This window comes from Peromyscus californicus, unplaced genomic scaffold, assembly GCF_007827085.1.
Source record: "Peromyscus californicus insignis strain IS unplaced genomic scaffold, ASM782708v3 Scaffold_18__1_contigs__length_77618521, whole genome shotgun sequence".
In the NCBI taxonomy this organism is placed as follows: domain Eukaryota; kingdom Metazoa; phylum Chordata; class Mammalia; order Rodentia; family Cricetidae; genus Peromyscus; species Peromyscus californicus.
This window is the reverse complement of record NW_026294480.1, coordinates 68960655-69032743: the sequence shown is the minus strand read 5'-3', so window position 1 is coordinate 69032743 and position 72089 is coordinate 68960655. Positions and strand designations below refer to the sequence as shown.

The following is a 72089-nucleotide window of genomic DNA, read 5'->3' as shown; positions in this document are numbered from 1 at the left end:
GATGGGAACGGCTGAAAGTCCATGGCTGTGTCCCACCAGTAAGGCTGCAGTAACTGAGCTGGCCCACAGAGAATGGGCCCACTTTGTAGCGACACAGCGGGCCCAGACACCACCTATTCTGCTCTCCAAACTGTCATGCATAACAACTTTATTGTGCTAAATTGAACTTGAAAGCAACCAAAGGCTATGAGAAGGAGAGGCTATGAGAAAAGTGTGCTGTCAGCGCTGGCAAAGGCTGACCTGGAAAGCAGGCTCAGGGAAGGCGAATAAAAGACCAGGCCCCATGAGCACACCATATTGTTTCATTTTAAAGTATGATTCCCATACCAGAGAAAGTAGCAAATGTGATGTAAATTTATTTAAATAGATTCGACCGCTTAAAAGTTTTTCAGCCGCTCTTATCCAACTTTCCCAGCTCTCTGATTCGTTACTTACAGTGGGAATATAATGACATATAGTCATCATTGTAACAGCTTCTTTGCAGGGGCACAATGATGATTAATAGCCAGCAGCAAATTTTCACATGGGCTCTGAAGCACTATGGTATTAAGCAGCCAAACAGTCCCAAATCCCCCTTTTCTGTTCCACTGAAAAGTCCCCCCTTGTACCTTGCAGATAGGAACAAAGCTTATCTTAATTCCAATCAGCTTTTCCCCATTCAAAGGGACCTTCTCTCTTTCATAATTGATTCATGTGCATTTTTTAGGGTTCCACTGAGCTGAAGCCACTTTTCTCCCTTTCTCTGTTCTGTCCCCACACCAGCACCCCTCTTTTTTTGAGGGAGTGAAGAGTTGGAAACATTCAACAAGAACAACACCATCAAAAAAAAAATCTGTGGGCTGTTTTTTTTTTTTCCTTACCAAAACTTTTTGCTAAATAGATTTCTCAATTAATACTTGTGTGTGCTTTTCATTTAAAGGATTTATGACAAAAGTGACTCCTGGATGTCTCCATCACGAGTTTTAGTTATTAAAAAGTATGAACTGAAATGTGGAAGGTAGAAACCCTGCATGGACGCCCTGTTCCTGTGGGGAACTCTGAGCAGCTTTAGATCCTGTGAAAGCCCCACAGCTGGTGCAAGAACAGAGCCCCTGGCTCCAGATGCACCCTTTATTTTCTCCCTGTGCTGGTAGCCATGAGAGAAGGTACAAATGACCAAAATAGAAGGCAGAAAATTGAAAGCTCCACACCATGGTACCCTTATTAAGTATCCTTTCACCCCATAGCAGTCTTACATCGTAATTACTAGCAAAATCCCCTGTGTTGTCTGAAGAAGTGCCCCTCATCCATAGTTTCCACCCCCTGTGGTAGCAGCACACATGACAGACATCATCCAGTGCTGTCTTGGGAAGGGATTGCCACAGTAAACTCATATGTGCCTCTGTGATGATAGAGTGGCCACTTAATACAGAGCATTGGTCGATATGTTTGAATATTTGTTTACATTTCATACAGCTCTGCCCCCACTTTTTCTCTATGAGCAGTGTGAATGTGTCCCTGTTTCCTCAGGACCCACCTCACTCTTTCCTATTATCCTTATGTAAGTACTGACAGTGATTTCTCTTCACCTATACGTGTCCAGATCTGAACAACTTGAACACCCCATGCCTTTGCCCAGGAAATGACCCCGAATGACTTACAAAAACCAGAAGGGCAGGCCATGTCATACCTGAGTGGCTGTGGATTGTCTTCTATGTTCACAGTTTAGGAGGAATGAGCCAAATTTGGAAGCTCTGCTTCCAACTTGTGTTTTTCTCTGTTCTGAGGTCGGCTGACCCTACATAGCTTCTTTGATTTGTGGCAAAAAAGACCATTTACTGAAAGACATATTATAAGCTACATTTTAAATGTGACTCTGTCCCATGGCTGGGTCACAGTTCTTGCTGTGAATCAGAGCAAATACTTGAGTGGCCAGATAAAAATACTCTGTCATGGTACAGAGCAGGGGCCTTTCCTATGGCTTAGTGTCTCCAAAAGTAAGTGAAGAATATATCAAATGGATGAAAGAAATTGTGTTCATCATTTTCACTCCAATGCTTTTTAGAAAAAAACAACACGTGAAAGTGGTTATCTTATATTGTATGTCTTTCATAGTTTTCATTCCAAATTTTAAACAAGTGATGGCAGTCCGGTATTTGGGTTATAGAATCAGAATTTCTCAGAGAGTGTGACAAATCCATATAGCAATGTCCCTGGACATTGAACTAGAGATGTGGATTATGGAATTGGAAGAGAAGTGAAACATTATGTGTCGTACAGAGCCCCCTGCAATGGGGTCACCACAGAAGCTTGGATGTGTGTCAACTCCAGAAAATTTTGGAATAAATGGACTCTTGATATGCTGCATTCAGAACAGCTACAACAAACCGACAGCTTCCTTCTATCTGTAAAAACATATTCTATATTCAAGCTCTGCCAAGACAGTTATCTAAGAACTGTGACAGCCCTTTGTACCACAGGCCGCCATCCTCCTCAGCCTAACCTGGGCCTGCCCTGTAAGTATAGACACCCATCACTCCTCCTAAGATCATTCTCTCAGAAATGAACCAAGTCAAGTACAGTCAAGATGTCATCTGATTAGTCTTAAAAAGTTCTAAAAGGAATTTTTGTTGGGAGCTTACTTGTGAAGTGTAAGACAAATTGCTAAATGGTCTTACTAATAAAAAAAACCCCAGAGCCAGATATTGGGGTGCAAATAAAAGATCAAAGGGATAGAACAAGCCACAGCCAACCTCACCTCACCAACTCCTCAGCCTATCCTCTTTCCTCAGACTGGAAGCCTCTGAGTCCTTACCCCAAAGCGTCTCCGCTGAACTGCTGCTAAAAAGCATCTAGTTCCTGGTCCTCACACCTTATATACCTTTCTGCTTCCTGACATCACTTCCTGAGAATAAAGGCATGTGTCCTTCCCAAGCAAAGACTTGAGGTCTCAAGTCCTGGGATTAAAGGCGTGTGCTACCACGCCTGGCTGTTTCCAGTGTGGCCTTCAACTCACAGAGATCCAGACAGATCTCTGCCTCCCAGAGTGATAGGACTAAGGGTATGTGCTGTGGGATGGTCTGTATGTCAAATGCTCTGATTGGTCAATAAATAAAACACTGATTGGCCAGTGGCCTGGCAGGAAGTATAGGCGGGACTAACAGAGAGGAGAACTGAGAGAACAGGAAGGTGGGAGGAGACACTGCCAGCCGTGGCCATGACAAGCAGCATGTGAAGATGCTGGTAAGCCACGAGCCATGTGGCAAGGTATAGATTTATAGAAATGGATTAATTTAAGATATAAGAACAGTTAGCAAGAAGCTTGCCACGGCCATACAGTTTGTAAGCAATATAAGTCTCTGTGTTTACTTGGTCGGGTCTGAGTGGCTGTGGGACTGGCGGGTGACAGAGATTTGTCCTGACTGTGGGACAGGCAGGAAAACTCCAGCTACAGGTGTGTGCCACCATTGTCTGGCCTCTGTGTCCAATTTGATGGCTGGCTCTGTTCTCTGATCCCCAGATAAGTTTCATTGGGGTGCACAAATACAACATCGCCACAGTGAAGTGAATGGATAGTCTTGATGCCAGTTCAACCATTCTGTCCTTTGTGGTAGCAATCTGCCTTCTTCAGTGGGATGATAGGATGGATGATCACCAGATTTCAACCTTTGGAAATTCCTTGCTGTAAGCTCCACATGTTTGTAAGTCTCTGGGAGTCTAACAAGAAAACCTGTTTCACTTAAGCTTTTCGGTCATCTTTCTTGTATCTATTCTCAAAACTTTTGACTGATTCTGTTAAGTCTTTAACAAAGATGCACACATTTACTAAAAACCAGAGCAAAGAGACTGTTTGTTCTTGAATAGCAGGGTAAGTCTGAGCTGCACTACATCTGATTTGAACACACTAAATAAGATATTTTCTGATTTATCTTTCTGTCCTCATTTTACATAATATTATGCCTATGAGAAATATAGTTGAAATGTTGTTTTAAACCACCACAGTCTCAGGATTGAGTGGATAATATTCCTTTATATTACCATGGTAGTGTGGCCATGAACACCTCATATTCATGAGAGACTGTTACTGGCTTAGAGGAGGATTTTTACATTCAACTGTTGTCTTTCAAACCGGAGGTTCTCAGAGGGACTCCTAGGTACATACAGAAGGATTCAAGAATCCTGTACTGGTCTTGTTCTCTGGCACCATACAAGGAACTGCAGATCGGAATGCCTCCTTAGGTTTGGGATTGAGATTGTAGTGCTACCTCGTGTTTTACTCTCATGCACACCCCTTCAGCTGCTCCCTCACTCAGTGACATCATTCAGATCCCGTAGTACTTCTCCCTCACAGAGGAAAAATTCCTTTATACAAAGAATGTAAACCAAGACTCATTACTCTTATAGAGACAATGTCAAACCCTTTGCTACAAAAACCTAATTCTACCTAGCTGCTCAAGTTTTTTACTTTGTGTCCTTATACTATCTTTCCCCTGTCCAAAATCATCAAAGCCAAGGCAGTAACTCACTATCACACAGTATTTATATTTAGAAATATCAACTCTCTTAATTGTGGCAACTCAATTGGATACAAGGTAGCTTCCAGTGCTCTGTGGTAGAGTGAAGAATGATAAGTACAGCTGATGGCAGTTAATAAAATATTGTAAAGTAGCCGGTAGAAAAGATTTTTTAAAAATATTTCTGAAATGTAAGCTATGATACACATCTGGGGTGACAGATGTGCTTATTTCCAAGAATATATGTATTATATATATATATATATATATTATATATATTATATATATATGTGTGTATGTGTGTGTGTGTGTGTACGCATGTATATATACACATATATGTGTGTATGTGTATATGTTACTCATATGTGTAGCTTAAGTTTTCCTGCCTGACCCACAGTCAGAACAAATCTCTCTCACCTGCCAGTCCCACAGCCTCTCAAACCCGACCAAGTAAACACAGAGACTTATATTGGTTTCAAACTGTATGGCCGTGGCAGGCTTCTTGCTAACTGTTCTTACAGCTTAAATTAATCCATTTCCATAAATCTATACCTTGCCACATGGCTCGTGGCTTACCGGCATTTTCACATGCTGTTTCTCATCGTGGCGGCTGGCAGTGTCTCTCTGACTCAGCCTTCCACTTCCCAGCTTTATTCTCCTCCTTGTCCCGCCTACACTTCCTGCCTAGCCAACGGCCAATCAGTGTTTTATTTATTGACTAATTAGCAACACATTTGCCATACAGAACATCCCACAGCACTTCCCCCCTTTTTTTTTTTCAAAAAGGAAGGTTTTAACCTTAACAAAGTAAAATTACATATAATTTGGGAATTTGGGCGTAGCTTCTCTTACTACTTCCTGCTGGAGGGGGGCGCTGTATCTTATGGGGAAACAAAGAAAATTTTAGGATTATGGAATAGTCCATGAGGCTGTATCGTCTGAGCCAGATGCCTTCAAACCGTTCTGGATGTTGGATCATCTGGGCCATGGTGTCATCGGAGACCTTTCAGGGGGTCTTGGCTGGTCAAACCTGATGTATCTTAATCTGGAACAAATCCATAGCCTCTGGCTTTCTGTGGAAACAAAAGAGACTCTTTTCCAAAGCAATATATCCTTATATCCAAATTTTGAAGTCAAGGTATCTTTAAAATATATATATTGGTTTAACTCAACAGCTTTTACAATCAAATGTTTTTCTGCAGTTAAAAATCCCAAAGAAAACACAATCCAGATTCTCTGTGTAATATCCATTTTTACGTGGCTTATTTTTTATACTACCTTTACTGTCTCTTTAAAGACTTTATTTTTTAAAACTATGTATTTGTTTCTATAACTCTATATATCACCTTTTTTGTCTCTTTCAAGCCTACGTATCTTTTACACACATTGTAAACTATTACATCTGAATCTGTCTTATTGTGAATCTCTTGCTTTAAACTGCAGCAGCTGTGGCTGCTGGCTCCGCCCACCTCAGCTTCCCAACATTGGCAGTTGTTTACCGCCAGCTCTGGGAGCTATCGTGGGTCTATGCTTTTATCCAAGCAGCGTGTAGCCCAGAAACCCTTTTTTGTTTTTCACTAGCAAAGGCTAAATCCACCATGTAGCTTAATGTGCCACTTGCAGAGGCCTCATTCCCGCCATACTGCAGGTCGAGCACGCACTCTAGGAACCCACCAGTAGCTCAAACAGGCAGCTGCCGCTCATTTGAGAGAGACAATTAGGAAGCTGTTTTTAGCTCCGTTTTAGAATCTTTTTTTCTCAGTTTTTAGGTGGAAACTCTTGCCACCACGTTGGACGCCATTTGTAGCTTAAGTTTTCCTGCCTGACCCACAGTCAGAACAAATCTCTCTCACCTGCCAGTCCCACAGCCTCTCAAACCCGACCAAGTAAACACAGAGACTTATATTGGTTACAAACTGTATGGCCGTGGCAGGCTTCTTGCTAACTGTTCTTACAGCTTAAATTAATCCATTTCCATAAATCTATACCTTGCCACATGGCTCGTGGCTTACCGGCATCTTCACATGCTGTTTCTCATCTTGGCGGCTGGCAGTGTCTCTCTGACTCAGCCTTCCACTTCCCAGCTTTATTCTCCTCCTTGTCCCGCCTACACTTCCTGCCTAGCCAACGGCCAATCAGTGTTTTATTTATTGACTAATTAGCAACACATTTGCCATACAGAACATCCCACAGCACATATGTATATAATTTTTAATAGTCAATAAGATGCAAATATACAAAAAACCAAAGTGAAGTTTTTGAATCTCTTGGTTTCTGCTGTGCCCTTGACATACTTAGGTTTTTCTAATCATTACTCTGCTTTCCCACATTTTTCTTTCTTCTTTTTTGATCACTAACAAAACTCTGATTTATTTACCCAGGTGTCATGAAGAACTCAGCTCAGAAAAGGCAAGCCCATGTCGATAAAACAAGTTTAATTGATCTGCAGTTTTCATTATAATTGTTTTTTTCCCATGCCAGGGTTGGGTTTCGGGAAACGTAAGACAAATCTCCTGTTGTAGGAGGGGCAACAGACAGGTGTAGGAAGCATCTCACCCTCCCTGCTAGTTTAGGTATCATTTGTAACTAGACAGGAGCATGGGATGGTGGTAGCAAGACAGAGATGCTACAAGAATACTAACAAAGCTGAACCACAGCTGTGACATTTGTGAGACATTAACTAGTCAACATAGAAACTGCCATTCAAGAATTCCTAATAGTAAACCTCCACTGTTCAAGTTATTTATAGCTGGGAATTTGCTACTTGCAGCCCAAAGCACATCAACTGAACCCCACATCTACTCTTTTCCCAGGTATTCTTTCCTTGGTATATGCAGCTTTCTAGTTTCTCCCATTAAACATAGTAGAATGGTAGGACTCAGAATACTGAAGCTGGAAGCCCAGTAATATTAGCCCATTTGGTCTTACTAAGTCTCTGCAGTTTATTATGGAGCGAATCACTTTAACCGAGAAAGCAGCAAATGTAAGGTTACACAGTCTAGTCTGAACCCAAGAGTACATATAGACTTCTAGCTGTCTGAATTCCAATGTCTCTCCATTCCTTCCAACTTCCTCTCTTTCTTTGCACTCTCTCAATTCAGTCACACTACATTTAAAGTTAACATCTCTATACTGTGGTATACTCACAGATCAGGGCCTCATTCAACCCACGTCAGATAAGCTTCTTTCATTAGATGGGAAATTAACACAGAGATCCACAACATGTGAAGAGAGCTAGAGCCTTTGGAATACTCCGTCCTAAACAGGATGTCTTCATCAAACCTTTGCCCTCAAGGCTCAGTGATCTATACAGATGAGGAGGCAGATTCCAAAAGCCAGAGGCAATGGATGACTCCAGGGAAACAGTGTCTTCTAGACACAACAGGACTGATGCATGTACAAAGTCACAGAGACCACAGTAGCAAGCACAGGAAGTTCAAAGATTCAAGCCAGACAGTGTCCCAGCACTGGGAGGGGAGGCTGAATATGGGCTCCCCACCCCTAATTAAGGAGATATCTGCAACTGATATCCATCAGCAAAGGAAAAATCAGTTTTCTCTAATGGAGTGTCACCGGGTATGTTAACCACAGTTGAGGGCAAGTCCGTGCTCTCAGGGGACTTGAGAGTTAACTAACACAGAATGAACTAAATGTCATTTTTGTGGACCTTTTGTTTCACTTTGGCTTGTTTGGGTATTTTTCTGTCTTATTAGTCTCTTCCCTGTTTGTTTTGATTCCAGTATCCACATGCATCTTCACACACTTGCACCTACACATGGGAACACACACACACACACTCACAGAGGCAGAGATGGGTGAGGCTAAAATATGCCCAGCATGCTGAGATAATTTAGTTAGCATAGGACATTTTTAAGGACTTCTAGGAAGATCTCTATACTACACCTTCTCAAGAGCTAAGATTTCTGTGTTGGAGTGGTGTTTGGTAATCTCCCTATCTGTTTGTTGTATTTCGCATATTGAATTTGCAAGGACCTAGTTTTAATGTATAAAGTATATATAATGAACTGGGATTATATTCAAACCTTATACAAAGAAAAGATACATATGAGGTGAGCTGTGCAAATCCATCCAAATCAACTGCTCTAAAGTCTGAAGACACCACACTGACTCCTGGATCAGTTAAGTGTTCCCACGTTCTGAGTGCTTTCACAGTATGATGGGCCAGGAAAAAGTGTGACGGACAGGAGAGCAAGAGACCTCAGGCAGTTCTGGGCCCTTGGTCTTGACATCAGGCAGGCTCTGGGTCGCTTGTCATTGATCTGTGCTCATCATCCCAGCATACTGATCTTTCTACTGATCTTTCTTAATGTGAGAAATACTAGGCAGTGATACATTTTGTAATACTTCTTCTAGCAGCCAGCCTCATTGATAAAGTGAGGCAGACAGTTTTATTAACAAACTTAAACATAATTGAAACTGCACATGTGTTTTAAAATTATCCCTTGTCAAAAAGATATTTTTATATAATATGCACTAATAAATTATTTTCTGAAATTATGATCAATAAAAATAAGATTTACATTTAAAATTTGATATTGTTTTTATTTTCATTTTTTCTATGTAACTCGCTGGCTGGCCTGATATTCATTATCTAGGCCAAGGTAGACTTAAATGTGTGGCATTCTTTGGCTTTGGGTTCTCAAGTGCTTAGATTACAGATACACACCATGACACCTAGCTTAATTATTTTTAAGTACATAGCTCAGTGTAATTAAGTCATCCACAATGTGCACCCATTACCACCACCCTTCTGCAGAATATTACTAATCTTTCAAAATAGGAACTGCACTCATTACAAACAGAGATATGGAGATATGCAGATTTCCCTTCTAGGCTCTAGAAACCTCCATTCTGCATTCTGTTTCTGGAATTTGACTCTTCTAAGTATCTAATATTAGTGGAATAACACAATATTTGTCTTCTCTGGCTGGCTTATTTAGTTCAGCAAATGAAATAATTTGAACATATGTTAGAATTTCTTTGCTTTTTAAGTCTTAATAATATTTCATCGTATATATGAACTATATTTGGTTTTCTATCTGTCAATGGATATTTGGGTCGCTGTCTGGTTTTTTTTTTTTTTAAGTTTTAAATGATAGTGTTAAGAATGTGGACATGAAAATGCCTCTTTGTGTGCCTGCCTTCAGTTAGTTTGGGAATGTGATCAGAGGCGCAATTCCTGGATCATATATTAACTCTGTGTTTAACTTATGGAAATCCCAATGGAAACTAGAGCAGACCGACAACTTTATGTCTCCATCAGAAGTATGTAGAGTTCTAATTTTCCTGTGCCATTGTCAGCATTTGCTATTTTCTATAGCTATTTGTTTAATTATTTAACAACAGGCATCCTGATGAGTGTTAAATAATATATCATTGTGGTTTTTAACTTAAATTTTCTTAATAATTATTGAAATTGAAAAACTTTTTTTCCTTCCTTCCTTCCTTCCTTCCTTCCTTCCTTCCTTCCTTCCTTCCTTTTTTCCTCCCTTTCTTTCTCCCTTCCTTTCTTCCTTCCTCCTTCCTTCTTTTTCTTTCTCTAGAGATCAAACCCAGGGCTTTGGTCAAGATAACCAGAGTTCTGCTACTAAGCAATATACAGTCGCTGTGTATCTTCTTGGATAAATGTCTGTTCAAGCATTCTCCCTGTTTTTGGGTTGAAGGCTGTTTTTTTCTGGATGATGGTAGGTCATAAGAATTCTTCATAGAGTCTAGATATGAATCCCTCACCAGCTATGTAAGTTCCAAATGTCTTCTCTCATTCTATGAGGTGTTTTATTCTTCTGTTCACAGTGTCCTTTGATACAGAGGAAGTTTTCATTTCAGTACAGTGTGATTTGGCTGTATATTTGTTGTTCTTGTTCTTCTGTACCTCTGTTGTGAGTCCCAAGAAATCACTGCCAAATCCAAAGCAAAGCTTTCTTCTATGTTTTCTCAGAGTTTTATGGTTGTGGATCTTTAATCTACTTAGATCTACTTTTCTAAATGGTGTTAGAATATTTTATTGTTGTTCAAAGTGTGGTTTAAACATTCTTTTGCATTTGGACAGCCAGTTTTCCTGGCAACCTTTGTTGAAAGGACATAGCAATTCATTTATAGTTGTTATCTTCTCTGTGCATTTTCTTGAGAACAGAGGAAACGAGGCACAATAGATAAGGGATTGCAGTCAGCTACTACTGTTTGAATTACCAGATGCAACACTTGTTAAGAAGTGGTATCGAGTGATTAACGCCTGAAATTTGTTTTCTTATTTCTAGTCTACCATATATCCTACCCTGTGAATAACACTCTGCTAGACCATAAAGGTTGAGCATAGACAGACAGATAGACAGAGACAAAGACTGAGAAGTTAATGAGACAGACAGACACTACCCTTTTGAAGTTTAAGTTATGGTGACCTGTTGCTTCAAAGTAGAATGTATAATAAAACCAGCTTCTTGAGGTTCCCATGAGGATGAAATGAGGGAAGATTGACAGCACATGAAAAATGGTCATAGCTCCCAAACTACGGATTCCTTTTTCTTTGTCTGAAAAACGCACTCATAATAACTATATGTTGTTTAAATATTGGTCCACAGAGGCTATGCTATTGTCCCACCAAGAAGTAGAATTCTTCAGCCTCAACCAAGGTACAAAAAGGGATAATCTCTCCTTATGAAACAGCAACAACAAAAGTGACGACAAGCATAAGTAGTGAAGGAAAGGCATTCCCAAGAGAGGGCAGAAACATAAAGTGAACCCCACAATTGATTCAAATTAATAACACATTCTCCAAACTGTGTCATGGGAGGGAAGCCTACACTGAGTCCACCAGACTCCTTGTGTAGTTCAGTGTCTGAGGAGACAAAGACATGAGGTCTGACGGCTGAATTGACAACACACAGAGACAAGGAAGTCCAGAGTTCTGCAGAAGGCACCTGAATTTCTTACGTTTCTTGTTGCCGTCAAATGTCTGTCAAGAAGCAACTTAAAGAAGAAAGGTCTTTTAAGCCACAGCTTGAGGTGGTACCCCTTTACCCTCCGACATGCCAAAGACGGTCCCGTGGCAGGCAGTTGGTGGAGGATCACACTGCAACCACAGTCAGGAAGCTCAGTGCAGACCGAAAATGAGGTGGAACTGGGAAATCCGAAGGCCCACACCCAGTTGAAGCCGAACTGGAACTGGCAGAGATGTGGTCTGTAGAGATAATGAAGATAAAGAAAGACCAGAGTTCCAAAGACTTTAAAACACTACAACTGGGATAGCTAGTGCACGGATGGATTGACAGCACAGGTGAGAAGACAGATGAACTTGAAGACGTGCAACAAAAGCTATTGAAAACGAAACACACCACAAAAAGTAATTAAAAAGACGAAAAGATATGGGATCTGAGTGGTAACTCCAAAACACTTCATATGTGTGCAAATTAGAGTCCCTTAAGCAAAGGAAGAGTCAAAGAAATAGTTAAAATAATGAGACATTTTCCAAATTCATCAAAAATTATCCAACAATTTCAATGAATTCCAACAAGAACATGAGCATATCATCACACATGGTAGTCAAATTGCTCAAAACCAATGATCAAGAAAATTGTTCTTTAAAATAAACATAGGAAGAAAATGATTCATTTCTACAGAAGCAAAAAGCCATGATGAGTTCTAATACCCAGCAAAAATAACTTTTAAAAAGAAAGATGTTTCAAACACAACAAATAGAGGATTTGTCACACACAGACCAGCACCTGAAGGGAATTAAAGGAGCTGTGTGCAGTGGCACACATACACTTCTCTCACTCAGGAGGCTGAGCAAGGGCCTGAGAGTACAGTCCTTCTTGAGATACAAAGTAGAACTCTGTCTCAAAACAACAGACAAATCAAAGCAATAACAAAATAAAACAGAAACAAAAACTTAAAAGACAAAAAGGATGTTAAAATTATTTAAGGAAGAAAGATCATATGAGAATGAAAAGTATGAGAGATAACTATTTCACAAATAAGTTATTATCAAATTCTACTACTTAACATCACGTAAAGACAATGATTTAGAAAATTTACTTGTATATATTTTGTGAAGAGCTCTCAAAACTCAACACTATAACTAGAAAGGGTAGGAAATTCCCACCACAGATTCATGGTTGAAGAAATGAAACTGTTTATTTCCCTGAATTGATCATTCAACAATTTATTCATTGCCATTTTTATACCCAAAGACATATAAATACTATGTCCCAGTAAAACATGAGATTTGTTGATGAAGAGGGTATAGGTAAAGCATATGTTTCATCAGTAGCCATGAAGGGATAGGCCAAGATGCCTGGAAGTAAACCAATCGCGTCACTTGGAAGGGACAGTCTCTAACACATTGAGCTAGCTACAGGCTGTGCAGTGTACATCAGGTTCCCAGATTTGTGAGATGTCACGGTGGGGGCGGGGGCGGCCTTGGTGATTCAGCGCTCTTTGAGTCATTTCTGTTCCTCTAAGTAACCCCTCACCCATACTCCTATAAATAACCCTAATAAAACTCATTGGTTCACCAGGCTGTGCTTTGGTGGAATCTGTGCTTCTGTCTGTCATGGGCTCCCTATCCGGGATGGATAGACATATGTGTAATGTCTCCCTAGAAAACATTTTGTCACACAGCTGAGATGGTGAGAGAACTGGGGTAGGTATGACTAAATGAAGGACTGTAACAGAAAAACCAATTGGGGGCAAATTATATGAAAACACTGCTATGTTTGCACCTTCTGTGAATATACAATTATATCAAATTTTATTTTAAAAAGAACCACATGATTGGTTGTGGTTTTCTGTAATGGTCTCCATCTGTTGCAACACAAGTCTTCAGAAGAAATATATTTGATAGTGAAATTATATACTCAACACAGGATTTCTTGAAACTCAACAATAATTACATTAAAAAACTAATTTTTTAAATGGACAAGATTCAAACAAACACTTCATCAGAATGTCTATATGGACACACTAGAGCACATGCAATGATGGTTGGCCATGTTAGTCCCAAAGGACATGAATCTATAACTAGACTGAGATACCATTATGTGACTATTGCTGGAAATTTGACAACAGCCAGTACCATTCAGGGTACAACGACACCGAAACTGTAGTATTTTGGTGGTAACATACAATGGTTAAGAATCCTTCTGGAAAAGAGAGAGATTGTTTTTTAAAAAGTTAAAAATGTACTTAGCATATGGCTCATCCATATTAGCATATGGCTAATCCACTTATAGGTAAAATAAAGGTATATAGCTATTCAAAGTTTTGTTTCTGTGTTCTTATAGCAACTTTATTAGTAACATCTCTAGATTACCAATAACTCAAATACTTCTAGTGTCTGAAAAAGTAAACAGGTTGTGGGATGTCTACATAAAGGTTACCCATTTCAATGTATCATAGAATGAGTGAAGGAACTGTTGAGCCCACAATATATATGAACTGAAAAGTTATCTTGTAGAAAGAAGGAAAGAAAAGAACCTATCTTTTAGGATATGATAGTTATAAAATCCAGAATATGCGAGCCAGTTAGTGGTGATAGAAAGCAGGGCCAAAGATGTCTAGCGTTGGAGAGGAAGACAAAAGGGAAACCACAGAGGGGTACGGGAACAGTTTCAGATGATTAGTAATTATTTTGTCATGGTGATTTCTTAGCACAAATCAAATATTTCATTTTATCATCTTCTAGTTATTCTTTGAGTTAAAAATATACTTAAATAATTAAGATGGAATTGATTTCCCTACTCCTTGGAGATGCTTCAGCTAGGAGAACATGCAGACTAGGAGTTCCATCATCTCTGGTCTTTGTAAGGAAAGTCTGAGGAATTTTCCTCCTTTTGTTGAAGGACACTGACTTTTCGAGCTCCGAGCTGCTGTGTGAGAAATATGACTGTCCAGGGTCTGCTGTTCTGGAGAGATCTAGTAGCAAGTCCACACAGAGAGGCCAACATAAAGATTTCCAGTCTGAGCTGGGGCTGTCTTCTGATTGTGGCTGCTTCACACCATCAGGCGCTGGCATGATTTGTTACTCAGCAACAGATGATCAGGATAACACTCAATCTCTGTTCTCCAAATTAATAGCATAACTTGTTCTTTTCAGAAAAGATACTGTGTAAATGAGTCGGCAAATGTCATTTGATTGTGGGGTGTGTGTGTGTGTGTATATGTATATGAATGTGGAGTGTGTATGTGTTCGTGACTTTAAGTGTCCTTCTCTATCAGTTTTGCTTATTATTTTGATACATAATCTCTCACTGAACGTGAAGCTAGGCTCATGCCCAGCCTGGTGGATCCTCCTGTCTCTGCCCTGCTCCCATAATCTAGGTGCGTGCAACGACATTCAACTTTTTAATGAGTGCAGGTCTTGCTGCTTGCCCGAAAGCCTCTTACCCACTGGGCTATCTCTCCAACTCTATCATTTGCTCTTGATGTAGTGCTACATCATGCCTCATAATAAGTGTGTACATTAGAAAGCTGTGTTCTATTGTTTGTGCCCTAGCTTTGAGTGTAGAAAATAAATCAACAATGTCTACAGATGAAGAGAGTCATTAGGGTCAGTCTAACCCATTCAAATTTAGTGAAACAGTTTGGACTCTCCAAAGGACTTAAGAGACATCTGACCTGCCATGTCTCTTGGTGTATGATGTGACATGTCCTTATGATAGATGGAGAATTAAGTCTACATGTTATATACCACATGTATCAGTTATTGATTGTGATAACTATTATTATTGATTTTTAATGACTTCCTTCATGTAATGTCAAAGGAGTATTTTGTGTGTGCATGATTATCCTATTAACATTAAACCACAGGAAGCACAACATAAAAGCCTATTGGTGAAATTATTAAGGCCACTCCACGCAGTTAAAAGGGAGGTTTATTTTGTGGGGTAACTTACAAGTGAAGGGATAGGCTACAGGGTCTGGAAAAGGTGTAGCGCAGTCCGGCTCTGTTCTCTGGAGAACTCTGCTCGGTCTACCTCCAGCGTCCAGGGTCCAGGAACCAAGAGAGACGGCGCATCCGGATCTCGGTCTTCAGGGTCCTCTCTTGGCCCCGCCTTGTAGGCGTGACAGTTACCGAAGCCTCAATGGGGGTTGGAACTTCCAGATCAAAGCTGGAATGGCTACCCACTACAAAAGCTCTTATTTGTTATTAGGTAACTTCTCCCCTCCCCTGACATACACAATTTGTCTGCTACCTTTCATTTGGATTATTGTTGCATGCATGTATTTCAAACATTTTGTAGTTTGAAGTAATTTTAGCAATGGGACCATGTGAGGATAAAGCCTCATGGTTTTTATGCCCTCCTGTTGGAAGCTGATGGATTTGAGTAAATATACATACTTGATAACATAATCAGATTATGTAATTAGGTAATCAGGTAATTCATAGCCTTTACAAGAAGCAAAGACCTGAAGTGAAATTCTTCCAAACTTACAGGTGAAGTAAATTACTGGTTCCGAAGCCTGTTCTATGCTGCTCAATACATTTGGAAGCTTGTATCTCGTAAGTCTAGTGTCTCGTGTGTGGTGGAATTTGCTCATACTGGTTCACATGAGCCAACTGTTATTACCTCTTTCCAATTCCTTATCCTGCCACATCATATTGGAAATTTAAAATTATCTAGAATGGTAGTGTTCATATCACAAAATGGAAAATTCTGCAAGTCAAACCTCCATCCTACACATGAAACCCAAAAAAATATCATCAAGGAGGCTTCATCTAGCAACTAATAGGAATAGATGCAGAGACCCACAGCCAAACATCAGACAAAACTCTTGGAATCATTCCGAAGAGGGGGAAGAAGGATGGTAGGAGCCAGAGGGGTCAAGGACACCACAAGAAAACCCACAGAATCAACTAACCAGGCCTCATAAGGGGCTCATAGAGACTGAACCAACAATTAGGGAGCCTAGCATGGGTCTGACCTAGGCCCTCTGCATAGATGTTATGATTGCATAGCTTGGTCTTCTTGTTGGGTTCCTAACAGTGGGAGCAGGGGCTGCCTCTGACTCTCCACAGCTTTTGGAACCCTTTCCTCCTCCTGGGTTGCCTTGTCCAGCCTTAGTATGATGGGAGGTGTCTAGTCTTATTGCAACACGATATGCCGTGTTTGGTTGATGTCCCTGGGAGGTCTGCACTTCTCTGAAGAGAAACAGAGGAGAGGAACTGGGGAAGAGGGAGGTGGGGGGGGGGGGCGAGGGATTGAAAGGAGAGGAGGGAAAATTGTGTGGTCGGGATGTAATATATGAGAAAAGAATAAAGAAATAGAATTGTGATAACTGTATTTTTTAAATATAGATTCTCTTTATCAAACTGAGAAAATTCACTCCCATCTCTGCTTGCTTAGTACTGTTTATATTCAGAAATTGATGTAGGATTTTTTTAAATGTTTTTCTATGCATACAGAGATGATTTTTGTTTGTCTGTTAATGCAATGTGTTATCTTAACTGATTTTAAAAGACTTGTTTACTTTTATTTTAAAAAATCTCAGAACACATTGTCAAAATTTACTAGCACAACCCTAGTTATACTTCTGAGTACTCAGATACAAGTCAATTTTGGTAGATTTATCTGAACTGAGACTGATTTGAGCCATGGCAGACTATATTGGTAGGTGAGGTTAATGCCAAATGGGAGGGGTCTGAGTGAATACTGGAAAGGATAATGCACAAGCAATCAGTTACTAATAAGTATTGCACACATACACACACATACACATAATACACACACACACACACACACACACACACACACACACACACACACACACATTTCTTTGTTTCCAAAATTCCGCCAATCCCCATGGAACAAAATGGGGTTCCTTGACCTCTCCAGAAGAGGAAGAAGAAAGGGTTAGGTGGTGGGAGTTTTTGTGCCACCAGCTGTCAGAGTACAAGAAAGGCAGTTGAGTTCTGGGTGGCAAGTGCCAGGCAGAGGACAGGCTTGGACCCCGCAGAGCTGAAAGGAAGGAGCAAGCCTGTCTGGGGACACTCAACGCCAGGAGGCTTCAGGAAGATTTCTGCAGAAATAGAGCTAGTAAATGTTATCTTAAAGATGAGAGTGCAAAGTCCAGAGGGAGCCTTAATTGTAAATAGCATGAATGCAGTTTCTAGTTGATATTACTTTAAACTACAGTGTGCTCATTAATAAATGTTAAAATCCATATGTTACTATTTTAGAAAAAGACAATTTTTAGTAGAGAATACTCATTCTGGAAAACAGTGTTCCATGCTGAATCCTCTGATGACTGGTGAAAGCAACGTCCTTATAAATGGTGAGATGTACTAAAAACTGCGTGCTAGGAAACTAGCAACCTCGGGAATGAAGCCAGACCCACACTGTGTGCCCTATGATGAAATAAAGAATCAAGTTTGCCTGCTTATAAAGTTTGATGTCATCAACTGAGTAAACAATATTTTGTGGGCAAATTAGGTTAAAAGAAAATAAAAGACTTGGGAGAACTGCAGCTATATAACGGTTTTTCTCTAAGTGCTGATGATGCCCGTCCAAATAATCACAATGATCAGATTGCTTTTTCAATGATCATATTTTTAAGATGTAAAACCTAATGGTATGCATTGTGTTGTTCTCAAACTCTCTCTTAACTGATTCCCTATTAATGATCATATTTTCCCCAGTCCTACTGAATAAACAGATCTATTGCACTGGTGAAATCCATTAATCTCTACAACCACTAAATAAGAACAATAAGGAAAAGTAATAACTTGACCATGAAAATACATACAAACCTGCAAAAGTGAGTGTGCAGTTAGAGGACCCTTAGATACAGCTGATGGGCCCAGGAGAGCTTAGTAAACGTGTCTGGTGCGGTTGCCCCAGCAGAGCTGCGCTTACTAACACGTGCTGCTCTACACCTCTGCATTACTTCTTCCTCTCATTGCATTTACAGCTCCCAGGTTTGTGTCACTCATGGGTTTCATTCATGTGTCATTTACCCTTTTTTCCCAAACAATTAAGTTTGAAATTACATCAAAGATTGCTCAAGCTGCTTGCCTGCCATTTGGATAAATTATACATCATGGCTTCTTCGGCCAATCAGCATCTAGCACTGACTACCTTCTGCAAGTCATTCCGCTTTAGTAGTTGGTTTCTCAGGTAACCAGCACCGAAGAGGACTAATTCATGATTTACTATTTCAGCTAGAATGTTCTTTCTCTATGTCTCCTTGTCTGTGTGATGTAAAAGAGTATTGTTATCTTCTTACTTTAAATGACTGGTCAGCGCTATCATTTTAACCATTAAGATAGAAAATGCCTTCACTAATTTAGCCAGCTCTTAATAGATCTGTCCATGCATCACTTAACAACAGGAACACATTCTGAGCATTCTAAGAAACGTGTCATTAGGCAATTGCGTCATTGTGCAAACATCTTAGTGTACTTTCACAGCTTGAATGCTGTGGGCCAATCACTTGACTTGAGGCAACCAAGTCAGCCAGAAATATGGGCTATGTGAGGCCACTGCCCGTAATATGTAATACTGTTTTGCAGTGAATATTTTTAATAAGTAGAAGTATAAAATAATAATAAAAGCACTGCGTAGAAAGTACGCAGGTCAGTAGGACCGTCATTCATGGTCGTTATCAAACTCTGTATGGGCTTTCCTGGCTATGCGTTCCTGTGACTGGCAGACGGAGGGGTTCTTTGCACCGGGGCCACCACAAGCATGTGAACAGTGCATTACACTGTGACAGTGGGGCAGTTGTTATACCACGAGGCAGTAAGAAAATCGTGGCTCCATTCTAGTTTTATGAGATTACTGTCGTATGTGGCCCCCCACTGACTGAGTGTGATTGTGTGACACACGACTGCATATAAGGAAATGCAGCCACCATTGCCTACAGGCTGCACCATTGTGAACAGTTTTAACATTCAAGTGAATATCAGTCCTATCTGCTAGCTTCAGTATCAGGAACTTGTCGAATTTGTAAGAATGGGACCATCGGCTCACTGCTGTCTCTAGTACTGAGTGTTCTGTGATGCAACTGAAACTCCATGGATGCTAATGCAAATATGAAGGGAGTTAACACATGTCTGTCACTGATAAAATTAGTGCATGTTTCATGATGTAGAAAGCCTGTTTATATTTCAGAATGCCCTACACATTTTAAAATAAAGTCTTGACAATATGGTATGTGTTTCATAAATAAGAGTCGTGTTTGAAATTCCTGTAGAGACCATCCACATAATGCTTGTCTGCCAATCTTATGTGTGCTCCGGGCAATTACATGGACAGTTATCTGAAACACCACCAATGTTTTCAAGATATTTTCTCATATAGAGAAGTCAAATAAAAACCTGAGCTGCTAAGAGTCTAGCTCTAAGTAATTCTAAGAAACAAATTTTAAAAGTCCTCTCTTATTTGGGGCATTCATGCAAATATTGCTTTACATTTCATATGTTTTGCATAATTATTACCATAAATATAAAACTGGGGGCTCTGGAGATGACTCAGAAGATAGAACGCTTGCTGTGCGATCGTGAGGAACACAGTGGCAATCCCCAGAACTCACAAAAAAGCTGGGCTCATGAGGTGGTCCCCTTATAATCACAGTGATACTCAAGTGGACACAGGGATCCCTGGGGTGAACTGTGTAGTCAGAGTAGCCAGACTATCTAAAGAGGCCAGCTCTTGGTCAAGTCAGAGATCCTGTCTCAGGAAATAAAGTGAAATCAACTGAGGCAAACATAACACACTTGCACACACATTTACACATCCTCACACCTCCTTGAAAGCATTCGTATACACACATCCACATAAAATGAATTAATTAAAAATAGAATCAACACAGTTTCTTGCTACTTTATCATTCATTTCTCCCAACCCCAAATATTCAGCATGTTCAGTATTAAGGGAAACTATCCAACATGCCCCATGACATCAATATCTATGGCATACCATCAACTTCAAAGGACCAAAGTTTGAAGAAAGTTTACTTAATAAATCCACAATAGTGACTTAATGTTTCCATGTTGAGTTATTTAGAGCACTTCTCTCCTTATTATCACATCATTTGATAGAACTCTCTGGGCAAATTCTTGTGCACTGTCATGATTATTTTTATAGTTTGAGTTCCTAGAAATAAAATTGCTTAGTATAAGGAGAAACAATATTTTAAGATTTTTTTTTAAATTAAGTATAAAAATGTTTGGAAATTCACACTCTTCTTAATGATATTTCAGAAGGTCACTTTACTTGAACCACAATTAGATTTTTGTAACTTCTGAACAGTACTGATAATTCAGAAATTTTATGTCATTTTAAATAATTTCTTTGATTGCTTATATATAAACTGTTTATATATAAATTATTTTCATATGTTTATTGCCATCATCTTTTCTTCTTTTCTTTAGTGAATTGTCTATCAATTACTTCATTAATTTAATTTTGAAAATTGATTTATATTATACACTAAAGAATTATCTTAATTTGTCATTATTCACTTTGCTAATGTTTCCCCCTTAACACACTTTCTATGTCATGTTTGTGTATGGTATTAAAATTTTTACATTGTATAAACTTAAACCATGGACAAAAACTAGAAATAACTTCTACAAATTTCTTCACCACCCAGATTTAACAATGATCTAGTCACATCTAATTTTATTTCCCTCCACAAACTTTTCCTATCTCTTTCCAACTCCTTTCTATTTTGAAGAAAATCCCATACTTCTCACACATCCCAGCACTTGATCTGTGCATACTTAATTATGCAGCTAAAAATGACAAAGGCTTTTCTTTTCTGGCCCCTCTCTTTTTTTAGCACGTGGCGGGGGGTGAGGGAGTGGGGAGCGGGGATGGGACAGGGACAGGGGGCGGGGGGCAGGTTTTAAGACAGGGTTTCACAATGTAGCCTTGGTTGTACTGGAGCTCTCTCTGTTATCCAGGCTGGACTAGGCCGGCTTTGAACTCAGAGATCTACCTGTCTCTGCCTGCCACCACACACCAGCAAGTCTCTCCTTTTCCACTGTACTCGCAGAAGATGTAGCTAATGGTGGGTGTACTGGTTAGTTTCATGTCTACTTGACACAAACTGGAATGCTTTGAGAAAAGGGGAACTTAATTGAGAAAATGGCCCCAGAAGCTTGGCCTGTGGAAGAGCATTTTCTTGATTGACAATTGATGTGGGTAATGCCACCTGTGGGTTGCTGGACCTCTGAGAAACCAGGCTGAACAAATCCTGAACAACCAGCCCCGCAGAGGCCTCAGTGCAAGCATTTCTCCATGACCTCTGCTGCAGTTCACATCTCCTGGTTTCTGCCTTGAGTTCCTGCCCTGACTACCTTTCATGATAGACTATGATAGGGACATGGAAGCTGAAATGAACCTTTTTCTTCACAGGTTGCTTTTGGTCATGGTGTTTTATCACAGGAGTAGAAACCCCAACTAAGAAAGTAGGATATACAGGGGAAGCTAACTTTTATATAACTTTAATCTTTTCCTTCATGGTTTCTGTTATTGTTATTCTCAGAGAAATTTTCAGTATCTTACAATATTGTAAAATCCGTGTATTTTGTTTTAATTATATCACCAATATATAACCTTTGTAGGATGATTTGAAAATATAATTGTATAAAAACCATTGAATTTCATCTGACTCATATAGACCACATCCAAAACAATAGAGTATAGATTATATTCTGAAAACATTTTTATAATTTTTATTTTCAAAATTAGAATCACACTATCTTCTAATTTGATATTTAATTTATTGTAAATGACATCCCATGCCAGTAAAATACAGGTAGGCATTATTATTTCACAAGGTGATAAACATTCTATTGGAAGGCTGTAGAATAGTTGATTTTATTTATGATTTATGACTTAATGATAGCTAGATAAGGTACATTTTGAGACTGTCAAGAATTAGTTAAATGTATATTGAGCCCATATAATATGCCAGACATGCCCTTGGATGTGGAAGACACAAAGATGAAGAAAATGAAGCAAGTCAGAGTACCGCTTCCCTTCCCGGCTCACTGTCGCTGGGAACACCCCCAAGCTGCTGCTTTTCTTTTACATCACTTCCAACTTCTCCCTTTGAATAAAGTTCCGAAAGTGAAAACTATTCTTGGACTAAAGGAACTTTGTGTCCCTGTCTAACTACACTTCGTGGCTGTTAACATTCTGACTGTGTATCGTTGCTCATTTCAGTCTTCAGGGATGGGAGGGGAAATGTTTTGCTAGTGTTGTTAGTGCCATTTCACTTATGGCTACTGATGATGCTACTTGTTCACATCTTGTTAAGCTTTTCTATTATTTCTTTTGTGAACTGCCTGTTCATGCTCTTTGCACATTTTTTTTTCTCATTCAGGCGTCTGCTTTTGGGTGTCATCAAAAATGGCTATATGTAGCTCGTATGTGAAGAACTGCTAAAAATCTTTGGCTAGGAAAATTATTGTAAGCTTTAAAATGTGAAGTCTAGCTGTTATCAAAGTATCAACGGATTTGGAGACTTTCTGCATTACTCAACACCATGTGGATTTTCTCACACTGTAGCACTCTGTTTGAGGCATCAGTCAGTGAACATGTCAAATGGTCTTGAGAGCTCAATATGAAACAATTCTGGTTTTATGTTGAAAAGCAGGAGAGAAGGGCCATCAGTGATTGTGGGATGGGTTGCAAAGTTTTGCTGTCCCAAAATGGTAGTGGTGTCAGTAACAAAAGTCATCATACATGCCAGTAGTTAAATTACACAAAATGATGTAGAAAACTCAAAATAACTCTTCATGTGAACCTAACAAGATTCATCAATGCAATTAGCACCTTTGTGGGCAATCTCCAAAGAAAAGCAGATGACCAAATTATTAGGGAGTACAAATGCATTCTTGATGGTGAGACAAATTGGTGTGGAAACATGGCTTCCCTAGGTAGACTGTCACTAGTTGGTGAGTAGGAAACTGATTTCAATTTCTAGGATCATTAATCTCCTACCTTTTATTGGCTGTAAATTATCTTTAAATTAAAACAAACAAACAAGATACCTGTCAGACCATGTGTCAGTATAAACACAGACTATCAGCAAATTTTAATTAGGACCACTACCTTGACCTACTTAAAAGGTCAACTATGGGAGACAACACCCATTTTCTCTTTCAAAGAGAAAAAAAATAGCTTAAAAATTTGGAAGACTATAAATTTAACTGAGTGTTAAATCATTTTCCTGGTAAATGTCAAGGTCTAAGTTCAGTTCCCAGCCCAGAAAAAATAAAAGCTGATGTCTATGTTTTTTTCTTTATGTAGTATACCACATTGATTTTTATTCAATCACAATAGTTTGGCATTTTTTGAGTTTACGGTACAGTTTTGTTTTTATTTTAATTCTCATATTTGAGGTGGAAATGATGGTTTTGACTGCCAAATGTAGCTCAGAACTATCATGTGTGATGCTCTTACTTCAGTGTCTAGAAGAACATTTAAGAGAGAGAAAGAGAGAGAGAGAGAGAGAGAGAGAGAGAGAGAGAGAGAGAGAGAGAGAGAGAAAGTGGTGGTTTGAAGGTAAAATCATTATCATTCTTATTTTCTTGGCTATGAAGTCAGTTCTACCGCATTTCAACCACATGAATTACCAACTTGAATGAATGATATCTCCAGAGTATGCTGTTTGTCCTCTACCCAGCGTGTTCTCCTGAAAGGGGCCATTAACTTGTGGGAAACCACCAACCACAAAACCAGCAGGATGAAGGAATGACAGAGATCTTTTAGGCTGGTTTATAAAATCTACTACATCTATCAGTAATTTTCTGGTGATTTCCATTTAAAAAAATTAAGAAAATAAACAAAGGAGTCAGGATCCTTTATGTAACATCTAATGGGATAAAAAAAAAATCTGTCTCTCTTTAATTGAAATTAAGCATAGTTCAAAATTCTAGAGGTACCAGGACTGACTGAATACATCACAAAACATGGTTTCATTGGGATCCCATTTCTCATTCCCCAGATTTTAACTCTTCGTTCTCCTCATTTCTCTTCAGTCACAGACAGCCTTTACCTCATTTCCTTTCAGAATCCTCAGACTCCGCCCTGACAGATCAGTCTGAATGCAGACAGCCATTCCCGAATCAGCATTGTGGCCCAATACTAGACTGAAACTCGGCCAAAAGCTCTAGTCACAGCAAGAGAAGGGCAAGTCCTCCCTGGATCCCTGGGACCAGAGTAGGGGAGGGGAGAATATCCAGATAAGTAGGTGAAGGGGAAAAAAAGAGAACTCCATGTAAAATAACTCAGAACTGGCCATTATTCCTGGGAGTAGAAATTTTTCTGCCGCAGGGCTCTCTCTCATTTGTATTTGGAAACCATTCAAGCTAACATTGCAACAAGAACAAATTTAGAAAACTTTTCTTGTCATAAACTAAGTGGTAAGACATAAAGTGGCATTAGTGAGAGAGGAGCCAGAGATATACATAGACATTTACTAGGATGTCAGAACACTGGTGATTGTGTGTTGATCATCTTGAAACCCACTAATCTTCCACATAATTTTTCATACACATTCATTTTATAAAATCATCTGTATCTTCCTAAATAGCACTAACAATCTACTAGGACATGGGTATTACTGTTCTGTGAAACTACCGCCCATGTATGGCTCAGTGTTGCACATTGTGTGTGTGTGTGTGTGTGTGTGTGTGTGTGTGTGTGTGTGTGTGTGTTGTTGTTGTTGTTGATGATGATGATGATGATGATGTTTTGGTAGAAAAAGATATATATGATTTATAAATGGGAGTGAGTATTCATCCTTAAAAACTTCCCATTATAAAGCGAAATGCTGTTTTAGGAACTGTCATTCAATATACATAAGAAAAAACTCCACTGTATCTTTAAAATGTTGGTAGGCAGCAAGAGTTGATCAGTTTCTTTAAAATTGGAGAATGAGCATAACTGCAGAAACCAAGAATGTTGTGAGTGGTGTGGGAGAGCAGGGATAGAGAGGGAATGGCAGTATCCACGTCATCTGAAGGGAGACATGGGAAAATGGGTGGGCTTTACTTAGGGATGAGGAAGGAGACAAACACAGAAGGAAGATGGAAATAACAGTAAGAAAGTCTGAAAAAGTCGTAAGGAATCATACTATTCTCTATCTGCATAAAATAAGTATAATACATATAAATCTATGCATACATAAACAAATATAGTTTAAATGAAAACTTCCTATCTGGACTGGCAGTGCATCCCCCAAGAGCCACAGACTTTCTAACCAAACCTGACATCAGGCATGTACATTCATCTTTTGAGTTGTTAGTCAAAACATTATAGGCTATTGTTACCCTTGGTTGCCCCTGCCCCAGAGGTGAAAGGTAAGCCCCTATTACTGGAAAGACCATTGGACAGTACTCAGAGGATCAAGTTGGATCTGACCTGAAAGCCTCCACCCTGAGGACTAGCTTTCATGGTACCAGAAAGTGGCATGTATGCTTCCAAAAGAGGAAAGCAACCAGTACTTCTATCCAGATATGACTCCTATGTTATATAATAACTACCAGCATGGAACAATCCCCCTAGAGGCACAATGGTGGTGTGTGTACCTTAGCAATAATAACCAATAGCTTTCTAATTGGACTTAAGGCCTTCCCAACAAGAGGAAATTATGCCTGGTAGTGGAAAACTGGGAGCAGTGAAGTCATATAACTACCATTTCATTAAACCAGCGTAATCCCTAAATATATTCTAAATATTTGACCTTATACCCAAAAATAAGTGTAGTTCTTACATCAAGGACATTTCTCTTTGCAAAAGATGGAAAGAGAATTACAGAAAACCACAACTGATCAAAAATTCAGAGAACACATCTACAATACAACTCCTACAACTAAGGCTCAGAGAGCATCATGGAAGAGGGGAGGAAAGACTGTACGAGCCAGGAGACCAGGAAGTCTGCTGTGAGGTCATGTCCCCTAGAAATGTTAGAGAAGGCACACTCATGAAGTTTCACCAATATGGCTACCTAAACAAGACCTGAATGAGGACACCACCAATATACATGCTATCTTAGTTAGGGTTTCTATTGCTGAAACACCATGACCAAAAGCCAATTAGGGAGGAGAGGGTTTATTTGGTTTATATTTCCACATCGTAGCCCATTACTAAAGAAAGTCAGGATAGGAACTCAAGCAGGGCTAGAATCTGGAGGCATGAGCTGATGCAGAGGTCATGGAGGGGTGCAGCACACTGACTTGTTCTTTGTGGCTTGCTCAGCCTTATAGAAACCAGGACCACCTGCCCAGCAGTGACCCCACCCATAATGGGCCATGTCCTCCCTCATCAATCACTAGGAAAATGCTCTACAGGTTTGCCTACAGTCCAGTCTTATGAAGGCATTTTATCAACACAGGCTTCCTCTTCCCCAGCTACTGTAGCTTGTTTAAAGTTGACATAAAACTAGCCAGTACACATGCTAATGTGGAGGAGAGTCAAGTGGAACCCACAAAGAAGGCCTCAACCCTAGACAAGGAATTTCAGGCAACTAAGCAATGCTGAGAGCCTGAGAAATAATCTTCCTTAGGGAAAAGCACACCAATTGGTTATTCAACACCAAATGGGCAGCCCTGAAATCAAATATATATGAAAGTAACATTATGTAAAATGAGCAAGTTATATATACTTTATATAATATTTGCATATATATATATATATATATATATATATATATATATATATATATGTCAAAGAATAAAAGCCCAGCACTTGAAAGAGAGCAAGTGGAGGGACACATGGGGGAAGATTGAGGAAAGAAAGTAGAGGTAGAAATGATTTTATTATAATCTCAAAAGTTTTAAAAATGTAGGTGATTTTTGGTCTATAAATACTGGATATTTCTCCTTATAAAGATTTATTTCTTTTATATGTATCAGTGTTTTTCCTACATGTATTTCTGATTACCGTCTGTATGGCTGATGCCATGGAAGCCAGAAGAGGGTATCACAAACTCTGGAGCTGGAGGTTCAGGCATCTGGAAGTTGCTGTATAGGTGCTAAAATGGAACTTGGATCTCTGGAAGAACATCCAGTGTTCTTAACTGATGAGCTGTCTCTCCAGCCCTGTGGAGTTTTTTCTCACGTGTGCTCTCTTCAGATCAAAGCTGCAAGGTTTGGAATGAGTAAAGGATGCTTGCAGTGAGTAGGAAAAGTCAGTTAAACACAGGGCAGCCCAATCAATGACCAGAGAACTTCTGGAATTAGTTCTGTCCTTACTGAGAATGGGTAGAGAAACTAGTTAAAGGAAAGCTCTCTTTTGAAAATGAATCTTTTGAAATAGAGGTTGTGGTTTTAGTATCTTTTCCTGAGCTGTTGGGGATGAATCAGTTTTTAATTGTTCCTGGTGGAAAATATAACAGAAAAGATAATGAATAGGCTCCCACATCATTATCTGATTATAGAATGATTATTGCTGATAATTAAAAACACTGCTGTTTTGGCTACTCAATTAAAGGAGATCAACGAGACATAAATTGTCAAAGTATCACTATTCACAGATGATCAGATAGTATACATAATCAACCCCAAAATTTCTACCAGGGAATGCCTACAATTGATAAACACCTTCAGCAAAGTGGCTGGATAGAATATTAACTCAAAAAAGCATGTAGCCCTCCTACATACAAAAGACAAACACCTGAGAAAGAAATAAGGGAAATAACACCTTTCACAATAGCCACAAATAATAAAAAATATCTTTGGGTAACTCTAGCCAGGCAAGTGAATGACTTGTATGACAAAAACTTCAAGTCTTTGAAGAAAGAAATTGAACAAGATATAAGAAGATGGGATGATCTCCCATGCTCATGGATCGATAGGATCAACATAGTAAAAGGGCCATCTTACCAAAAGCAATCTACAGATTCAATGCAATTCCCATCAAGTTTTCAACACAATACCATACAGACCTTGAAAGAACAATATCCAATTTCATATGGAAAAAAAGAACCAGGATAGCTAAAACAATCCTGAATAATAAAAGAACTTCCAGAGGTATCATCATCCCCAATTTCAAGCTGTTCTACAGAGCTATAATAATAAAAACTGAATGATATTGGCATAAAAAAACTGACAGGTTGGTCAATGGAATCAGATTGAAGATCCAGATGCAAATCCACATACATATGGTCACCTGACTTTAGATAAAGTAGCCAGAAATATACAGTGGAAAAAAGAAAACATCTTCAACAAATGGTACTGGTCTAATTGGATGTCAGCATGTAGAAGAATGCAAAGAGATCAATATCTATCACCATGAACCACACACACACACACACACACACACACACACACCTCATGCACAAGCAGATCAAAGACCTCAACATAAAACCAGGTACACTGAACCTAATAAAATAGAAAGTGGGGAATAACCTTGAGCATATTGGCATAGGAGATGACTTTCTGAACAGAACACTAATAGTATGTATAGGCACTAAGGTAAAAAATTAATAAATGGGACCTCATGAAACTAAGAAGCTTCTGTAAGGCAAAGAACACCGTTAATAGGACAAAATGGCAGCTTACAGAATGGGAAAAGATTTTCACCAGTTCCACATCTGACAGAGGGATAATACCAAAAATATATAAAGAACCAAAAAAACCCCACAATAGATATAAAAAAAGATAAATAATCCAATTAGAAAATGGGGACAGGCCTAAACAGGGAATTCTCAACAGAGGAATCTCAAATGGCCAAAAAACATTTAAAGAAATGTTCAACATCCTTAGCTATCAGGGAAACGCAAATCAAAATGACTCTGAGATTCCATCTTACATCTGTCAGAATGGCTAAGATCAATAACACAAGTGACAGCTCATGCTGATGAGGATGTGGAGCAAGGGGAACACTCCTCCATTGTCAATGGGAATGCAAGCTTATATAGTCATTATGGAAATCAATATGGCAGTTTCTCAGAGAATTGGGAATTGATCTACCTCAAGACTCAGATCTACCATTCCTGGGCATATACCCAAAGGATGCTCCATCCTACCAGAAGGACACTTGCTCAGCTATGGAACACAATTTAAAGACATATTTTAAACTTCTCTTACACAGCAAAACATGTTAAATCTTTTCAGGAGAAATATGCTTCTTTATAGAGCAGTGGTTCTCAACCTGTGGGTCAGGGGGCTGCATAGCAGATATCTTGCATATCAGATATTTACACTATGATTCATAACAGTAGCAAAATTACAGTAATGAAGCAGCAATGAAATAATGTTATGGTTGGGGGAAACCACAACATAAAGAACTGTACTAAAAAGTCACAGCATTAGGAAGGTTGAGAACCACTGCTGTAGAGACAAGACTAGATTTTTGTGACTTATCAGGAAGGCATAATATTAGAAGTATCAACTCAGCAGTTACTTTTGTTTGTTTTATAACAGAACTATAGAATAAAGACTTTTGGTGCTCTTAGGATAAAATAAATATATTTTATATTTGAGATGGATGTGAATTTTGAGGGACCACAGGATAGAATTTTATGGACTTAATGTGCATGGTCTATCAAATTCATAATCAAAAGACTAATGACTAATACCATGCTAGTAGTCAATGGGACCTTGAGAGGTAATTAGGTCACAAGGTTGGAGCTCTCATCAATATTTCTCATTAATCCTTTAATGTCCTCATAATAACAAAGGGGAAACCTACTTCTCCTCTCTGCTTTTTCACGTGAGAAAACTAGAGATTGCTATTTGCACCCCTGGACCTGGCATTTGGCCAGATGATGGATCTGCAAGGATCTTGAGCTCGGTCTTCCAGCTTCTACAACTGTGGGAAGTAGATGTCTATTATTTAAGGCATTCAGTCTATTGCAGGTTATTTTAGCATCACATATGTTGGATGGAGAGGTCTACTGGGAAGGTCTGACCCATTTGGTCCAGGTCCTTGTTTTCCTTCATAAAATAATTTATGGAAGTTCACAGAAGGCTGAATATGAAAGATTTATTTAGAAGAGGAAGTACTTGAGGAAAAGAAAGCATATACATTGCACTAGGCAGCAGCCCAGGTGACTTCTTCATTGATGACACAGTGGAGCTCTTTGGGTGTTTTGTTGGACTCACAGATATTTTTGAGGGGACAGTGTTTATTGGGGAGTGTCTGACTGGTTCTGTCTTTTAGGATAGTTGAGCTATATAACTAGTTATATGACCATGCCTTGGGCACGTGCATATTATTGAGTTGAAACTTCAGGACATATTCAGTGAGGACACTTTTTCCTTATACTTGTGGTAAACCAGTGGTCACACACTGATCATTTGGTGGAGATTTAAGGAACTGCATACCTTTAAAGGCTTTGTGATTAACAATGATTTTGAGGTTCTGGGAGAGCATCTAGGAGGGTCCTTTTCTTCCTGACTGGATGAGAGGGGTGGACAGTTTGTCTTATTGAATGTAAAATAGGGGGATAATGATGTTGGTATCATCTGAGATATCTTTCTCTTAATAACTATTTCTCATGTATGCTTTGCCCAATGGAAAATGAAGCATACATGTAAAAAGTACATTTAAAATATTTCAGTTATTTGCTTTTTTTTTTCCTCATGGAAGGGATATGATGCAAGTGAAATGTTTAGGTATCTCTTTTTACTTTAAGGACAAAATGGTGTGATTTGGACATTAAATTAAAGAGGGAAAGGATCTTTTGGGGGAAGATGGGAAAAGTGAATGGGGTGCAACAAGAAGAATACAGGTTGGTAGCTATTTGTGTGTGACTTTGGGCAACTTACTATAGATTTATTCTTCTTATCTTGATGGACACAGATTATTTTAGGTAAGTGGCTGGCGAGTGAATTAAACATGTTAGAGTATGTTCAGGGTCTAGCAGAATGCCAGCGACATCAGTCTATCCTCAGCAAGTGCTAACTGTAGCTATACAGTCTATACAAATCTATCACAATGAAATAATACGGAAAACGCTACCAAAGAGGTTTATCTGAACCACAGTCGGAACTCACACTTCCACACCCTTTCCACTTGCTAGGACTCCTTGAGACGTGATCTGATCACATCTAAGTTCCAGACATTAGAAATGAAATCCAGCTTCATGCTCAGAAAGGAGATGTGTTGCAGGAATACTCTGCTGGTCTCTACCAAATCAAGGAGTCAACTTTATAAATTATTAATACAAAAAATGTAATAAATAATTATCTAAACAGACATGGACATTTAGAAACAAAATTTATAATTTTCTTGGTGCGTTATATTGTCTAACTGAGCTGGCAGAAGAAGAAATGAAGGGCTCTTAACATAACCAAATCTTTGTGGGAAAAATGTATTGAAGGAAGTTTATGGCAGGTGAAGCACAGAAATGGTATTTCATCATGGAGGGGAAGAGGATGCCGCATTCTGGGTAGTAGTCTGGGGATATCATTGGAATTGATAATCAGGCCTAGGAACAGTTGTGTAAATGACCAAAGGTAGGAGAATACCAATAATATCAAGGAAGCACCTGTCAATTAACTTTCATTTCAGTTGGTCACTTGATGTCACAGCAATCATCTTGAACCTCAAGAACTTGACCTACAATTATCTGATTGGCAGTGAAATTACAAATGTTTCCTGTGTATCGATGAGCAACTACACGTACAATATACATCCATCTAAAAGTTATGGGCACACACAGTGTTTTACCAGGGAACTTTTATACACTTATAGCTCTCTGAACTATGTTTATAAAGCAATTAAAAAATTGCTTACTTCTTTTAGCACCTCTCATATCTTAAAACAGCAATTTAAAGAAAGAAAACAATAAGATATTCACCCCCCATGGATAGATTGTTCAATTTGTTTATCTATTCTTTATTTATCTGTTTCTTCATCTTTCTCTCTCTATATATATATATATGTATATATATATATATATATATATATATATATATATATAATGCTTTTAGGATGAAATAAATATATTTTGCATTTGAGATGGCTGTGAAATTTGAAGGACCACATTTGGTGTGTGTGTGTGTGTGTGTGTGTGTGTGTGTGTGTGTGTGTGTGTGTGTATCCACATCTATCAATTGAAATGGATTGAATGTTTATGTCCCTCACCCTATGGGGGATTTTGGAACGTGGTTGGATCATAAGGGCAGAGCTCCCACAAATGGGATTATTGCCTTTGTAAAAGACACCCCAGAGGGAGACAATCTCCTCTCTCTCTCTCTGTTCCCTTTGACCCAACGCCTCAGTCTAGTCCCTACTGCTGCAACAGAACACCGGCTGCAGCCTCCACCGCCCTTACCCCCCACGGCTCACATCTTATGTGGATCCCACAGTCTCCTAACTTCCCTCTCCTGACACATATCTGTTTCACAGCCCTCATCCCCAGCAGGCGTTCCCTGCTAAACTACAGGCCACACCTGCCGGAGAACGAAGCAGGTTGCCCACAGACTTTCTCTATCTCTGTTCCCCTAGACCAAATCTCCCAGTCTCATCCCCAGCTCTGCTGAACACTCGTGGCAGTCTTTCCTGTACCGCTGCTCCCATCTCCCTCTGTGGATCTCACAGATCTTCCCCTTCTACTTTTTGCTTTGTTCCAGACCCCACCTCCAATAGGCACTCCCTGCAAACCCAAGGGTCACTCCTCCCAGGGCAACAAGTAGGCTGAAGGCAGACACACACCTCCTACTGCTCCTGAGATCCAATCCCCCCAGTCTCATTCCTAGCTCTGTAGCTGGAAATCTACTGTGGTCTCCCTTCCATCTCAGACGCCATCTCAAATGGATCAAAAAAGACATTTTCCTCCAGCCTCATTTCTCCAGACTCATCCCAGTATCTCAGCCTCCAACATTAGCAGGCATTCCTTGTTTACACACCAGCTGAGCAGGCCAGGAAAACAGGCAACACACAGACATCACACTCTCTGAAAATCCAGAGAGGAAACAGAAACCAAGGAACAAAACACCCACCCAACAAAGGTGAATACAGATATTATTACCTAAACATATAATCATCCCAAGCCCAGACGCCTAGACACCAGTGTAAAAATATAATCAATAAAAGCCAGGGCAGTAAGTCTCCACTAGAGCCCAGCTGTCCTGCCACAGCAGGCCCTGACTATTCCAACATAGCTGAAGCACAAGAAAAAAACCATAAAACCAGTTCTATGAAGATTATAGAGGTCCTTAAAGAAGAAATGAATAAATCCCTTCAAGAAATCCAGGAAAATACTAACAAAAAATTGGAGGAAATGAGTAAAACCCTTGAAAAATCAAAGGAGACACAAACAAATAGTTGAAGGAAACAAATAAACTGTTCAAGACCTAAAATGGAAATAGAGTCAATAAAGAATACACAAATTGAGAGAATTCTGGAAATGAAAAATTTAGGAATTCAAATGGAAATTATAGTGGCAAGATTCACCAACACAATATAAGGGATGGATGAGAGAATCTGAGGTGTTGAAGATACAATAGAATAAATGGATGTATTAGTCAAAGAAAATGTCAAATTCAAAAAAGTCCTGACAGAAAATATCTAGAAAATCTGAGACACAATGAAAAGACCAAACAGGAGAATAACAGATATAGAGGAAGGAGAAGAAACCCAGCTCAAAGGCTGAGAAAATGTTTCCAACAAAATCAAAGACGAAAATTTTCCTAACCTAAAGGAGATACTTATAAAGATACAAGAAGCACACAGAACATCAAATAGATTGGACCAGAAAAGAAAGTCCCCTCACCACATAATAATGAAAACACTAAACACACAGAGCAAAGAAAGAAAATGAAAAGCTTCAAGGGAAAAAGAAAAGTAACATAAAGGCAGACCTATTAGAATTACACCCAGTATCTCAAGGGAGACTCTGAAAGCCAGAAGGACCTGAACAGATGTGCTAAAGACTCTAAGAGACTAGACTACTATACCCAGCAAAACTTTTAATCACCATAGATGGAGAAAGCAAGATATTCCATGGTAAAATCAAATTTAAACAATATCCATCTAAAAATACAGCCCTAGAGAAGGTGCTAGAAAGAAAAATCCAACCTAAGGAGGTTAACTACACACATGAAAACACAGGAAATAATAATCTCATACCAGAAAAAAACAAATATAAGGCAGCACACACACACACACACACACACACACACACACACACACACACACACCACACACTAGCACCACCAGCACCAGCACCAGCACCACCACCACCACCAACGACAACAAAATAGCATGAATCAACAATCATTGGTCATTGATATCTCTTAATATCAATGGCCTCAATTCCCCCCCAAAAGACAGTCTAACAATTGGATGCAAAAACAAGATCTATCCTTCTGTTGCATACAAGAAACACGTTAACCTCAAGGACAGACATTGCCTCAGGGTAAAGGGTTGGAAAAAGATATTCCAAGCAAATGGGCCTAAGAAGCATGCAGGGGACCCATTTTATTATCTAACCAAATAAACTTCAAACCAAAACTAATCAAAAGAGATGAGGAAGGACACTACCTACTCAGCAAAGGAAAACTCCACCAAGAGGACATTTCAGTTTTTAACATCTCTGCCCTAAACCCAAGGACACCCAAGTTTGTAGAAGAAGGGCTAATACAGCTTAAACCACATATTGCTTCCCCCCAACCCCCCACACACACTGAAAGTGGGAGAATTCAATATCCCACTCTTATCAATGGACAGGCCATCCATACAAAAACTATACACAGAAATACTGGAGCTAACAAATGTTATAAACCAAATGAACCGAACATATTTACAGATTCCACTCAAACACAAAGGAATATCCTTTTTTCTCAGTACCTCATGGAACATTCTCCAAAATTGACCACATTCTTGGACACAAAACAAGTCTCAATAGATACAAGCAAATTTAAATAACTGACTGCATCCTATCAGACCACCATGAATTAAACTGGATATCAACAATAACAACAGAAAGCTTACAAACTCATAAAAACTGAACAACTATGTACTGATTGATGTCCTTCAACTGAAGAATGGATAAACAAAATGTGGTACATATACACAATGGAATACTACTCAGCAGAGAAAAACAATGACATCATGAGGTTTGCAGACAAATGGATGGATCTAGAAAAAATCATTCTGAGTGAGGTAACCCAGACTCAGAAAGACAAACATGGTATGTACTCACTCATAGCAGGATACTAGATGTGGAACAAGGATGACTGGACTGCTACTCACATCACCAGGGAGGCTACCTGGAAAACAGGACCCCAAGAAAGACACGGGGATCGCCCAATGACAGAGAAATGGAATGAGACCTACATGAACAGCCTGGACATGAGTGGGGGTAGTGAAGGGCGAGGGTCGAGGGAAAGAGAGCTTGGGAGAGCGGGAGATCCCAGCTGGATCAACAACAGAGAGGGAGAACAAGGAATAGGAGACCATGATAAATGAAGACCACATGAGAATAGGAAGAAGCAAAGTGCTAGAGAGGCCCACAGAAATCCACAAAGATACCCCCACAACAGACTGCTGGCAATGGTCGAGAGACAGCCCAAACTGACCTACTCTGGTGATGGGATGGCCAAACACCCTAATTGTCGTGCTAGAAACCTCATCCAACTACTGAGGGATCTGGATGCAGAGATCCATGGCTAGGCCCCGGGTGGATCTCTGGGAGCCCAATTAGCGAGAATGAGGAGGGTTTCTATGAGCGAGAATTGTTGAGACCAAGGTTGGATAAAGCATAGGGACAAATAGCCAAACGAATGGAAACACATGAACTATGAACCAATGGCTGAGGGATCACCAACTGGATCAGGCCCTCTGAGTGGGTGAGACAATTGATTGGCCTGATCTGTTTGGGAGGCATCCAGGCAGTGGGACCGGGTCCTGTGCTCAGTGCATGAGTTGGCTGTTTGAAACCTGGGGCCTATGCAGGATCGCTTGGCTCGGCCTGGGAGGAGGGGACTGGACCTACCTGGACTGAGTCTACCAGGTTGATCTCAGTCTGTGGAGAAGGCTTTGCCCTGGAGGAGATGGGAATGGGGGGTGGGCTGGGGGGAAGGTGAGGGGGGCGGGAGGGGGGAGAACAAGGGAATCCGTGGCTGATATGTAGAACTGAATTGTATTGCAAAATAAAAATAAAAATTAAAAAAAAAAGAAAAATGGGTGAAGACAGAAATAAATGAAGACACTAAAGACTTCCTAGAATTCAATGAAAATGAATATACAGCATACCCAAGCTTATGGGACACAATGAAAGCGGTGCTAAGCAGAAAGTTCACAGCACTAAGTGCCTACATAAAAAAAATTGGAGAGACCTTATACTAACAACTTAGCAGCACACCTGAAAGCTCTAGAACAAAAAGAAGCAAACACACCCAAAAAGAGTAAACAGCAAGAAATAGTCAAACTTAGGGCTGAAATCAATAAAATAGAAACAAAGAGAACAACACAAAGAATCAATGAAACAAAGAGTTGGTTCTTTTAGAAATTCAACAAGATAGACACACCATTGTGCAAAATAACTGAAAGGCTGAGAGAGAATATCTAACAAAATCATAAATAAACGACACTAAGAAAATCCAGAGAATCATAAGGACATACTTAAAAAACTCCTATGCCACCAAATTGGGAGCAATTGATAATTTTCTTGATAAATACCACTTAGCAAAGTTAAAATAAGTAATTTAAGCATACCTATAACACATAATGAAATAGAAGCACTAATTAAAAATCTACCAACTAAAAAAAGCCCAAGGTCAGATGATTTTAGCATATAATTCAACCAAACTTTCAAAGAAGAATTAACACCAATACTCTTTAAATTATTCCACAAAATAGAAACAGAAAAAAAAAACATTGCCAAATTAATTTCTTTTTTTGCCAAATTAATTTTTTTTTTTTTGGTTTTTCGAGACAGGGTTTCTCTGTGTAGCTTTGCGCCTTTCCTGGGACTCACTTGGTAGCCCAGGCTGGCCTCGAACTCACAGAGATCTGCCTGGCTCTGCCTCCCGAGTGCTGGGATTAAAGGCGTGCACCACCACCGCCCGGCGCCAAATTAATTTTAAGCAGCCACAGTTATAGTCAGGCTTTTTTTTTTCCTGCCCGCCAGTTCCCAAATAACCAACATGGAGACCTAATATTAATTATAATTGCTCAGCTGATAGCTCAGGCTAATTACTAACTAGCTCTTACAACTTGAATTAACCCACTTCTATTAATCTATGTACTGCCTCTAGACTTGTGGCCTTTGCCCCTCCTGTGTGTCCTGCTTCCTTTCTGTCTGGCTGGTGACTCCTCTGACTATGCTCTTCTTCTTCCCTGCCTCCTCTGTGTCTGGCTGTCCCGCCACCTATACTTTCTGTCTAGCTACTGGCCAGTCAGCTTTTTATTAAACCAATCCAAGTGACACATCTTCACAGTGTACAAAAGGATTATTGCACAGTCTTTGTCTCTTTTTGTCTAATTAAAATGGAAGGTTTTGATTTTAACATAGTAAAACTGTATGTAACAAAAACAGTTATCAAGTAAGAAATACAGTTACAATAGCTAGTCTATTTGTATTTGGCAAATTTAGAGAAAATATTCTATTATCTATTTTATCTTTGTGAGTCTAAAGTTTTATACCTAACTTACCTTTTATCAAAACAAAGGAAAACTTTAAGTTTAATTATTTAGTCTTTAACTCCAACAAAGACTCCAGAAGGGTGAAGTGTTACCTAATGACAGGGATATCCAGTTGCCTGGACAGTCACTCAAAATTCTTCTGCAACATTGGGGGATCCATCTTTGGCCTACAAGCCCAGGACATCTAACAGACATTTTTGAGAAGCAGGGGATTTTGAAGGACTGTCCTACCTTGTCTTGGCAAAGATTGCCAGTTGTTTTTTTTCTGTGTCCTGCTGGTGCAGTTTGGACAGTAAACTGTCAGCAATTGAGGCAAGGGTAGTTATTTTCCCCCCAAAATGGCTAGTTTTTGTCATAAAAAAAAGAAAACTCCCTATGAAGGTTCTACGATGCCCATTATTTTCTTTTGAAGTAGATTAATGCTGTCAGGAGCAGACGTGTCTCACTGTCATGAAAAGCCTTAGGTTACTAAACATATTAAATGCCATGTTCTGTAGGTCCTTGAAGTATTTGAAGACCACCTATCTATCTAAATATATCTGTGTAGGACTTTGAAAACAGCTAACATGACTACACGTTTGAATGTAATAAGTGACTAACTACTAAGCAGCATTTCTTTATTATCCTAAAAAATTGGTAATAATAACTTTCAAGAACTAGAAATTTATATTACATTGTTAAATGAGCTGCATAGGTATAATACCTTAAACAAGAGTAGAAATGTATGTACAGAATGTTCTAACAAAATTAACCTTAAATTTGTATCAATATACAAAAATATCTTAAACAAGAGTAGAAACATATATAGTATAACAAAAATAACCTCAAATTTGAGTCAGTATACAAAAATCCATACCAACGCAAAATATTTAAGACTAATAGTTACTTTTTTGGTTTAAAAGTAGATTCAATAATTTCTTTTTTTTTCTTTTCAAAATGAGATCTCTGAATCTAAGCTCCTTTGTTCAGCTTTTTTTTTCTGACCATTACCAATAACAACTTGTAACCCGCCCCCCCTTAAATGATAACAAACATCCATAACCAATATTTTGGGAATGTGGGTGTCATTCTCTAGACTATTTCCTATTGTCTGGGGGTGCTGGTACCTTTGGGGGAACCCTGAGAAAATGGAGATAATAATGAAGTGCTGGATGGAGTAGTCCATGAGGTTGGGCCATCTCAGGCAGCAGCTTTGAAGTTGTTTTGTGTGGGGGCCCACAGAGACTCCACAGTGTGGTCTTCTTCTATCTTGACTCAGGGTCAGAGAGTCTGTTTTTGTTTTGCCCAGCAAGGCTGCATAATAGGATGTTTTGGCCAAAGGAGTGGTTACCAGGTGTCTTATACCTCAAGACCTAATTACAGGATGCTTTGCCGTAAGGCATGGCTACTAGATGTTTTGAGAATTAAGAAAATGTTTACACTTGTCTGTACTTTGTACCTTGAACCATGGTGTCCTTGAGAGGAGGAGGTCTTTTGCCTTTCCCCTTGCTGGTGTGTAAAAAACCCATGAGGAATAAATTTGAGGTGACTGTGGAATTGACTCAGAACCATCCAGAACCTATTCTGTGTCTCTGTCTTTTCTTTTTATGTCTACATCTCTATTTTTCATATCTATTATTTTTCAATCCACACTCCCCTATATCAAGGACTGTCTGAAGGTTGGGCTGTACCCAAGTTTTAGATGCAGAATTTTGAGGAGACTGTAACAGGCATTTTGAAATGCTGGATCACCTGAGCCATCCATTTACATTTGTGTTTGTAGTGGTATTTGCTTCACCCATGACCTTGGGCCACAGGGCCCAAAGGAGGCGGTGCTTCCTGCCATTGTACATGACCTCTTAAAAGGAAAGGGAGAGGAGTCACATGGGTCCTTGCTTCCTTTTTTAAAATTCTGGCATAATTGGACACCGAATGGCCTGGGAATTGAACCCAGGCTCAGTGGTTAAGAGTACTGACTGATGTTCTAGAGGACCCAGGTTCAATTCCCAGGTTGTCTGGATTCACAACAGGGGGGAAAATTAAATAAAAGGAAGAAGGAAATCTCATGACCCCAAGGTCATGGGCAGAGCGAATACCACTACAGGTGTTTGGTCCTTTTGTTCTGAAAATACATAAACTTTTAAAGGTAACATACATTACCTTTAAAAAAAGTATGGAATATGTGGTGTGCACAAGTCAGTTACAGAAGATCTTTTGTTTTATGTCTGAGCAGGTAAAATAAATGTTACGTGTCTTGTAGGTCTAGAGTATTTTTTTGTTTTGTTTTTGTTTTGTTTTCCCTTTTTGTCTGTAACCAGGATTTCAGGGGATCTTCCTTGATCAAACCTGATCATCTTTAACCCGGAATGAATCCACAGCTCTTCATTTCCTGTGGAAATAAAAGCATAGCCTCTTCCCCAAAGCAACTTATGTTTTGACTTAAATTTTGAAGTCAAGATATTTTTAAAATTTATAGGTTGGCTTTCATAATCCAATGTGTTTTATCAGCTGCTGTTCCTTCCTTAGCAATCAGAAAATTAAAGACAACACAATAACATACAGGTTCCAGACTCTCTGTTTATTTTCCATTTTTACATGGCTTATTATACTTTTTATTATTCTATTCCCTTTTTTTGTTTGTTTGTTTTTTTTGTTTTTGTTTTTCGAGACAGGGTTTCTCTGTGTAGCTTTGCGCCTTTCCTGGAACAAACTCTGTAGCCCAGGCTGGCCTTGAGCTCACAGAGATCCACCAGGCTCTGCCTCCCAAATGCTGGGATTAAAGGTGTGCGCCACCACCACCCGGCTACTCTATTCCTTTTTTAAGGACTTTGTTATTTTAATTTTTTTAAAATCTATGACTGCCTGCCTCTACTCTGTCTCTTTCCTCTCCCAAGCCTATGTATATTTTCAAACACACTATAATCTGTTTAGAGGGTTTTTTTTTCTGTCTTTCCTGTGTACCTCTATCCTTTTTTGACCACATGAGCCTTGAAACTGCTAAGTGGCATGACTAGGGCCAAAGCTGCAGCTTTGGTGGCTGGCTCCACCCCCACTCCTTGGTCCATAAGAGATGAGCTCTACCTCCTACCCCTGCAGGCCTGGCGAAAAGATGTATTTATTAACCAGGAACCTATGTTTAATCCCCAAGCTGGGACGCTGGTGCCCAAGCAAGGCGGGTATTCTTAGTTTGCTGTTTCATTTTTAGCTTTCTCAGGCCTTATGTGGAAATTTGGTTCCCATGTTGGAACATCATTTGTAGTCAGACTTTTCTTTCCTCCTAACCAGTTCCCAAATAACTGACACCGACCTGGAGACTTAATGTTCATTATAATTGCTCGGCCGATAGCTCAGGCTAATTACTAACTAGCTCTTACAACATAAATTAACCCAGTTCTATTAATCTATGTACTGCTCTGGTGCTCATGACCTTTACCTCTCCTGCACGTCCTGCTTCCTTTCTATCTGGTTGGTGACTCCTCTGACTCTGCCCTTTTTCTTCCCAGTCTCCTCTATGTCTGGCTATCCTGCCTATACTTCCTGTCTAGCTACTGGCCAGTCAGCTTTTTATTAAATCAACCCAAGTGACAAATCTTCACAGTTTACAAAGGGATTATTCCACAGCAATAGTTACCCAGATACTCAAACCACATAAAGACTCAATAAATAAAGAAAACTATAGACCTATTTCCCTTACAAACATATATGCAAAAATACTCAGTAAAATAATTGCAAACCAAATCCAAGAACACATCAAAAAGATCTTCTATGACAATCAAGTAGGTGCCATCCTAGAGATGCAGGATGGTTCAACATATGATAATCTGTCAATGTAATCCACCATATAAACAATCTAAAGAAAAAAACCACATGTTCATCTCATTAGATGCAGAGGAGGCCTTTGACAAAATCCAACACTCCATCATAAAAGTCCTGGAGAGATTAGGGATACAAGAGACATACCTAAATGTAATAAAGGCAATTTACAGCAAGCCTATAGACAACATCAACTCAAATGGAAAGAACTTCAAAGCATTCCCACTAAAATCAGAAACAAGACAAGGCTGTCCATTCTCTCCATATCTGTTCAATATAGTACTTGAAATTTTAGCTACAGCAATAAACCAACTGAAGGAGATCAAGGGGATACAAACTGAAAAGGAAGAAGTCAAAATATTATTATTAGTAGATGATATGATAGTATATACATAAGTGACCCTAAACATTCCATGAGGGAACTCCTACAGCTGATAAACACTTTCAGCAAAGTGGCTGGATACAAGGCTAACTCAAAAATTCAGTAGTCCTCCTAAACACAAAATGACAAATGAGAAAGAAATCAGGGAAACAAAACCTTTCACAATAGCCTAAAATAATATAAAATATCTTTGGGTAACTCTAACCAAGCAAGTGAAAGACTTGTGTGACAAAAACTTCAAGTCTTTGAGGAAAGAAATTAAAGAAAATATCAGAAGATGGACAGTTCTTCCATGTTTATGGATTAGTAGGGTTAAGATAGTAGAAATGACCATCTTACCAAAAGCAATCTACCGATTCAACAAAATCCCCATCAAAAATTCCAACACAATTCTTTACAGATCTTGAAAGAACAATTCTCAACTTGACAAAAAACCCCAGGATAACTAAAATAATCCTGAATAATAAAAGAACTTCTGGAGGTATCACCACCCCTGATTTCAAGCTGTACTTCAGAGCTATAGTAATAAAAACTGCATGGTATTGACATAAAAACAGACACATTGATCAATGCAATTGAATTGAAGACCTAAATATAAATCCATACACCTATGGATACCTGATTTTTTTTTTTTATAAAGAAGCCAGAAGGGGAACACTCCTCTTTTAATGGTGGGAGGACAAAATGGTACAGTCACTATGGAAATCAGTATGATAGTTCCTCAGAAAGTTGGGGCTCAATCTACGTCAAAACTTAGCTATAACTCTCTTGTGCATATAACCAAAAGATGCTCCATCCTATCATAAGGACACTACTCAGCCATGTTCATTACTGCTCTATTCATAATAGCCAGAAACTGGAAACAACCCAGATGTCCTCAACAGAAGAATGGGTAAAGAAAATGTGGTACATTTACACATGGAGTATTACTCAGTTTTTTTGTTTTTTGTTTTTTTTTTTTTTTTAAAGTAGCATCCTGGAATTTTCAGGATAATGGATGGAACTAGAAAAAAATCATCCTGAGTGAGGTAACCCAGACCCAGAAGGACAAATACAGTATGTATATTCAGTTATAAGTGGATTTTAGCTGTTAAGTAAATGATAACTATGCTGCAATCTGTAGACCTAGAGTTGTTAGGTGAAGAGTAGGGATCTAGGGCAGACACATGGATCTCCCTGGGAAGGAAGAAATAGAATACATTTTATGGGAGGAATGGGGGCAGGGTGGAATGGGAGCATGAGGAATCAGGTATGTGGTGGGGAGAAGTGATGAGGTAAATAATCCGAGGCGAGATGGCTATTATTGGGGGCAGGGCATTTAGGGGTGGTGTGGAAACCTAGTGCAGAGGAAACTTCCTGGGATCTGTGAAGGTGATTATAATAATGACTTCTAGTAATGAGGGATGCACGGTCTCAACAGACCATTTCTTGTAGTCAAGTGAGTCTTCCAGTGGCGGGACTGGATTGCATTCAATTGAGTTGTTGGCTAAGGTGAGTCCCGTGGAAATCACCGAACAACCCAGGCTTATGCTAAGACAAATGGTTGCTCTCCACAAACTGACAGCAGGACTCCATTGCTGAGGACAATATCCATACAACTCATTGAACATGGAGAAGTCGATCTGGTGCCAACATAAAGCCTTTACCCCTATGTTCTAGTTTTTTTGGTGTGGGAAGGTGCTCTGCAAGCTACCAAAAGACAAATGTGAACCCCAACCCATTTACAAAACCTTTGACCTACAATCTGTCTTGCCTTCAAAATATTCTGGGGTAATGGTGTCACAAAACTTGTGGGAGTAGCCAACCAATGTATGGCTTCCACAAGAAGGAACCCATACCTGTCACTGCTTGGGTAAGCAAGGGCCAGCGACTAGGTCACCCAGAGACCTGTGGTTTAAAAAATCTGTAAAATAACTCCTAATGGTGCACTGCTGTACTCAAAGAGCAGTGCCTTATCTAGTTATCACCAGAAACACTTCTTCTGGCAGCAGACAGGAGCAGATGCAGAGACCCACAGTCAGACATTGTTTGGAGAGAGAGTCTAAATTGGAAGTCTCCATCAAATCCCTCCACTCGCTACTAGTAAGTTTTGCTTGTCTACACTCACAAACTCTTTACAGAGTTGTTCAAATGTTTTTAGAATATTGTTTATATATTTCAGTTATGAGCCATAAAGAATGGGTGTAATAAAATGACAGTGTGAAAATAGATTAGCTCTTGTCAAAGATTCACTGCCAAACTTTTTAAACTTTCACTAAATGTCAGTATTGCACTTAAAAATCTATTGGTTGATTCCAGGCAGCAGTGGTGCACGCCTTTAATCCCAGCACTCGGGAGGCAGAGCCAGGCAGATCTCTGTGAGTTCGCGGCCAGCCTGGTTTACAGAGGGAGATCCAGGACAGGCACCAAAACTACACAGAGATACCCTGTCTCAAAAAAGCCAACCAACCAACCAAACAAACAAACAAACAAAAACAAAAACAAAAAAACTATTGATGTTCTCAGGGAGATTAAAATGAACAATGCACTTAAATGCTTTCTTGCTACTGTAGACTTTTAAAAACAAAACAAAACAAAATTTCTTTCTATAATCCCTCCAAAACAAACAAACAAAATAACCCTTCTTATCCAGCCTTTTCAGGAAAAGGCTGAGCCTCTTAGACCTTGAGCCAGGTACATCTGAGATGCATAAAGAGGAGAAGAAGCATCTCTTCTCCAGCCAGGAGCTTAAAGTATTTTCAGAAGATGTTCGTTGTTCCTAGTGATATATTCCAATTTTCCACATTGATTTAAAGGTGTGTGTTTTGGTGTAAAGGTCATAAAACAGACAGAAATTGTGATTTGGAATCCACAATTAGCTCAGGTGATATAACACATTTATGCAATCAGAACACTTTCTTAGGCTGCATACAAGTCCCAGCAACTATGTTCCTTCAGATTATATTTTATCATTTTGAGAATATTGCACTCTGCCCAAAGCATACCCAGTACCTTCCAATGTCCTAAACTTCTTTTGCTTTATTCTCATTTTTTTTTCAGTTGAAACAGATTACCACTTTACAATCCTGTCGAGCCTGAAACTTACTATGTACACCAGGCTATCTTTGAACTTACAACAATCCATCTGCCTCTGCTTCCTGTGTGCTAGAATTACAAATGCAGGCTACCACCAGGCTTTAAAGGTGATATATTTTAAAAAGAAAATTATACTCAACTGTCATCTTTATAACAAGAGACAGTACTAGCTTGATGCTTACATATTTAATAACCAGTTGCTAATATTGTTTTAAACAGATAATAAGAGTTCTATGGTGATCCCGGGTTGGACACAACCTAAGGAGAAAAAAGGAGCCAAACCCATTTCAGATAACACTATAGATATTTGTGATGACAGCTCTTGAATCTACAAATCCAAGGTGTTTCCTGTGTTAGTTTATTCAAAGTGTGGTGTATTATTAGCACTTTGTATCATGAAAACCTAAAATACAGACCTTAAGAAAGATTAATCTAAATTCACAGATGACAAGAAATGTCATGAAGTCTCCAGTACACCCCTAATCTTTTGAATTTCTTATGACATGCCCCTTTATGCTCCTAGAATAGACAGAATATTGGACGGACCATTGCTCAGACCCACTGAACTAATTCTTCTGCTTTTAACTAAAATCTCCTATTTCTTTGAAAAGACCTAGTTTAAATTGCAGATGAATCTGGTCTGGGGAAAGGTGTCCCTAAAGAGAAAGGAACGTAAGTGCCCATGTTAGTGCTATCTTACTGTGTGCACAGGATAAATCTAGCACAGATTGAACTAATCTAAAGTTCAACATCTGTTTCATTCAAAGTGGAACATTTGAAATTCAATGCAAAGAAGGACTTTCAAGCCTGGCTTTTATTCTGAACAACTAATTGCAGCAGTCAGGTTCCAATTTTTGAGTCCATAAAGCCCTATAGCTAGTCCCAATGAAAGTCCCATAAAGTACCATTACAATCTGATGGGTATATTATAAGTTCCTTGCTGTTTTGAGTAGGAGCCATATTCTACAATTTTATAAATTTTTGAATTTAGTAATATAGAATATCAGGAACATCACAGTGACAATACCATTCTTTAGATTGGAACATATTTAAGATGGAGTCTCTCATTTTTTCCTGAATGATTTTGAGCAAGTTACAGAATTTTTTTCTCTGTAAACTGGGGATATAAATAACACAGGTTTTAGAGAGAACACTAATGAACATTAAAAAAATAGTGTGACTGACCTACTAACTCAATAGTTGTCAGATGAGGGGATTGAAACATACTAACTGTAATTAATCATCATCATAGCACCTTTATTGAGAACTGTTCTTTAGATCCAGCAGCTTGCTTTGTAGAACACGTACATCAGCTAATGCTGCATAGTTATTGAAAGTAGCTCTGAGGAGCACACATGAGGTCCCCTAAGTCCACCCCCTTTGCTTCAGCGCTGTTTGTGTGGAACATACCGCAGGGCTCTCTCCTTTTAAACTTTAAACAGCTTTCCGGTCTCCTCACAGCCTCCAAGATTATCTGCTGTGTCTCAGACTTCAGGACCAGCCAACATCTTTTGCCCTTTATCTCCACGTTGTTAACCTGCTGGGACTTACCAGGCTTGTCAGATGCTCTAGCCAGGTGGAGTCTGCGTTCACCATCCTCGTCATTGTGCCCTGTGGGTCTCCTACGTATACCATCTTTCCTGGGCCACATAGCTCTGCAGTAAGCCACTTGCTCCCTGAGCTGGCTGAAAAGAAGCATGAGGGAGAGCAGTCAGTGTGTACGGAAGAGACAAAAACAGCCCCACGCACTGTCCCAGGATGTGCAGACGCTGTCTCAAGATGGCTGCAGTAAAATCTAGAATGCCATGGAAACCATGTTGGCCCTGGAGAAGAACCAGAAGCAGGCCTTTCTGGGTCTTTATGAGCTGGGCTCAGGCTCCACCCTTATGACTTCTTGGAGAGCCACTTCTCTTAAGAGGAGGTGAAATTCCCCAACCCGTGGATGACCACCTGTCCATCCTCTGCAGATTGGCAGGCCCGAGTCTTTGCTAAGCAAGTATCTTTTCAAATGGCTAGGCTTCAAGATGACTGGGACATACATGGACTTCCAGAGACTACTCTGCTTTGCATCAGCCAGCCTCAGGACTTCTGTCTGAGCCTCTCCAGGCACTAAGTAGCATTGTAATTTCTCTGGAGCCTCTCCTAAGCTGTGGAGTACATGAAAATACAACATTTTGAAACAGAATATACATATATACTTGTATATATATATATGTATATATATACATATATATATATTGACATTTTCAAACACGTAGATGTTTGGCACAATGAAATACCATTTTGTCTTGGTTTTAAAGTGTTAATATTTAACATCATTAACACTGGTAATATGGAGCATGTCCGGTGTCCATTTTTATTCATTCATATTTTCTGTGACACCCTCTTTGACCAATTCTGCATTAGGCTAGGTTCTCTTCCCCGTGCTTTGAAGGTACCAGGACACTTATTACTGGAGGGAGAGTGCTGAGAGCAGTTTAGTGCTGGCACATCCTAACTGCTGCACCTTTCCTAAAGAGGAAATATAAGTCAGGGTAGATTAGTTGCTCACAGAAGTTCAACCGAGTCAGAGTTTATGCTTAGCTTTCTTTCTGTGCTTGTTTCCTTGCATTATGTGGACCCCTAAAAATGTGAGGGCTCAGCATCTACACCTGGTACATTTCTCAGGCCTGATTTGCTGTTATGTCCCACATGATGTCTGAGGCTTCAATACGATCTTTGATTTGTACACAGAATTTTGAAGTGCTTTATAGAAGTTTAAGAGACCAAAGCTCTCACTGCGGTCCACTTATGCCATGGGAAATAACTTGACAAATGAGCTCCAGTTCACTACATATAATCTCAGATACGAAACTTAGGTAACCTGTTGCACATGTGAGCTTAGCCTGCTCTGTTGTGTGTGCACCGTTGTATCAGCATGGCCAATATCTGTGTATAACACATGTTACTTATAAGAAAGAACAAAGCTATGAAGCACAGTAGATACTTTAGTGAGTGTTCAAGTAAGTTATTTGTGAATTCTTACACACATCTACTTCAGTGTTGTCCAGATCAATACTTGTCCCACAGGTGGGATCTGCTAGCAATCTGAAGGAGAACTGTGTGTCCTACAGAGAACAGACTGTACCCAACGAAGCACTTAGAATTCTGTTTGTTCTTGAGAAAGGCTCGCACTGCGTAGCCCAGACTGACTTCCAGCCTGTGATTCACCTGTCTCAGCCTCCTGAGGGCTGGGATTACAGGTGTGCTTCACTGTAGCTGACTGCTCCCTGCAGCTATCTGAGACAGAGTTCCTCCTAGCAGGCCAGTTTCAGATCTCAGGAACACTGTCAGGAACTTCCAAAGTTCAACTCAATTTCTACAGGTCCAAAAATATTAATTAACGTATCCTGATGTTGTAAGTAAGGTTGCTTCTGAGAATATGTATTAGTGTGGATTTGTGCATAATCAGCCATTATGAGGTGATAAAGTTAAAGCTTGCTGGTTCAGAGAAATTATTCAAAATGGCTAAAGAAGTTCTGAACAGAAATGGGTGTTGACGCACACTATAATCCCAGCATCCAGAGAGCTGAGGCAAGAAGATACTGAAGTTGAGCCCAGCTAGAGCTATATATAGTAAAAGAGTTTATTTCCCTGAGCAGATCCAAATAATAGTTCTCTAGTATGGAAGCTTATGGCTTAATAGTTTGAACTTTTTGCAGGACACTGAAATCATTTTGGCCCACTCAAGAAAGGAAAATGATGTCGAAGAAGAGTGTAGTTATTAATGCAGGAACAGGAAAGTATTTGGGTTTTCCAGAATAGGTTAGCTCTAAATTCCTGTTGTTGATGTGTCTGTGGGTGTGTGTGTCTGTGTCTGTGTCTGTGGATACAGGATCATCACACACATGTGGAAGTGAGAAGACAACCTTGTAAATTGCTCTGTCCTTCTCCCTTCACAAAGATTTCTGGGATCAAACTAAGATCTACAGTTTTGTGCAGTAAATGTTTTATTAGCTGAGACATTGCACCAGCTGAAAAAGAGGTTAATGTCTTGTAAATCATGATTCCTAAAGTTATTGTATGTATACAAGTTTTCATTATAAGTTTAAAGAAAACAATGTGATGTTTCTACAAGGCATACCATTTTTTTCTGAAAAAATTAACCACTATTTAGTTTGTTTGCCTTTTAAAATGATATATTAAAAAAACCACAATGACATCTAAAATTGCCTGAAAAAGTCCTGTTCTGTAATTCTGCGTATGATGGTGGGATTAGGCAAGTGGCTGATGGCTTGATCTGCCAGGGGCCAACCTGAGAACTACGGACTACTTGGATGTGAGCCAAAGGCTGCCCTTGGGGTTAAGATAAGCCAGTTAATCTCCTGACTGAAACAAGAAGTCTAGACATCAAATTGCTCTGGCATAATACTTGTCAGGGATGTTTCGGACTGACTACATTCTAATTTTGGACTTTGTGTAGTTCTCGAATTGCAAAGGTGTTTTGGATGAGTGCAGAATAGTTGCATGGCTGCACTAAGGCAGCTGCTAAGGTAAGTTTGGGATTTGCATGATTTCTTAAAGATCAGTTACCAATGGGAAGAAATAGCTGTGTAATAGGTCTAACTTGTTTTATTCATGTGTAAAGACATAATAAGGAATCCATAAGCTGGTATTAGGCACTGTTGCTGATCCTCTGAGAGGTCCTTCTGGTTGTGAGGATCCTTAAAAGTCACTGAGAGAGTCACTTGAGACTACTGTGTGTTGATCGCTCTGAACTGGAAGGCCCATTCATAGAAAAGGAAGGCTTTCTAAAGAGCCAGGGCAAAGTATAAGAAGAAACTTTACATACAATCTTGTCATTGTCTGATAACTTTATGTAAATGTACTTGCCACCGAAACTGATGAGCTGTGTGTGAGCCTTGGAACCCACATGTTGAAAGGAGAGAACTGACTCCTAAAAATCATCCTTTGACTTCCACACACATAGTGTGCCACATGACCACCCTCTCTTTCTCTTTCTCACATATGCGCACAAACAGCAATAAATAAATGAATAAATAAATAAATAAATAAATCTAACTTAAAAATTCAAGACCCATCTTGTAGGGGCCCACAGAGGCTCCCTAGTAAGGTCTGAGCTTGTTTTACCCAGAAGGGCTGCACAATGGGATGATTTGGCCAAAGGTCTGGTTACCAGGTGTTTTGAAGGGTCTCCACTTGGTTGTATGTTGTGCTTTCATCTTGAAAGGGGGCGGTCTTTTGCTCCTCCCCTTGCTGATGGATAAAAAGCCCATCATGAATAAAGTTGAGGCAGCTCCCAAAGCTATCCTGTGTCTTTCTTTCTTGTCCCTCATCTCCATCTATATTTCTATCTAATACTTCCTCATTCCTCACTCCTCCCCTCCCTTCGACAGGTTGGAGCTTGTCTCCTACACCATCTACAATGAACTAAGTATCAGAATGAAGACTGCCTGGCCCCAAAGTCTTCAGTGCAACCCCGTCCCACTTAGAGAGAACTTAAGGCCCCGAGCTGCACTGAGATGCTAACCCCGTCCATTTGATTTCCCTCAACCCTATTCTATTTAGCCTTCCCTTCATGTGCTTAAAGGCAGAAAAATGAGATCCTTCTCTCGGTGTCCTTACCATCCAACAAGGATGCTTCCATCAAACAAAAGACTGTTACCAAGAGAGAAGCACCACCAGTACATAGTAACATAGAAATTGAGGCTGCTGTCTAGAAATCAGTTACTCTTAATTTTCTTATATTGCTTTACTTATTTTTGTGCTCTGCTGATTCATTAGCTACTATCCTTATAGTTTATGGACAGTAAAGTCTATTCTCTAGCCTAACTCTTATCTATGTTCCTCCAGACAACTACATCATGAATGTTTGTCTGACAATGTCTCACAGGACCTTTAAATGAAACCCACTGTTTCATCCTCAAAACATGACACCTATGATGTGATATATTTGGACTGGTTTCATAACACTCAACCAAAGACCAATTGGAACATGGAATCTACTGAGGTTCCTTCATCTCCCTCAACTCCATTTCTAACTGGTTTCTGTGGTTAATTGCTTCTTGTCTCTCTTGATTTCCGTGTTAAAGGCTGGGTTCTCTTGGACAATGATCCAGCTGCAAATTAACATCTGTAAAAAGGAAAGGAGGAGAGCAGGATTGCCAGAGGGACTGTTGATCAGAGACACAGGATTATTATCTGCATCTGACTTATGAGAATCCTGAGAACTGACAAGGCTTCTGAGGGGGTCTCACATAGGATAGAAATGTCAGAGATACTCTCCTGGCATTCCATGTTCCATTCTGTTTCTTTTGCAATCATCTTCTATAGATTTTTCAAATACCTTTTGTTCAAAGTCTTCAGGAATTTCCTAACTGTTCTCCATCCCCTCCTCTGCACAGACTTGTGCAAACTCAAACAAATTCATGTCACCCCATAGTTTAGAATACCCCACAAGTGCTCCATCTTCTGAAGGATAAAGTCTTAGAAAGGACATTACGAGTTAATAATTCTCTAACTTTTCAGACTTCTTGCTCACTATTGCTCCCGGACCCAGCCTACAAGCTAGCAATACAGAAATCCATGCGGGATCTCAGCACGCCGCATTGTTCTATGTCTCTGTTCTGTCCACTTGGAAAGGCTTTCTTGCCCCTACTCTGCCTGATGAATTCATTCTGACTACTTCTCAGGAGTCACCTGAAGTTCATTTCCTGCAATGCCCCTCTCTAACATTTCAGGACAGAGTGAAGCACCTTCATTTCTGTGGGCTATCATCGCTGACTGTGATCATTTGATAATTTCTTGATTCACACTCTGGGATGTGAAAACTAAAAGGACCACACACATGTGTTTGGACACATATGCTATAGATATACAAAATCATAGTTTTCTTTATTCTTAGAACAATTTCTGGTCTAATAGTGTGTGCTCCTTGTTTTATATTGCTGTGATAAAAACACCATGACAAAAGACAGCTTAAGGAGAAAGAGCTGATTTCCATATACAGTTCCAGAAGAAAGTCCATAGTGGTGGAGGAACATGGCAGCAGGCGCCTGAAGCGGGAAGCGGAGACATCACATCTCAACCACTCAAAGATAGTAGAGAGCAAACTGGAAGTGGGGTGATCTATAAATTTTCAAAGCCCATTCCCAGTGACATACTTCCTCCAGCAAGATTCCATGTCCTAAAAGTTCTTTAGCCTCTCCAAACAGTACCACCAACAGGGAACCGGGTAGTCAACTACATGAGCCTATGGGGAACATTTCTCCTTCAAACTACCACTAACTGTATGTTTAAAAATGTTCAAGAGAGCAAGGTAGAGTGGTGTGCACTTGTAATCTTAGCCATTGTGGGACTCAGGCAGGACGGTTTTGAATTTGAGGTCATCTTGGGCAAATAGCAAAGATTCCTTTCCCTCTTTCTCTCTCTCCTTTTTCTCTCTGCCTCTTTCTCTCTCTCCCTCTTTCTCTCTCTTCTTCTTTCCTCTCTTTCACAAAATAGAAACAAAGAAAGTGGGAGGCCCTTGTACACTCTAAATTGTACTCTATCCAGTACCCATGATTGCTTCCTTAAGGGCCCCAGGAACTCTGTTTGTCAGCACAGTGGCGTTAGGCTTTTGTTGAAAGTCATTCTACTTCTTTTGTGGTTTTTAAAATGAAGATATATGAAAAGATCACATGTTAAAAATTATCACATACAAATATTTAATAGTCCTACCTGAGCGGCCAGGGTGAGGCTGACTCACAAGTGCGAGTGTGGACCAGCACTGTGGCTGCTATTTTGAGCAAAAGAAGTTAAGAAGGTGTAATAATGGCAGTACTTTCAGGAGATCTAATCACAAAAGAAACTACGCTAATTACCATAGTCTCTATTCAGAGGGTGTGAATAACCCACAGAGAGACTGGCAGGAAGGAAAAGTCAACAGTCTATCTTTGTAGATACTGAGATTGAAGCAAAGCATCAGTTAGAAGATAAGCATGACAGTTTGAAGAGACAAGGCATCAGAACAAGGCCATGGTTCTGCCGTAGCAGGAAAACAAAGTCTGTGAGGGAGTAACAGCAAGACCCGCACTGTGGGCTGTGTCCCCTCATGTCACTCCCAGTTCTCTTCAGGTGCAGAACTGTGAACTGTTGGTGAAGGCTGGGAGCTGGGGCTTGGGAAATGACCTTCAATGCTAGGGAGATGGGCAACACATTAATCTACACGTCCGTCTGGATTCTTGGACTTTATACTGTTTAAAGAATTTTATTAAATGTGTTTTATTAAATTTAAAGTGTTTAAATTTAAACAAATTTATTTAAGCTTTCTTCAGCTAGTAACTGAGTTACTGAGAAATACCTGAAGTCTCTCTATTTAGGGAATTTGTCTGGGAACTACACTGAAGACAAATTCCTTACCTAGTTCCAGCCTTCCTGTCTGTAAACCTGTCTGCTGTCTAATGGAGAAGAGTGAAGAAGCAGTGAGAAGATGCCCTCAAACACAAGCCTTCCTCCTGCTCTTCAAAGCAGAAGCCTAAGGGGAGAGACACGAAGACAGCAGGATCAGCCTGGATGGCATTTGAAAGAATAAAAATAAAGGTACCTTTTGTCCAAAACAGAGGTACAGCTGTGATGATATGTCAGCCCCATCGTTCTCTGTCAGAACCTTGCCGTAGTGTGCTAAGTCATCTTTCTGGCGGTGCTCAGGGTGATCTGTCAGCAGGGGTGTGGGGAGGCAAGTCTCCCTCATGTACACCACATCCACAGGACACAGTTAACCACGTCGGCATGCTGCTGGCCAGACAGAACAGGCTCATGGGGAGAAAATAGCACAGAGAATGCCCCTGGTCTACCTTCACCATCTGTACGGGAAGCTGTTTATTTTGTTGCCAAGGATAGAAACCATTTTTATTGGTATCCAGGCTGGCTTTGTGAGTGTCGTCTTGGCTGTAGTGAACTACGCTCTCTAAAATTCCCTTTCAAGTGTGTTTCTGGCTCAGGCGGGCTTCAAAGGACAGCCCCCAAGTTGGAGTGCTGGTGGGGGCAGCTGCACTTCAGAGTCTGAACACTCCTGGTTCCAGGAACTCAAGCACTAGCTGTATGTTGCTCTGAAGGGGTTATCCAGATGTAAAGTCCCAAATGAGTTGATTTTGCGTTAACCAGAAGGGAGACGAAGCCGGATAGTTCTGATTTAATCAAGTGGGAGTCCTCTAAAAAGGAGTGTGGCCCTCCAGAGGGGGTGAGAATGCAGGGAGTATATCGGTCATTTACCTCATTAGAACGAAGCTGTAGCCGGGTCTACAAATGTTGCCCTTTTCCCTTGATCAGGGGTCAGCTTCTGGGGTCTTGCATCACTTCCTGTGCCAACTGTGTGCATTTAGCTACATGGCAAAGTTACTTCAGATCTATAGAATCCCTTTGTTACCAAGTGTGCAGGCTAATTTCATGTCAACTGGACACAATCTAGAGCCATCTGCTTGGAGGGAACTTCAACTGAGAAATTTATTCCATAAAATTGGGCTGTAGACAAGCCTGTAGGGCATTTTCTTAATTGGTGATTTTGTGGGAGGGCTCAGCCCATTGTGGGTGGTGCTCTGGATTCTGTAAGAATGGAGTTCAAGGAAGCCTTGAGGAACAAGTCAGTGAGCAGCTCTCCTCCATGGCCTCTGCATCAGCTCCTGCCTCCAGGTTGCTGCCTGGTTGGAGTTCTTGTCCTGACTTTGATGATGAGCTGTGGATGCGGAAGTGTAAAATGAATGGTTTCCTCTCCAAGCTGCTTCTGGTCATTGTGTTTTATCACAGGAAGAGAAATGCTAGGAAGACATCAAGACAGAAAGCAGTAAAGACAGAGTCCTGTTTTAGTCTGTTCTTGTGGGATTCTCATTCATCCTTCCCGGGCTTCTGCCTTGCCATGCACTCTGGATTTCAAGATTTGATAGAGATTCAGTTGTGCGAAGCCACATGGTCTCTATACTTCTGTAATTATGGTTTATATGGGTAAATATACATGTATACATACTTATTTGCTTTCACACAATTATAAATTATATATAGAGAGAAATACGTGTGAAGTTGGCACACTGGCTCTGCTTGTCTACTTGAGTCTTATATATTTTTCCATATTTTTGTATATCGTTTCACAGTTTGCTCAGTGTCATTTATGTTGTACTGTAAACACATCATAGATGATAACAATGATAGCCCCACGACTTTGAATGACCTAAAATATTCTGTGAGGGTCTTAATGAAGACTTAAAGTTAAAACTCACATGCCCCAACCTGATAATAATGCTTGTAATGGCAATGAGTTTGTAGTGCTATTCAGAAAGAAAAAAAGGTATGATGATAACTTTCAATGAGGGATACCCTCACCCTAACCCTAACCCTAACGCTGATCCTGACCCTGACCCTGACCCTAACCTTAGAGATAAAAATACTAGCAGGGTTGAACTCCTCTCCTTTTTATAGTCCCCCCAAACGGTAGAATTATACTTTGGGGAGATTAAGTTATATGCTTAATTCCAATATTTACCAAAATTAAAAGAGTTTGAGTTTGGCGACTAGCGCACTTGTTGGCATGAATGTAATGGGGTGAGAGAATAAGGGTCGGGAGACTCAGTGAGGTGCAGGCTGAAGAAAGTAGACGATTTCAAGTCGCTCAGCGAACAGCGCAGTCGCCATATGCAACCCTGCGCTGTGGTCACTCACGTGTCGCTCAGATTTGTAATTTGTAATTGTAAAGCATGGTTTGTAAACTGAAGGAGGGAGGCTGACAAGGTGGGCTTGGCATCGAGCAGCTTTGTGACTCTTCACTGCTTTGTTTGCTTCTTTCTGTCTTTGTTTTATTTTTCTCTTTTTCTCTCCTTTCAGCCTCTACACATGTAAGGATGGAAATCCTTACAGCCCGTGGAAGGATGGAAATGTACTCTTTTAGGTATTTCTTTTTCTGGATTCAAAGTCTCCTTCTTTTGCTGGAGACCTGTGATTTCACTCCAGTAAGCCTCAGTGAGGACCACTAATTATAGCACGATTTCCTGGGCCACATGTGGCAGGAAGAATCCACACAGAGAGAATACTTGCTTCTGATGGGACAAGGACAGCTGTGCATCTTATCCACACATCTGAGGCAGAAGGCTCACCTCTTCAAGTAATGAAACCACAAAGAAGAGTTGATAATGGTCCACAGCACGTCTCATCTTCCCTGTAACCAACAAAGCTAACCTGTAGAGAGCCGAGAGAAAAGGTTCAGTGAAAGGAGGCTTGAGAGGCCCGATGGGTGCTTCTAGCTGCCCTGAAGGTTCCGCCTTCCAGAGGAAACATTCACTTTGAGATTACCATCCATTCCACCTGGGCATCCAAAGATCCTTGGGTAGTATAGAAAGGTGACATGCTGCATGCCTAGCTCTGTACATTACACACCGTGTACGCAAGATGCAACCTGATGTCAGAGTTGTGTCTGCTTAGGAACCCAGCCAGTCCCTGAAGTTTGAGCACGGATTAGGCATTTGTGGCCTGAGAATGGAATAGGATCATTCTTGAGGTTAACCTTCTACAAGATGGGTGGGAGGGAACAGCAAGACCTGTTAAAAGTTTCAACACAGCTCTTTAAAAAGAAGGGCGCAGGGTGATGGTGGCGCACGCCTTTAATCCCAGCATTCGGGAGGCAGAGCCAGGCGGATCTCTGTGAGTTCGAGGCCAGCCTGAGCTTTAGAGTGAGTTCCAGGAAAGGCGCAAAGCTACACAGAGAAACCCTGTCTCAAAAAACAAACAACAACAGCAAAACAAAAAACAAATAAAAAGAAAGATAATGTCTGGGGGATGAGGGTTAGAGCATCCAAGCAGAAACTTCTGGGAAGTCTTTGGGTGGTCTCTTCTGTTTCATATTTGGGGGATTTGGGTATCATTTGAATAGCTAAAGCTCCTAGAGGGTGCACATGCACCGAGGAAGGACAGTGACTTTGCAGCAGATGCCAGCTTTTGTGCAAAGGCAGAGCGACGCACCACAGAACTCTGTAGACTAACCCAACCATGGCTTTTGCGCGGCTTCCATCTCTGGCTCACCTTTGTCTGGAGTCGGTAGCAGGGTTTTGTCCTTTTATTGAACGGGACAAAAGATTACTGCATCTAAAATTAGAAGCACAAAAGCCTATGTATAGTGCTATGCAGCATAATTAAATTATGATAAAACAGCTTTTATTTCTTCATAGCTATCATATTGTCCAGTTCTTTAGCAATTTCTTCAGAAGTAAGGGTGGTGGTGGTGGAACCTTATATGTATTAAAGCACCACGGAGTTTTTGCCAAACAGACCACCTTCTTGAGTACTGAGTAGAAACGTTCACTTCAAGAGTGGGAGAAGTTTGATAAAGTCTAATTTGTTTTCTTTCCTTGCTGTCCCTTCCCTCTAGCCTTTAATATAAATGGGCCACTGCTCATGATTTCTTCCTGCTCATCCTTATCGCTTATTGTGCTAACACGATCCCCAGAAAGCAGTTCCCGTTCATTTGATGTGACCAGATAAAGTCAAACGCCCCCTGCTTCCCCAGCGCTGGGGAATCCTTAGCTGTTTGCTCCTGGACTCACTCTGATCAGGGAAAACCACACAAGCCGTGTCATCAGATAAGTTATTCCTGTAAGGATGTAAATACGAGCGCGCGAGGACGGGAAAATGAAAGGCAAGGGAGGAAATTTGACAGCGGCGGAGGATAGGGGAAAAAAGTAGAAGTAAGACTGAACAAAAGGAAAAATCAACAGAGAGAAGAGAACAAGAAAAATATCACAAGGGAGAAACACAGAGGAAAGCAGACCAGAGAAAGGATGAAGCAGCAGATGAGGAGAGCCTCTACCATGGTGTTAGTGGGGTGGGGGTGGGGTGGGGGGCAGGGCACACTATTTGGGGCCTCTGAAATGCTCTCCACAGCTCTGTCCAAAGCAACCTCCACCCCCGCCCCTCAGCACCACCTTTAATGATGAAGGTAGCTCTGGCTGCAGAGGTGGCATTTTCTCCTAATTTAATTTTCGGCTACTGAACTCAGTTACTGACTCTTTAGAGCCTGAGGGAGGATGAGCCTTTGTTAAAGCCCTGCCTGTTAACTTCCACTTTCTTTTCAACCTCATTATATTTCCCGAGGTTTAGTTCTAGACCTAAAGCGCTGTGCTGTGGCTAAACTGTAAAATAACGTTTTTGGTGAAAAGTAACACTTGGGAAAAATGTCACACAAATTTTGACTTCCGTTGTATCCAGTGATGTCACCAAATGTATTACTAGCTCAGATGACTCCAGTAATAGGGTATTAAATTGGTCACGGGCTTAGTGGAAGTCCTGGCTTGTGATTTCCCCCTTCACGGCACCCTGCAGTGCAGTGACAGACCAGAAAACCTTCTTGTCTGGTGGGACCTTTATATGCATATTCAGTGAACAGCACACTCATGCAGGCAGAAGCCTCGCTACAGCAGGATTTGAGAAGGGGCAGCTTACCTGACTGAGTCCAAACAGGGCATAAAAAAAATTTCATTAATTGGCATAGTATTTAAATATCATTTCCTGTGAGTGTGAGTCTCTCTCTCTCTCTCTCTCTCTCTCTCTCTCTCTCTCTTTCTTCTGAGGAAGATTTTTTTCTTTAAAAAAATGAGAACATAAAAAGTTTCATTTTTTAAATGTATTAAAATATACTCAAAATAACTAAAGATTAGAATGGCAAACTGCAAATGGTTCACTCTGACCAATTGTGTACAATGACCTACGAAGTTTATAGAGGATGGACTGTAATTGGTCTCTATTGCCGTGCCCTTCAGGGATGTCCCCATACTGACTCAGTCTCTGGACCCTGACTTGACAACCTCATCCCAAGTCATCAGGCACAACCAGGATGGTCTTGTTGATTTAGATGCCTCTCACCCCCTGCTGCCTCTGAGGGTTTCTGTTCCGGCTGGTCTTTGAAACGGACTGTTCTTTCTATGCTGGTGTTGTGTTCTGTCTTTTGTGTGACGAAGAAAGACGTTTAAGGTCATCTAAGTGAAGGAGATTGTTTCTGTGAAGAGTAAAGTCTAGTTGGTCGCTACCTCATCAGGACCCTTGTACTGCCAGTGCAACACCGTTAAACTTCCTTCAAGCAACAATAGCTAGGTTGTACTGAAAAATACTTTCTTGACTGACTTTATAAAACATTAGCTGAGTGAAAGAACATTTGTTTTATTGACATAGAGTCTTAGGTAGCTCACACTGTCCTCAAACTTGGTATAGAGTAGAGTGTCAACTTATGCTCCCCTGACTCCGTTTTCTGAAAACTACGATTATAGGTATTTATCACCATGTGATATTGAGGATTGAACCAAACCTAGGATCTTGCTCACCCTCTCCAAGCACTTTACACGTTAAACTATTTTCCTGTCCCCTAAAAGTCATCTTAAGGATTATGCAAATCCTTAAAAGAAAGCATGAATGCATAGATGCTTGAAAATTTTATATTTTATCATTCTTAAAGAGAAGGTATTTTTAAAAAATCAACTTTATTTGGTAGAATGTATGTCAGATTTTATTTGAACTCTTTCTTAGAGAGAAGAAATATATTTTAAATTGGGAATGGTAGTGATTGTGAGCATAAGGCAGAGTGATCTTGAGATTTGGGCCAGCCTGAGCTCATAATGACATCTTTTTCTCAATAACAAAAAAGATATACATTTGCACCATGATCCATTTATTACAAAATGCCTATCTCTTAGAAAGAAGCCATTTGACTTTTCTGAGTTTTTGTTGTTTTCTGTTTATTTTATTAAAAAAATTCTGCTTACAACTTAGTTCTACTTCATTTCCCACCTGCAGATAAACACATCACTTTAAAACCAATTACCTATATTACTAGAAAAATCAGCACAATGCATGAAAAAACAGATTTAATGGAAGTTAAGACATATAAATGAATAATCCACATTGTAAACACAAGTAGGTATTTGTTATATACTGAACTGTTTATTATTTTTATCAGTACTCAGGATTAGATCCCAAGAGCATGCTACAAAAGTTCTCTACCAGTGAACTCTGTCCTTGGCCCTTCTCAAACATTATTTTGAGTTGTGGTATAATTGTGATGCTCAGTCTTACTTCCAACTTACGGTTCTCTTGCCTGAACTTCCCTATCAATAGGATGACAATTTTATGCCACCATGCCAGCTTAAGTATCAAACTTAATTGCTGATTATATTTTGAAGAATTTGACAGAAACAACCCCTTTACACTTCAAATCAGTTGGTGAGTCCCATGTGGTTAAAGGTTGTTTTACTAGTTAATATGTTATTTACCCTTCAAAACCACACTGTGAGGTAAAAGGTTTATTAGCTGAAGGAAGTGAGGCTTTTTATAGGCAAATTTGCTTCAGGTTATGACAGATTGGTGAGTATTGGTCTGGGTTCAACAAATGACCCTCCACCCACTTCAGTGAGATGGAGCCAATCAGAGTCATCTGGGGGCTCTTTCCCACCACAGAGTTCCCCTCCCCAGCCACGTCCCTCATGCTCTACACCATTATCTCCCCAACCACATCCCTCATGCTCTACACCATTATCTCCCCAACCACGTCCCTCATGCTCTGCACCATTATCTCCCCAACCATGTCCCTCACATTCTATACCATTATCTCCTCAACCATTTCCTTCAAGCTTGACACCATGATCTCCTCAGCCATTTCCTTCAAGCTCTATACCATGATCTCCTGCTTAAACTGAAGGAGAAGGATGACGGAAAGAATGTAAGAGGCAGAGGTCAGAGAGGACTAGAACAAAACCGCGCTGCAGGACAAACGGCTGTCCTCATCTCACAGTATCTACGGGAATCTGCACAAGGCCTGCACAAGATCAACACAGTGCACACTCTAGCAGGGAGTGGGACAGAGTTCAGGAGCCCCTGTAGCTGAAAGTTTTCCTGTGTCCTGCCCAGTCTGCAGCCACTCAGACCCAAATAAACACACAGAGGCTTATATTATTTTTAAACTATATGGCCTAATGGCTCAGGTTTCTTGCTAGGTAGCTCTTACATCTTAATTTAACCCATTTCTATAAATCCATGCTTTGCCACATGGCTTGTGGCTTCCCAGTACTTTACATCTTGCTTCTTCTGGCTGTGGCTAGCAGCGTCTCTCCGCTCTGTCTTTCTCCTTCCTCTCTCTCTAGTTGGAATGTCCCGCCTAACCTTATTCTGCCTCACCATTGGCCAAACAGCTTTATTTATCAACTAATCTGAGCAACAAGCCCCCAGCCCTAACTGAGGTACTGTGGACATTTCATGTCTGCTGGATGGGGAAAGAGACAATTTTCTTTAAGAGTATGACTCCTGATAGGTTGGCCATGTTCTAGTGGATGGACCCACATACAGAAGTATATGGACAGCAGAAATTGGAATTTATAATTGATTGAATTAAAAAAAAATAAGACACTAAGTTGGGGTAAGAGGTAGAGGTAGATTTGGAAGGGGTTCAGGAGAAGAGTTGGGGGGAGATATAATTAAAATATATTATATGAAATTCTCAGAAAATTAATTAAAATATTTTAAAATAAAGGCTAGCCATATTGATGAACACTTGATTTGATTGAGAGACCCTGACTCAAAATAATAAGGTAAAAGAGCAAGGAAAATCCCAGATGTCGACCTCAGACCTCCAAACATGCACATCCCCTCTCCCACATTTAAATGTGCACACACACGATCACATATTTCACACACAGGCATATGAAAAAAAAAGTATGTTTGTTAACTCTGTAAGTGGATATTGCATAGGTTTGATCTCCAGAACCCAAAGGGGAAAAAGCGCTGATGTTGTAGTGCAAACTTGAGATCCCAGCCCTGGGAATGTGGAGACAGGTGGATCTCATGCTCACTGGCTGGCCAGCATGACTCAGCAAGTTCCAGGCCCAGTGGGAGAAAACGTCTCCAAAAACTAGGTGGACAGCTAGCGGGCACAACTGCACACACTTGTAACGCCTGAACTTGGGAGGTGGGGGCAGCAGTATCAGGACTTCAAGGGTGACTTCATCTACATAAAAACATTTAAGACCAGCCTGGGTTCCAGGAGACACAGTCTCAAAAGACAAAGAAACACTTAGCGTCAGGGTCCATGCCCATCTGTAAACGGCAAACACAAAATGAACTCTGGGGTTGTGGAGATTTCTTTTTTCTTGTCTCATTTTGCTTTATTTTGGCATTTATTACCTTACTGGTCTTTTGCTTGTACAGTATGGTTTCTGATTTTGTTTTTCCAGGCTGTGTGTTTGTGTGTGTGTGTGTGTGTGTGTGTGTGTGTGTGTGTGTGTTGTTTCTTGTGCTTCTTTGTTTTGTTCTATTCTGACTGTTTTTGATTTGCCTGTCTGTTTTCTAGAGAGAGAAAGAAGATGTAGTATTGGATGAGTGTGGAGGTGGGGAGGAATCTGGGAAGAAATGAGGAAATGCATACTGTGATCAGAATATATTATATAAAATTATTTTCAGCAGAAAAAAAAACCTAAAGTAGACAGCTGATGAGGTTGACCTCTGTGCTCCACGCATATGCGGATATGTGTGTGAATACCTCACTCCCCAACAACTGGTCACAGGAAGGTATTTTTAAATTTACTTTTCATATTTTGAGATTATAATATAATTTCCCTTCCCTCTCTTCCCTCAAAATCCTAACACATACCCTTCCTTGCTTTCTTTTTTATTAATTGTTATTATGTGTGTCCTCTTTTTATTGTTATTATATGTGCATGCATTTGTGTATGTGTGTGTGTGTGCGCGCGCACGTGCGCACACGCGTGTGCATGTGTGCATGTCTATTTATAGGTACAACCTGCTCAAGTGTGTATAAGGATATTTGTATATATATGGTTTCAGGGCTATTTGGCATTGGATAACTAATTGGTGTGCTCTTCCCTGGGGAAGACTATCTCTCCAGCTCTCAACATTCCTTAGTTGCCTGTAGTTCTTTGCTTAGGGTTGAGGCCTTGTGAGCTTTTCCTGGTCCATGCCAGAGTGTCTATCTGTCTTCTAGCAACCCACAGCTCTCTAATTAGATCAGCTCAACAAGAAGGAAGCATGCCCGGCACTGGAAACCTAGCCACCTACCCAGGGCTGCTGAAGTCAAGTATTTTAGACAGGAACCTATAACTTAAACTTTACTCACCCAGCATAATCCTTAACTATACTCTAAAGGTTTATCTTTATACCCACAGGTAAGTGTAGCCCTCGTCCCTCATCAAGGAGACCTCTCTTTGCAGTGGATAGTGACCATTACAGAAAATCACAAGTCATCAAAATCAGGAGTTATGGAGGCCAGTCCCAGCTGATACATGTACCACAAAACTCCTGCACCTAAAGCGCGGGGATCCTGGGGAAGAGAAGGCAGAAAGATTGTAACAGACTGAAGATCAGGGAGTTTGGTGTGCGACTGTGTCTCCTAGGATTGTCAGAAGCTACACCCAAAAAGTCTCACCAACATGGTTGTCTAGAGAAGGGAATTTTAAACATGATACAGATCTAAAAATTCTTTAAAATTTAGAATAAGTGACTACATGTAAAGTAACCGACACTTTCCTTGTTACTAACAAGAACTTTTCTTCAGCAGTGAATTCACTTGCTGGACTTGCACACTGTTTTTGTGTCATCAGAAAACCGTGCCTTCTCTGTGGTTTTCAAGTAGAGTAAGAAGGCTTGAGAAATGACTGAGCCAGTGCTTTTCCAGCAGACCTGGGTCCAATCCCAGGCACTAACACAGGGGCTCACAACTGTATGTAACTCCAGTCCCAGTGGGTCTGACGCCCTCTTCTGGTCTGCTGGGAGTACAGCACGTACACATTGTGCAGACATACGTGCAGGAAAAACACCTATGCACATAAACTCATAAAATAATAGTTTAAAAGTTTAGGTAGAGTATAAATACAGAAATATGGAGACAAGCAATGACAGCAGATTCCTCCGGATTTTCAAAATTGCCTCCAGGAAATACTTTCCAATTGTCCTTACAAGCCTGTGTCAGCAGCATCTCCCCAAGAATGATACTGGTATTTTCTTCTCCTAACACCTTCCAAGTCACACTTATTAGCTGAGTCGGTGTTTAATTAAATTGTAACTGTGATAACATATAACAGAATCACCTTTAAGAATAAATACAATGGATTCTTTTAAGTTGCCAGGTGGTAAAAGAAGTCTAGGGAATTAGTCTTGTGGTCACAGGCTTTGAGACTTGAACATAGGGACCTAGACAATCAGGATAATGGACAGAAATCCTGTGTCTCTTCTCAGATTTCTGGGGTGGCGTTTCTCCTTCTTTCTCTTGGGTGGCATCTGTGTATACTAAGTCACCTTCTCACCTCGGGTTTCAATGAAATGCCCTATTTTAGGCATGGGATATGGCTTCCGGAGTGGTTCCCAAAGGGCCAGGTGAGGCCATTAAAAGCACTGGACAGAAAACCTTGTCTTGTGAATCGTAGGAAATGAGAAATGGGAGGGATCTGGCAGGAGTCTCCTCTTTTCTTTCCTCCGTGGACAACAAGGTAAGCTTCTCTTTCAACGTTTTAGGAGAAAGCCCTTTGTGCTGAGTAAACATGTCTGCCCAGGGAATTGTTCTTATCTCTCCTGAACTCCGTGTGAAGGGGTGGCCATCACCATAATGACTCCAAGTCTTTTATTGCCCACCGTCTCCCTTTCTCTGCATCTTCATTACCCTGGGCTTACATGTCCCTGGTGTCAGCACTTTAATCTCTGCCCGAGGCTCTGCCTTCCAGAGGAACGATACAAAGACAGTCAGTTAATTTGATGTCAGTTAAACAGAGGTTTAAACAGCTTCCACGGCATGGTGTTAGTGCTGAAGGAGAGATGAGGAGAGAAGAGGAGTGTGAGGTATGTGGAGTAATTTACAGTCTACTGGCCGTATGTAGGCAGTGCAATGGATATTGAGATATCTAAAATTAAAATGAGCCTGGAGGGATAAAAATGAAAAGAATAAACATTACAGAAAACATGCTTCATAGTCTGATAGGAGAGCAGAGACATAATGAAAAGAAATAACAATATTAATACAACAGCCGACATTCACTAGTTGTATGTTGTTATGTCCTTACATTAGCCACGTCACAAAACATGAATTCTTGAATTAGACATTTGTTAATTTACCAATTTTGAGATGAAGGAATGGAGTTTCAGGAAATTTAGGAGACTTCCCATAGTCACCTGGCTAGGAGATCCTGGAGTTTTTAGATTCAAGCTCAGGTAGTTTGACTCTTAACCACAGGATGAGAGGATGCAGGAACATATTTAAATGGAGCCTGAGGCATTTGGTAGAACCGGAGTACCACCAGAGAACTGGGAACCATTTAATAAGCTAGGCAAGCTGAGGTGTGACTACTCATGTGAGGTCAGGGGCTTCTGGATGATTGTGCAGATGGAGGCAGTCTCCGTGTAAGACAGAATGAGCTCATATGAGCTTGCTCCCTTGGAAAGACATTACTTCTGTCTTTTTTTTCATTGTAATTGCTGAGCTTTCAAATTTTGTTATTTCAGTGACATAATTATTCAGCAAATGTTTGATAAACATTTGTTCAGAGACATGGGAAATTGTACCTGTATATATGTAGATACTTAAGGTACAGTCCCAACTTAAAGAATTTGTTTTCTGGTAGAGAATGAAGCCATGTATTCTAAAAAATTATAGCATGATAGGAGGAAGGGAGAATGGCATGGAAAGAACAGAGGGGTGTGTGTCATCCCCACTGATGCTGGAGAAATGGCGACACTTTCCTGAGAACTGAACCTCAGTCCCAGGAGACACGGGAAGAAAGGACACTCTATACAGAAGACACACAAAAGGGAAACAGAGAGAATGGTGAAGAATTATGACACATTCGAGAAACAGCTTCAAATGTGGTAAGTGGAGAGTGCTGGGATATCACTCACAAACAAAGCCAAGATGAGGCTTTCCAAAGTGAAATGGCCTTCCAGATGAACCAGGGTGTTTGGTCAATCCACATCAAAATGCATGGAAAAGGAAAGGATACATCAAAGCAGAGCCACTGTGGCATCAGCTGATTTCCTCTCTATGTTCTCATCTAATCTGAAGAATCAGCAATTCCTTGGGGGTTTGTGTGATGACTGAGATTAAAAAAAATACAACTAGTATAATGGTATCCTGTAATAGGTGTCCAATAAACACGGGTTTCTCTGTCTGCCCTTACTGTAAGACAAAAATGGGGCACAAGGGTATTATTAGACCAGAGTGGGGTTGCCATGGATCTTGTATTTGAAGTTAAGCATTACAAATTTTTGTGGGTACTCTACACTCTCATGTAGGTAAAGGTCAATAGAGACATGTTTTGGCCTTAAGGCACTCTGCCTTGCTTCAGACTCAAAGTGATGAAGCCCGCCCACCCTTGGCGGAAACTTCTGAAGCCATGAGCAAAATAAATATTTCCATCTTTAAGTTATTTTTCTTAGGTATTTTGTCACAGTAACAGAAAAATGATAACATAGGATATATTGCAATTTTTATGTAAGTACATACATTTTCAATATGCTATTGTCACTGAGATTACTATAATAACTTAAATGTTGCTGGAGATAGAGGCACTTAAACATAATTTTATCTTCTTCTATTTAAAACTATTCAAGAAAGTTGGTATAGTGTAAAAGCAACTATTTCTCCTTTCTATGTGCTGCTTCTAATTCAGACTTGGCATAAGTAGCATATATCCAAAGATAGCCCTTTCTTTATATGACGTAGTAATACAGAAATTCACTGTAGCTTTTGATGATAACCTAATTGAAGTGTATGTTTTCAAGGTTAGGGGACAGACAATGGTTTTAGAAGAATATCTGGCCAGTTCTGGAATAGTCAGGGGGATAAAAGGTAATCCAAGTATTTCTTCCCTGATATAATATTAATGAGAAATAAAAACTACATAGTTTTATAACTTAGTATCATGGAAATTTTGCTCATGAGAAATATAGTGCCATACAAAAAAATTTAAGCAGAAATACAAAATGGATGTGAATTACATGTTTTCCTTTGAGCATAATTAGAGTTAGAAGATTTGTATGAATTTTTTCTTTGGGTTTTTTTAAAAAAATAATATTTACCATTTTTAATTGTGTGTGTATACATATACATGTGAATACAGGTGTCCACAGAGGCTAGAGTGTAGAATCCCCTGGAATGGAGTTACAAAGGGTTGTGAGCCACCCACTGTGGGTACTAGGAATGACCTTGGGTCGTCTGGAGGAGCAGCTCTCTTAACTAAGGAACCATCGTTGCATCTCCTTTTCTTCGGGTTCTTAAGGACTTGGTTTCAAATCCTATCTCCCACCTTTTGTCACATGACCAGACAATTTATTTCATTGTCCATTGTTTTGTCGTTTATAAAGTATCTCAGACTTTTATCCCTATTTGCTAGTGCAGTTCCACGGATTGAGTAAAATGAAAGAGTTTTATTATAAACAAAAAGCTATTTTCGAGCACCGTCTTTAGAGTGGATGGCAAAGGCTGACGTGGAAAGTAGACACTGAGCCAAAGCAAATATCACCCAGAGTCAGGGCTTGTGCTCTTTGCTTTGTGACACGTGCTGGAAGGAACGTAAGGGCTGGAGACTTCGGAGCGGACACACTCAAATTCACATTTCTTTAATGTACTTTAAATGGGACACCCATACCATCCCCTCCAAAGCTCAGGAAACATCAGAGAAGAGGGGGCAGAGAAAATACAAGAGACAAATTATTAGAAAGTTTGACTGTGAAATGCTGTTAAAGAAATGACATAGCCATGGCATTCATCAGCTCACAACAGCTTCAGCCACATAAGAGGAGCACCTCGGCATTTAGTCATGGATAGGGAGGGGCTCACAGGACCCAGATCCATCCAGGGAACTAATGGCGCAGAGGACTGCTAGAGCAAAGTCGTTGTCTTCCTCACTGTGGTCACTGCTGAGTGTCTCTTGTTGCAGTGGATAGCTTCATACCTATCTCCATCCAAACAGTCCTGGTTAAACCCAGTGGTCCACAGACCAAACCAGAGCCAAACTCAAACCCAAAACCAAAAGAAAAGCTATGAAATTTGAAATGGGTCTTGGCGTGCCTGTGTGGAGGAGCTAGTGGCAGATGGGAGAAAGATAAGACAGGATGGGGAGGTGATTGTGGTCAGAATACACTATATACATGTATGAATTTGTCGAAGAATACATTAATAAAACTGACAAAGTTTTCACAGTACATAAAGGAAAAACATCTTCAAGTTGTTAATACAAATTGTTATCAAGAGTACTAGAAACTTTAATTTGTATCTCATCAGTAATCATTCATGTTTATCTTATAAAGAAATGCTGTTAACATTGCTCTTGGTAACCTTTTGCCAGAAGTTGATAGTAAGATCCTATTTCTGAAAACATCACATATTCAAGTCATAGAACATATAGAAACCAAGCATATACCAGCCTGGAAGCTTCATATTGGCTAGTTTTTGTAGTGCTTCCGTTATGGAAGAAGAAAAATAATCATCAGTATTACCTAGTTGTGAGTCCTGCAAGACATAATTACTTTTCTGGTAAGACATTCTCTCTAATGTGTAGTAGTATGAATGTTATAGGAGTAACTAACCACTTTCTGGTTGGATTTAAGGCCCACTCCATAAGTTAGAATCTATACCTAGCACCATCATCATTGCTAAGAACCTGTAGTTAGACAGGTCACAAGTTCTAGGGTAGAACTTACTATTACTCTGCCAAATGAATATAGCATTAAATGGACTTCAAATGATTTATCCTCATACCTATAGATTAGTGCATTTCTCAAACCTCATCAGAGAAGCTGCTCGTTCCATTACATGATGTTTAACAGAGACCCACAATCGGTCAAGGTGCAGAGAATAAGTGAATGCAGCCCTAAATGGGACATCCATATAATACCTTTCCTCCCAAGGTTCGGGAATCACAACAGAAGAAGAGGCAGAAAGGATGTAAGAATCAGAGGTGGTAGATTACTATATCAAAATAGTGTTTTCTAGACACAGGAGGGCAGTTGCACATACAAAAATCACAGTTGTGACAGCATGCATAAGATCTGTGCAGGCGACGGCCAGACAAAAATCCCAGCATGGAAGAGGGAGGTGGTTGTGAACTTCTACCGCATGCTCAGGAGCTGTTAGGAACCGACAGCTTCTGGAGGAGGGAGAGTCAGTTTTCTTTAAGGCTGTGGCCTCTGGTAGGTCAACCACACTCCAGTGGATGGCCATCCACTCAGTAGTGCATGGGCAGCACAAATCAGACTCAATGACTACACGAAGGGCAGGTAAGAATGTGAAGACAGATCCGGAAAGAATTAGGAGGAGGAGTAGAGGAGGAGCGAATGTAATCAAAATACATTGTATGAAATTCTCAAAGAATTAACAAAAATATAAACACATACACAAACCTCAAAACAATAAAAAAAGGCTGTTAAATGTTTGCTTAATTCTGAAACTTAATCAAATCATGAAGTAATTTGGCATGATAGTTTATGATACATTATTTTTTAAAACTTATATGCTAGTATTTATATTTCTGTCAAACCAAGGACATCTTCTAATGATTATTAACATTACAACTTAAAAGTTTTTTGAGGTAGAGTCTTTTTGTAAAGCCCTGGCTGGCCAGCTACTCATTATATAGGCCAGGTTGGCCTTTGAATTCATGCCAATCCTTAGCTTCCATTGCATCTGCCACCTGGAAATTGTATAAGAAGTTTTCTACAAGCTTCCTTCAATCAGTAAGAATTACTCTATGCTATGTATGCGACTTGATTAGTAAATTTCCATTTTATTTTACTTAAGAACTTCACTGTTTTTTTAAATAATGTAAAATGGTTTCTTGTAACTAGAATGATCAGATTAATAATAGTGATTAATTCCTATATATGAAGTCACCCAGTGAAATACTTTGTGAGTTGCTACTTTCTGCTCTGATGGGGTTTAGGTATGAAGTGAAATGAAAAACTAGCAAGAGTGACATTGGAATCTGACAGGGCAGACAGATGTGAAGGGAAAGAGAAAGAGAAAGAAGAGAGGCAGGCATGTCTCATGTCCAGAAGACTGGGAATGGCCAATGGTCTTCCAAGGAAAAGAAACAGCAAGTGTATCCAGGCATTGATGGTAAGAAGAAATAGGACTTCACCCCTTGCTGGACTCATCATCTTTTAGGCTGTGCATAGTGACAGGCAAGTGTTTCAGCAAAAGAGGCACCAACTTACTAAGTCCTGGGAGGCCCTGGGAGATCAACAGAGCCCCGATCTCAGAGGTGAATGGAACTTAAAGAGATAGACAAACTTCTTAGATGGATATCACTAGTTTGGATATGGCTTGTTGAGAACTTAAACTGTATAATGGCTGTCCTGGGTAGAAAACTGTGCAGGGAGACAACGTAAAAAGCAAAAGCTAATTGTACTTGTCAATACACCAAATAGGAATGAAAGGACGTAAGAAAGGAAAGGAAATTTAGATTTGCTTTTTCAGGGGAAATTGCAAATGAAATGGGTAACTTAGAGATAAAAATATTGTGTCATTGGCCTCCCAGAAGTAGAGCCGGTATGCTAAAGTCTTTGTTCCTATAGAATTCCCATCATACTTTGCAAATTATGAGGTAAACTTTCCACTTATGAGGCGGATTGTTTCAGCCTTCATGCTGTCAACCAACACACTTAGATCTTGTTAAGGTGAACACAAGGAAAAATTGTAGACTTCACTTTTATTGTACTGGATGTTCTTTGCAAGGCTTTAGCAGTGGCCACTTAAATGTCAACATTGTTAACAATGCTGTCTCTAAATGAGGTACCTACAGGACAGCTCTTTTACTTGGAGGACCTCACGTGTTATAATGCTTCTTATAAGTGAATGTATTATTAATAAGAAGTCACTTTCAAAGTATATGTGCTCCTAGTCTAAGAAAGACGTTTTTCAACATTCTAATCAGCTGGCTTTTAAATTCACTTTTAAAAATTGTATGAGTAGTTAGAAAAATCACTCCAAATATGAAGAAAAAAATAATTGGACATTAGGTGATTAAAATATTTTTCACTGACCCTAGAACTAATTTTTAACAAACGAACAAAAAAACCACCTTGAGATAACTATTTGTGCAAGAGCATTTAGGTATTCTGAGTCACTGACAATTTTCCAAAGGATTAGAGACTAGGATTGTTCCTTATTTATCCACAGTGGAACTCTGGCTTTGTGTCTGTCCTTCTGTCCCTGTGAACTTACTCATCTGCCCCTCCCATCATGTCTACTTTAGGAAGCTGTGAACGGAGACATAGTGCCGCTTGTTAGAGTGATGGACGGAGACAGAGCACGGGCCCCTCACTCCTTCTACACTGCACACATCTCTCACTTACCTAGCTTCCATTCCTCACTCCTCTTCGTACTTGGGTGTAAATTAGGGTCATTGAGAAAATTACCTTTTATCAGTCAGAGTGTTCCTCTTTCAAATGTCTATAAAGTAATACGATGTCCATAATGTAATGTTTTTGCCACCAAACTAGGAAAAAGGTTGAAGGTACATTTATTTGTGTTTTCTCAAATCCATGTGATCCTTTAAAAAATTTACAAACCTTAAAAAAGGTAAATTAGACGGGGCGGTGGTGGCACAGGCCTTTATTCCCAGCACTCGGGAGGCAGAGGCAGGTGGATCTCTGTGAGTTCGAGGCCAGCCTGGTCTACAGAGCGAGTTCCAGGACAGCCACCAAAACTACACAGAGAAACCCTGTCTCGAAAAATAACAACAACAAAAAAAGGGTCAATTAGTGTTTGCCTGC

At 40.0% G+C, this 72089-nt stretch overlaps 1 long non-coding RNA gene across 1 annotated transcript; it reads right to left on the bottom strand.

The window, feature by feature from the left end:
* Window positions 1–11409: 11409 nt before the first annotated feature.
* On the bottom strand, window positions 11410–50469 carry LOC128113756 (uncharacterized). The gene is made up of 2 exons (XR_008219629.1): window positions 46869–50469; window positions 11410–11691 (listed from the first exon to the last, which is right to left on the bottom strand). It is a non-coding gene; the product is annotated as an uncharacterized LOC128113756 (long non-coding RNA).
* Between the last annotated feature and the right edge of the window lie 21620 nt (window positions 50470–72089).